This window comes from Mytilus californianus, unplaced genomic scaffold (genome assembly GCF_021869535.1).
Source record: "Mytilus californianus isolate M0D057914Y unplaced genomic scaffold, xbMytCali1.0.p SCAF_3, whole genome shotgun sequence".
In the NCBI taxonomy this organism is placed as follows: Eukaryota; Metazoa; Mollusca; class Bivalvia; order Mytilida; family Mytilidae; genus Mytilus; species Mytilus californianus.
The window spans coordinates 60,356,099-60,428,187 of record NW_026262679.1 but is presented as its reverse complement, the minus strand read 5'-3'; the positions used below and the strand labels follow the sequence as shown (position 1 = coordinate 60,428,187).

Genomic DNA, 72,089 nt, shown 5'->3' with positions numbered 1-72,089 from the left:
TATTTATAGAAAGCCCAAAAAAGAAATACGGATGTCTACGGAGGGCTTAGATTGTCATTTTTCAGCTAAAAATTGACAAATTTCAGGACAAAGGGCACAGGGCAATGGTGAGAGCCCCCTGATCTCTCAATCTTTCTAATATTATGCAGACATTTAGTTAATAGGTAGATACAAACGTGACTAAAAGGAATTTGGGTAAACTTCCTGTCTTCCATATTTACGGAGGGCCCAAAGTGCAAGTTTGATATTCAAAATATATAGTGAAAACCTACCTGAGACCGCTTAAATGAAGGTGAGACCCCCCCCCCCCCCCCCCCCCCCCCCGGTCTTTTAATGTCCATAAAGTTCATCTTAATCATAGACTATGTATATATAAAGGTTGTATCAGAAATATCGTAAATATGGAAGACAGGAAGTTTACCCAAAATTCCTTTTAGTCACGTTTGTATCTACCTATTAACTAAATGTCTGTATAATATTAGAAAGATTGAGAGATCAGGGGGTTCTCACCATTGCCCTGTGCCCTTTGTCCTGAAATTTTGACAATTTTTAGCTGAAAAGAGACAATCTAAGCCCTCCGTAGATATCGAAGATGGCATTATTCTGGGAAATCCTTCTGATACAACCTTTATATATACAGAGTCTATGATTTAATTGAACTTTATGGGCATTGAAAGACCAGGGGGGTCTCACCCTCATTTAAGCGGTCTCAGGTAGGTTTTCACTTTATATTCTGAATATCAAACTGGCACTTTGGGCCCTCCGTAAATATGGAAGACAGGAAGTTTACCCAAATTCCTTTTAGTCACGTTTGTATCTACCTATTAAGCAAATGTCTGCATAATAATATAAAGATTGAGAGATCAGGGGGCTCTCACCATTGCCATGTGCTCTTTGTCCTGAAATTTTGACTTTGACATTTTTTAGCTGAAAAGTGACAATCTAAGCCCTCCGTAGATATCGAAGATGGCATTATTCTAGGAAATCCTTCTGATAAAACCTTTATATATACAGAGTCTATGATTTAGTTGAATTTTATGGACATTGAAAGACCAGTGGGGTCTCACCCTCATTTAAGCGGTCTCAGGTAGGTTTTCCCTATATAATTATTTTATGGGCTTTCCATAAATATTTTTATTTATATTTCTAAATTTTTCTAGAGTTATCGGTTTACCTTTTTGTTTTAAGAAATATCATATTTAAAATTACATCTTTGAAGTCGTTTTATTGATAAAAATCTATATATTACATAAAGACAAATATGCAACTTACATGTACAAATGGTTATATTCGAGAATTTACGACAGCTTGAAGGGGTCATTAAAAGATTTTTTACGTATTTTATCAGTCCTCTTAACTATGAAATTCTTGCTTTTAATGTTATCAAGTATTTGATTCTTTTATGGTTTTCAACTTAATTTGAATATCGAACCGACTGCTAGCAGCCGGTTGGATATTAAATATCGAATATCGAATAACAAACCGGCTGCTAACTTCACATACATATAAATAAGGTATTGTTTAACCTCTTATCGGAATCGACACAAAAATGCGCAGTGAACTCAATCGTTTTAACAACGTGTTATTTTTTGTATGTCAATGAAACTTGGGCAGCTGATCTCGTTTATTTGTATGCTTTTTTTCCAGAGACATCAAGGGATACAAATTTATTCTAAGTATCGGGGTCTTCGTCACATATTGTTGGCAGAATCGCCCAAAGTAAAACAGTCAAAGATGCCTTTCAAGTTGTATCCAAAACACGAATTCATAGGAAACTATGGACGCCATAAATACATCAGAAAATCATAGTCATTATAATCAAATATACTCGTCAGTAAATTAGTATCCCGTAGACGTGATATATAGCAGAAATATGTACCTGCGAAAATCTACTGCCGTCAAAATACGAATCAATTTATCTTGTTCAGGGTTGGTATAATTGAGTATGTAATGTTGCACACCATCTATGTGATCAAAACTTAAATTACCAACTTCATCATATCTAACGCGTGGTTGAAGTCTTTTCAAAATCAATCATCTTCATACGAGTCATTCCTGTTATTTCTAGTGGAAAGCTCTGCGATGATATACATCAAAATCTCATTGTCATTATCGATACAAAGTTTATGTTTGGTGTTTTTCTGCTTTGTATCGATCTGATGAGTTCAGCCTTATTCAACTGATTTTTATAGTTTGTTCTTATGTTGTGCTGTTACACCACTGTCCCAGGTTAGGGGACGGGTCGAGCGCTCACAAACATGTTTAATCCCGCCACATTCGTTATGTGCCTGTCCCAAGTCAGGATCCTGTAGTTCAGTGGTTGTCGTTGGTTCATAGATAAAAGAAGATGTGGTATGAGTGCCAATGAGACAACTCTCCATCCATTTCATGTCTGTCATATTTGTTTTTTTTTGTTATTTGTTTCGTTATAAATTAGGCTGTAAGTTTTCTCAATTGAATTGTTTCATATTTTTCATGTCGGGGCCTTTTATAGCCGACTATACGGTATGCGGTTTTCTCATTGTAGAAGGCCGTACGGGTACCTATAATTGCTTACAACTTAGGTGGATAGTTGTCTCATTGGCAATCATACCTCGTCTTCTGTTTTTATATTGGTAATCCAAGGTGTAATTATCTAAATTCTGTAAAAGTCACCAGGCTTGTAGAGGAGGAATATCCTGAATATCTCGGAAAAGCTTATTAATTGATTTGTGATTTAACTGCAGTAGATTAACGCCACTACAGGTACATACAACTAGTAAATACGTTAAGTCTTCCAAGAATAACATATTTTTTGTGGTAGGAATTAAAGTGGGTAAATTATACTGACAATGAGTTTTTGATGTATATCATCGCAGAGCTTTCCACTAGAAATACCAGGAATGATTCGTATGGAGAGGTTTAATTTTGAAAAGACTTCAACCACGCATTAGATAAAAAAAGAGTATTAGCTCCTGATAATTGGTTACTTGGATAATTAAAAATATCGAATTTGTCTTGAAAATGTGGGAATATATCCTTGTTAAATCACCGCTATCACGCTTAACATTGTTTTCATATGTGAAAATCACCGCTATCACGCTTAACATTGTTTTCATATGTAAAAATTATAACCAGGAAGATTTGGACAATTGGGAATTATAAATAAATCCAGTTCAGACAATATATTTTAAGCGCTAAAGTTACAATTTGTTGATCCGTTTATCTAACCTTTTACGTTTCTTTGTGTTTAATTAATTCTATTGATAAATATATGTTTGTCGTGATGGAAATCACTCTGACCATGACAAATTAATCCGTTGGACTCTAATCCTTTGCTATAGTAACTGTTTTCTATATATGCTTTTGTATGTTATTTTGTAGTCAGTTTAGGTCTTAGGTCTGGTACTGTCCGGACCTTGCTAATAAAGTTTAAAGTATTGGTATTCCGTCTTTGAATTACTATAACACGGAAAACGCCCGGTTATATATTGGTTGAGGTACCCGCGGCACGATCTTGAGCTAGTTCCCCCAAACTAGTAATGAATACCTCTAGAAGCAACTATATGGAAGGAACCTGGAATTACCAGCCTTGCAGAAATGGACATCCGTTTCCGATGAGAAAAGCAGATACCTGTTTAGACTTTCTGTGCAAATATTGCGGTAAGACATTGAATGTTTTCACATACCATCGGTGTTATGCAGCTAACGCTTATTGTTACAAGTGCAGACATCATGGACATTTTGCCCGTATGTGTAGTTTTCACGTTAAGTCGTGTGAAAACCCAAAACCGAAGAAGAAATCAAAGTCAAAAATTCAAAGAGACAGCGACCGAATGAGAACGTTTATTGAGAAGAAACAAATGTCTCAATTTCCGTTTCAAGAACTCGAGGACAAGGAACTCTCCGCTTTTACGTGCTCCATACAGGACGAATCCGCGAAACTACACATTAACAAGTTGAAAGTGTCTAACCGAAACTTCATCAAAGAAATCGCTGTGCTGAAGTGTGAAAATTCTAAATTGGATACCGTAGTGAAAGATAATGTAATGTTGAGTAAAAGTTTGGACAAATTAAATTTGGAACGTTTAGAACATGGCCGGATAATTCAAAAGATCGAACATGAATTAGCCGAACATACAAGTCGAACTAAAATTTTTGAAAAAGAAATAAGTGGTTATACAGATAGAATTGAACATTTGGAAAGAGTAATAGTTCAACTGAAAGAGGAAACCTAAATTTAACGAACACCAGACAACGCTTAACAATGGAGTTCAAAAATTCTGACATGCAGTACAATCGCATCTTAAATGATATGGAAGACGAAATTCAGAGACTTAAGGAAGAGAACGTAAACAGTAGACACGAGATTCAACATCTAGATATAAAACATTCAAACCGAGATGTGCGTTCGACCCTTGCAATTTGCTCGCGTGGCAATTCGCAGCAACGTCATCGGCGAGGAGGAGGATACCCACGACGATAACAAAATTCATTCGGCAAACTCGGAGACCGAGTTTAGGTGGAGTAGTGGCGAATATAACCAGGAAGATTTGGACAAATGTGAAATAGAAATAAAGCTAATTCCGACAACATAAATTAAGTCAAAGATAAGGGTATTAAAACATTATAAAAGGTTCTCATAAAATATAAATTATTGTCCAATCTTATGTAATAATAATCGGATTATTGTCCTCCGGCTAAACTTGGTAAAATAGCGATAATTGCTTCTTTTGTAGTTCGAGTGTTAGATACATGTATTATCTTTAGCACTTTTGACAGCCATCGGATTAAGTTGTAAAATAGTAAATCTATAATCTCTTTGGGTATTTGAAATAAAGAATCATTATATTTAAGAATAAAGAAACATTTTAAAACAAGAAATGTTCAATTAAAAACTAAAACGAGAGTTCATAGAAATATCCAATCTAAAACGAGAGTTCATATAAATATTGCATCTAAAACGAGAGTTCATATAAAGCACTTTTCGAATTATGGTAAAAGTTCCCAATGTCACTTTTCTTCCGGTTATATTGGTACTGTCCGGACATGCTAATAAAGTTTAAAGTATTGGTATTCCGTCTTTGAATTACTATAACACGGAAAACGCCCGGTTATAAAATCACCGCTATCACGCTTAACATTGTTTTCATATGTAAAAATCACCGCTATCACTCTTAACATTGTTTTCATATGTAAAAATCACCGCTATCACGCTTAACATTGTTTTCATATGTAAAAATCACCGCTATCACGCTTAACATTGTTTTCATATAACTTGCGTATAATTTTGTAATGAAATTGCTACTTTAATGTTTTGGAAAGATCTTAAAAGGTAGTTCAAAATAAAAGAGAACAATCCAGGAATGTCCTCTTTGTAAGCTGAAATATGCTAAATTCATGAATTTATCAAAAAATACCAAATGCATCAACTGTTTACTAACTTTTGAAAATGGATATTGACCAGCTAAATGGTTAGAAGAAATTTTGTCTCTGTAAGAAACAACAAAATTAGAAACTTGCGTAAAACTATGAGAATATTCCACGACAGAATTTTTTTCTCTCAGACCTTAGAAGAAGTACATAGATAGGTCAGTTTAGTGGAAGCAATTTCTATTATTCGATACAAAATAAAATCATTGGAGCAGTAAGTTCATTGAAAAACAATCTTTTATCAGACCTATGCCTAAAATATAATACTTATGGCAGTTAGTTCGGTGGAAGAAATTTCTTCTATCAAACGTAATATGAATTACTTCGATCTCATCGCTTGTTGGAAGAAATTTCTTCTATCAGATTTAAACCTAAAATGAAATATTTAATCTAAGTCGTTAGTTCGATGGAAGAAATTTCTTCTTTCAAACCTACGTTTAGACCTAAAATGAAACACATGTAGCTGTTAGTTTGTTGGAAGAAATTTCTTTATCAAACCTGATCTAAAATGTAATATTTGGGGCAGTTAGTAAGTCGGAAGAAATTTCTTCTACCAAACCTTCAATGAAATATTTGAAGCAGTTAGTCCGTTGGAAGAAATTTCTTCTATCAGACATAGACCTAAATGAACTATTTGTGGCAGTTAGTAAGTTGGAAGAAATGTCTTCTATCAGACCTACATACAGATCTAAAATGAAAAACATGTAGCTGTTAAAAAGTTTGAAGAAATTTCTTCCAACAAACTAACAGACTTAGACCTAAAATATAAATTCTGAATTAGAATACTTGAAGCACTTAGTTCGTTGGAAACATTTCTAGCTTTAAATAAAGTTAGATCATTGGTAGAAATTCTATCAATTATGAAGCAAATATATAACGAGATTGTGAGTAACACAATAATACTAAGGAACTGGTCAGATGTACGTGTATGGCAATTTATCTTGAAATCACATGAATTTACCTGACATTTTGGCATCAAACAGCATAAACAAAGAAGTGTAGCTAATCATAATTAGGTATGGTATTTTTTTGTCCTATTTTGAGGAACGGTTTGTTAAGGTCACACAACTTTAAACTTTGATAAGAAAAAAAATGTTTGACAAGCAAATAATTATTAATCTCACCTTTGCACAGACAGAATAAGAATGATCGGTGCGTTCGAAGAATATGTCCACTTTACATTTTCTAATTTTAAAAACAAAACGATGTTCAAAAGAATATATAATTGCATTACCTGTTCTCAGAGACACTCAAAATGTTAAAGCGTTAAAATACAATATTGTTATGAGAATGTGAATCTATACATGAATGCATTAATCGATTTAAGTAATGACAGCTGTATAACAAAAAATATGAACATTAAAAATAACTATATCATTTGTTACAAAATCAAATGAGCATGTCTTTCTACATGATGAAAATCACTGTAAATGTACATGTACATAATGTCCGTCAACAGATGTTGTTCAACAATTTTTATTTATTTCTTTAAATTTACGAATTTTCCACATGCTATACAATTAAGGGTTCCACAATGATTTATTCCTACAATTCACATCGGTCAGTTTTATTATTTATTTTATGTAACTCTTTGTATTATCAGTATGAATAAAATGAGAGTTGGATTCAGGCCAATAATAAAGCATCCCAAGTTCAATTATATTATAAAAAAAATGTAATGAAGGTCACATTGATTCATTATTTTCAATTATTAAATACTCAACCAAGAGCAATGATAAAGTTTTAAGATTGTAGTATTGATTATAAAAAAGAAGATGTGGTATGATTGCAAATGAAACAACTTTCCACAAGAGACCAAATGATACAGAAATTAACAATCAACAATGAGCAAAGCCCATATCGCATAGTCAACTATAAAAGGCCCCGAAATGACAAATGTAAAACAATTCAAACGAAAAAACTAACAGCCTAATTTATGTACAAAATGTAATGAACGAAAAACAAATATGTTACACAGCAACAAATGACAACCACTGAATTACAAGCTCCCGACTTGGGACAGGCACATACAGAATGTGGCGGGGTTACACTCGTTTGAAGGTGCCAAACACTCCCCGTGAACCATTTTTAGGCATGTACAATTTGGTTAGATTTTCAGGTGGTAAAGATTAAATGCCAGTCACTGTTTGAAAATAGCTCTAGTATATAAAAACATTCCGGAGTTACAGTTAAACCTTAGTTTTTCTAATATCTAATTCAATAATATCTAGATGACTTATGCAATATTTGTAAATACAAATGTATATATTTAATAATTTGATTTACATAATCAAATTAATTAATCATGTGCATGAACTGTCCTACATGTAGCTAAATGAGATCTGTGTAGATTCTAAAATAACCGGTGTCCAATACATATATTGGTTGATGACAACAAACCACATAAACGCCATTGCTGCAATTCCATATATTTATCAAGAACTTTTAAAATGTATTCAAGCTACTATACATGTGTGAAATATGATATACGGGTATATTATACATTTATTTCCCGTGTCTGAGGGAGATATGAAGATTTGTTCACCCAAGAAAATTCTTATTTCCCAAGGGTTCTGCCCGAGGGAAATAAGACTTTTCGGGGGTGAAAAAATCTTCATATCTCACGAAGCAAAGGGAAATGAATGTTTTATTCCACTGTCTATACTTTCTTTACTACCTGAACATAAAATCAATCTACATACATTTTTTTATAAGTTTGTTTGTATAGCTATAAACACGACGTAAACATTGATAAACCATTACGATCAAAAGTTATAAGTATTTATTCTTTTTGTTTTAACATCTGATTCGAAATAATTTGGAACACGATCATAATAACTTTACTATAATAGCTATTTTTAAAAACGTTATGTACGTCAACCGCGCGTAACGTCGCACGAGGATGTCCCGATGTTCAGAGGGGAATATGATGCTCAGAGGTAATATGAAGTTTTGTTCGATGTCGCGTATGATAGTCTCAACCAAACTACAATAGATGGATGTCGATTAATATCATGTACATCATAGAGCACAACATCCAGTGCCGTGCCTTTGATATTTCACTGTGAACTACAGGGTACTCAGTTGGTAATATTCTTAATACTTTATTTATGTGACGTTATTACAATAATATATTAATATTAAAAAAAGGAATTAATTTCAGTTAGTGGTCGAAATAAATGATAACATTATAACAGCTTTGTTTTTATAGGGAATATTCCAAATTCAGATTTTGACGAAATTATCATAACATGACATGTCCTCTTGCTACCTAATATGAATGTAGTTTTATAACATTTACTCACAAATAACGCTGTTACGTTATAATGGAGACACAGCGGTAAACTATTTTTAAAGTTTTGTTCTAAGAGGGCAGCTACTTAACATAATCCTGAATTTGAGACTCGCATGATACCACGAGACAGGATGATCATCTATTACAGTATTCCAGGCAATTTTGGCTATAACTTTAATGAGATTTAGTACAAATGTATCAATCACTTAATATATGTTGAAGCATATAAGTAATATCAGAAGTCCATTACTAGAGGAAGTGTGCAAGCTGTACTTATATAGCTGTGCGATCACACTGCCAGCGCTATAGGTGGTCCTCCCAAGTCTCGTTTTCCAACTATGGAATCATGGATTGAAGTATTATCATCAAACAGATAGCTGTTGATTAGTCTCCTTGAGTTTTTTTTTATTGATTATCAGTTTGTTGAAAATAAAGCGAGTCGACTTAGAGCGTTGGATTTCTTATTGCCAATCATTTGAAACATCATTATCATCATAATTGATATAAGATTTAAAAAGGAATACATTGATACTATTTATCATCAAGCTGCACAAAGCCTGGCAAATGAGAACTATAAAATTTTTACAAATCCGCTGTGACTAAAATGTACCGTCTTTTTAAAAGATATAGTTATTTTTTGTCAAAATATAGTCATAATTGCTTCCTTTTTTTAAATAGAACGTTGTGTTGATGAATTATATCTCGGTTATTTACAGCATCAAGCTTAAGGGAGCTATATACCGTGATGTATAAGCGAAGGAAGGGGATCTTCTTTACTTCTACAGAAATACCTCTGTAAAAAATAACTGAACATTTGTTGCTACAGATGGCTTAAAACAATTCGAATTTGAAAAAGTCTGTTGCTTCTAATTTGTTTTAAAGTTAGGGCATACTTAAGTTTACTCCTGTCTGTCTGTCAATATGAGATGTACGTGAGTCAACGTTGTGCACAACGTCCATATAGTCTGGTTTTAGGTTTTTTTCATAAACGCAAGCATGAGGACATTTGCATATCATGCGAATTTATGTTTTGATTGATTGAGTGTTACTCGCTTTAAGTTCAGTGGCAAATATTTCATCAAAGAAATTATATTCAAATACTGTAAACGCGAGGTACTGGATTAAACGTCCCTCCCCCGACCTACCGTGGCTGCTAATTTATACATCCCACGCATAGGAAAGGGTTTTACTGTTGGAAACCGGCGGACATTTCTAGGGATTACCATATTTCTATACCCATCTCAACCCTTGAGATTGATTTAGTACTTATTTACAAATTAAATCAAATTGTCCTACAGTTAGGTTTATGAACTAATTTTTTTTTCATATTCAGTACGAAGTATACTTACATAAAGATTATATATAATTTATTTCTAAGTGTTATTTGTTTACCAAGATAATGATCGCAACTCTTCCTACAATTTCAACCTATAGCCGTGTTGTGAACTGCATTTTTTAACGTGTATTTTAACCGATGAATGTTACAATATCAACAAGATGGTAACCTTTGTCCATCCACTCCATTATCCAAGGTAGTATTACCGCCGAGATCTTACTCAAGATTGATGATATTCGTAATTGAGGAAAGGACATAACATTATTTTCCCCTCTTTTTATTTTCAAAATTGAGGGTACAGTTTGTTATTTTGCTAAAAAAAAAATTTTTTTAAATCCCTCTTTTTTCTCAAAAAAAATTGTATAACGTAACATATATTCCGGTATTACAAGCACAAGGATATTAGTTACGATTAAAGGGGCCCAGAGGTAACCTCTATTAAGATAGTGCTTTTCAGCGCGGTAAAATTAAGAGGGACGGAAGGACCTTTTCCGGGACATCAGGATTGAGCCGTTTTATTCGCGGGAATTCGGGAATAGCCAGTTAAATCATTGGGAATTCGGGATTGAATTATATCGTGATGCGGAAACGGACACATTATTTCAGTGGGAATTCGAGATTTAATATATACCATGAGGCTGTCTGCAAAGCCTTTAAAATGATATTTGATAAAATATATGGCGATGAAGATGATAATGAGTACGATAACAGCGAGTCTGAAAACGAGACAGACGAGGGGATCTTACCAACTATTTCTGACAATACAAATACATCTTCAACAGAACTTAAATTTATGTTTAATAGGAATAAATCGTAATCAGGAAGGACACTAAGGGCTTCATCTAGGCTCTTTGACTATTAATAATTACTAAAGAAAATAAACTGTTATTGAATGTTGACGCATTTTTATTTGTTCTATTCGCGTATTTGCTAGTCACGTTTTAGTTGATATACAATTTATTAACCCAACTCTGACTTTCAGGAATATTTTGGTTAGAATCTGCAGTGTCTAGATCCTGGGTATATACACTGTGAACTCTTTTTTTTTCTCTCTAAATATAGATTTAGACGGTTTTTTTTTACAAAAAGAAAAGAACACAAGTAGGTATAATGTGATGGGTTTGCACAGGTACATAGAAAACAAAGTGAAAACTGGAAACGTTTTGACCCTTATTCTATTGTCATGGCTATTTTTGAATGTCTATGGTTATGTCTGGTGATTTTAAATACCGTATCTTAATTCCACTGGAATTCGGGATTGATTGATTATTTTCACGGGAATTCGGGATTTGGCATTTGAAAGTTCACTTGGACAGCGAAATATTCTGAATGCATGGCCATTTATCCTTACAGGACAAAACCGAACTTGATATAAAAATCGGTATAAGAAAATAATTGTTCACCAATGTCATTCATACAAGAGGAGCGAAAGATACCAGAGGGACATTCAAACTCATACATCGAAAATAAACCGACAACGCCATGGCTAAAAAAGAAAAAGACAAACAGACAAACAATAGTACACAAAACACAACATAGAAAACTAAAGACTAAGCAACACGAACCCCTACAAAAACTGGAGGTGATCTCAGGTGCTCCGGAAGGGTAAGCAGATCCTGCTCCACATGTGGCACCCTTCGTGTTGCTCATGTTAGTACAAACCCGGTAAATAGTCTAATTCGGTAGGTCACATTCGTGAAAAGGGAACGGGATTGCAGTTACGACATAAGAACATATCCTCTATCATCTGTGAAACGGATATTCCATAACGGTCAACCAACTCGTGATAGCGTCCGTAAAATTTACGAAAGGATGATTTCAACTTCACCAATTGGAACTTTTGGTTTAATAGCTTCTTTGTGAGCAGCAACCCTCTATCAAGGAACTAATGATAGGAAATACAAGCCCGGGAATATCGTATCAATTGGGAGATATATACTCCGTATCAGGCGCTGCGGGAATGTTGCTACATAGAAATGGAAAGTTCACAATTGGGAAGTTGAAATCATCTCTTTTGTCGTAAAGTTTTGTTTTCAACCGACCCTCATTGTCAGTTTCTAGATGTAAGTTAAGATATGAAACAGACTTAACTGTATCTGTTGTATCCTTTATTTCTAGTTTGATGGGATAGATGCGTTCAACATAGTCAATGATATCAATGATATGTACATGTAGTCGATACTGTTATGATAGTTTGAACAATGAGTCACAAAAGAAAGGAGTATAATTGGTAATTTAATAAATTTGATATATATCTACTAGTACCTTACAACCAAACAGATAATGGCATAGATCTCCCGATACAATACAAAAGAAGACATAGGTTACTTCCAACCACGTTATGCAGATATTCCAGATATTGACTTTGGTAACCTCTTGTCACCTTACACAAATATTGACTTTGGTTACCTCTGATCACCTTACACATATATTTACTTTGGTTACATCTGCTCACCTTATATGTATTAACTCTGGTTACCTCTGGTCACCTAAGGTAGGTATTGACTTCGCTTATGATATTGACTATGGTTACTTCTTGTTACCTAATACAGATATTGACTTTGGTTACCATCTCTGGTCACCTGACACATATATTGACTTTGGTTACCTCTGGTCACTATTCACATGCAGTTATTAACTTTGGTTGCCTATGGTCACCATACATAGATATTAGATTTGGTTAGCTCTGGTCACTTTACATAGATATTGACTTTAGTTAACTCTAGCCACCAAACCTCACCTTACCCAAAGTATAACAACAATACTGCTCATTCTACAGATATTAACTCTGGTCACCTTACATAGACATTGAATTTGTATACCTCTGGTCACCCAACACATATATATATATATATCTTTGGTAACCTCTGGTCACCTTACACAGACATTGAATTTGTTAACCCTCTGGTCACCTAACACACATATACATATATCTTTGATTACATCTTGTCCCTTATCAAATATCAACTTTGTTAATCCGTGGTGACCATACATATGCAAAAATAACATCTGGTCACCTTACACAGGTGTTGACTTTGTTTACCTCTGGACTTTGGATACCACTGGTAACCTTACACAGATAGTGAATTAGGTTACCACTGGACACCTTAGACAAAGATTAACTTTGGTTACCTGTGGTCACCATACACATGCAGATATTGAATTTGGTGTCGTCTGGTCACCTTACACAGATATTGACTTTGGTTACCTCTGGTCATCTAACACGGATATTAAAAGCGGTTACTTCTGGTAATCTAACACAGATATTAACAACGGTTACTTCTGGTCACCTTTCACAAATATTGATTTTGGTTACCTCTGGTCACCACACAATTGGATATTTTGACTTTAGAAACCACTGGTCATTCTTACATAAATATGACTTTAAATTGTTTCCCCTGTCATCCTACATAGATTGAATTTGGTTACTTCTTGTCACCTTAGTACACATACAAAGACTTTTGTTACCTCTGACCACCATACACCTGCAGATATTGATTTTGATAATCTCTGGTCACCTTACACATGCAGATTTTGACTTTGGAAACCTCTGGTCACCTTACACAGATAGTGAATTTGGTTACTACTTAGACAAAAATTAACTTTAGTTAACTGTAGATATAGATGTATATATTGACTTTGGTTACCCATGGTTAACTTATACAGATATTAACATTGGTTACCTCTGGTCACCTTACATAGATATTGGATTAGGTTACCTCTGGTCACCTTACATAGATATTGACTTGGGTGATCTCTGGACACCTTACACATACATTATTTTAGTTACCTCTGACCACTATACACATGCAGATATTGACTTTGTAAACCTCTGCTCACCTTACACAAATATTAACTTTGGTTACCTGTGATCATCATACACATGCAAATATTAACTTTGGTGTCGTCTGGTCACCTTACACAGATATTGACTTTGGTTACCTCTGGTCACCTTACATAGATATTGACTTTGGTAACCTCTAGTCACCTTACACAGATGCTGATTTTGGTTACATCTGGTCACCTCACACATGGAGATTTTGACATTGGAAATCTCTGGTCATCCTTTCATCAATATGACTTCAAATGGTTTCCCATGTCATCCTACATAAATTGAATTTGGTTACCTCTTGTCACCTTACACATACATTGACTTGTGTTACCTCTGATCACCATACACCTGCAGATATTGACTTTGGTAACCTCTGGTCACCGTTCACGAAAAAAACTCACTATATAGATTCATATATTGAATTTGGTTACCCATGGTCACCCTATACAGATATTAACCTAGGTTACCTCTGGTCATATTACATAGTTATAGATATTGGATTTGGTTACCTCTGGTCAACTTACTTTAGATATTGACTTTGGTTAACTCTGGTCACCTTACACAGGTGTTGATTTTGCTTACCTCTAGTCACATCACAGACGGAGATTCTGACTTTGGAAACCTTTGGTCATCCTTACATAGATATGACTACAAATATTTACCTATGTCATCTTGAATAGATTGAACGTGGTCACCTTTTGTCACCTTACACATATATTGACTGTTGTTACTTCTGGTCACGTTACACATATATTGACTTGTGTTACATCTGACCACCGTACACATGCAGATATTGACTTTGGTTACCTCTGGTCACCTTACATAGATATTGACTTTGGTTACCTCTGGTAACCTTACACAGATGTTGATTTTGGTTACCCCTGGTCACCTCACACATGGCGATTCTGACTTGGAAACCTCTGGTTATCCTTACATAGATATTGACTTTGGTTACCACTCGTCCCTTACATAGATATTGATTTTGGTTATCTCTGGTCACCTTACACATAAATTATTTTGGTAACCTCTGACCTATACACATGCAGATATTGACTATGTAACCTCTGGTCACCTTACACAAATATTAATTTTGGTTACCTGTGATCACCAATAGTGGTCTTTCAAATTTTTCAATTTGTCGAAGATATTTTTTAGATTCTCCAATGGGTATCTTTTTTTTATTTTCATTTCTTTAAGTAAAATTTTATTGAAGGACATTTTAGGGATGTATACGTGTGTGCTGTGTGTGATTTCAACATGTTTTAAACTGTTTTTTTTTTTGGATGAATAAAGAATGAAAAGACGTCTTTTAAACATTTTTCAATATTGTTGTCAAAATTGGAGAATACAAATGTTCCACATCGATGCATTTTTCATTTCACCAAACAAATTCAAAAATTGAACTGTTCCAAACAGGAGCAAATTTATATTTGAGAAAATATTTGAAGTATATACAAATCAAACCAGGATGTAACATTTTCTATTTTGAAAGAAAAATTTACAAATAGAAAAAAACTGCTGTACCTGTGAATCTTTTTATTCTTGAGTTGAAAATTGAAAATGATACAATATATTATTTAAACGTTATCAAATTAAAACAGTGTTATATGGTGAGGAATTTAATTTTTTTTCTTTTATTTAAGAAAATTAAGAAAAAGCTGTATATATGTGCATTGTTTGAATTTGTATTTACTATAGACAAAAAATTATGTTCTGAAATATTTTCTCTTGTTCTTTTTTTTTTTTAGTTTTGGTATTAATGTTAAGAAATAAAATTGATCTACAGCAAGAAGCATTTTACTTCCTTTCGAATTCTCTAGCAATAAAAGTAAAAACAACTGTTTAAGACCCAATTTTTTTAATCCACCCATGATTATTGATGTGAGAAAATATGAGATTTTTTCAGTTATCAGTTTTTTACAAGATATACGAAAACTTTAAATTATTGAGCAATTCTAAATTTCCAATTTTGACAACGAATATGAAATATATTAGGCGTTAATATACACGGTCTCTTCGTGTGGGCATTTTTGCACTAATGATTCAAAGCAATAATAATATTGGACTTAATGGAAGGGGTGTGGGCAAACATCTTGTATTGCTGATCATTTACAATGTATGCTGGTCCAGGTTTCTGTATATCTATTATAGTTTGAAAGTTAAAGCAATTAAAGCAAATATTTAAAAATAATGGTAATTTTTTTCCTTCTTTGTTCCTAAAATTGTGATTTAAGAACAACAACGCCTGTTAGAAATCGATTGACAATTTCATTTATTTTGACTATTTAACACTGGCTTTGCTACTCAGTTTTACTATGCCGGTTTAAGTCTATCTTTCACTCCTGTTAACTGCTACTCGATATCTATTGCAGAGGTATAATAACATGAGGCACACATCTGTCTGTATCGCTCGACTAGTAAACAAAAATCGCCAGTTTGTTAATAAGGACTTTTATACGCACATATTATAGTCTCTCTTTGTGTGGCTGCTCATTTTTGCAATTTACATGTTTAATCTAGCTCCTATGGGTTTTAAGATAACAGCCAAAACTGCAATAACAATTAAAAAAAATCTATATATCAGGTGCAATAACTCCAAAATGGTTGTCTAAAATATTAGAAAAAAATTATCTTGTCATGTAGATCATTTTTTGCAGTTTTTACTTTTAACCTAGATCCTATAGTTTTCAGAATAACAGCCAAAAACGGCAAAATATGATCATTTCAGGGGCAAAACACTCCTATACAGAGCGACATAATTTTCTCCGATTTTCATAGTAGATACACATTGTCGTGCTGAACCTTTATGCAATTTACACAATATACTATAATTTTCATGATAACAGCCAACAACTGCTAAAAAAAAATCATGGGACTTCTTCACGGGAAAAAAATTTATTTCGACTTTTAATTTATCAAGAACAACTTTTTTCATTACAGGAAAATAATTTTGTTAGGGGGAAACTCGTTGTTGAATTAATGTGCTTCAGAAACAAAATAGATTTTTGTAAGGAATTTTGAATAAAAAAATAAAAAAACTTCATCTCCCACAAAATAAGAATGGTCGGTGCTTTAAAAGATTACTTTAAAAGCTATAAATCGTGATTGTCATTGCAACTCTTCTTCAAACTACCTAGTTGACTGTACGAGCTAGTGAGCTGGACACGGTTAAAATGTCACACAAGCACGGGTTCAAATCAGGTAACACGGGTTCAAATCAGTTAACACGGGTTCAAATCAGGTAACACGGGTTTAAATCAGGTAACACTTGTTCAAATCAGGTAAAACAGATTCAAATCAGGTAACACGGGTTCAAAATCAGGTTAAAGGGAGGACATGCTTGTTGCATTCTGAAGCGACAAGTATTTCATGCATATTCAAGACGAAAACAAGTTGACAATGACACTCATACATATATATTCTGTAAAGTAAATGAACGGGAATAAGGGCAGGAGTATTATTTTTGCTTGTCACTTGAAAAAAGTGTATGTTAATTAGGGATACTAGTATATCGTTTCCCTTAAAACAAGGATCAAATGACAATTTTGGTCATGTTAACTTATTCGTAGGTATTTCTTTGCTCCACAATTTTTGCACTTCCAGCAATAGACAAATTGATCTATTTATAGCATCATTTTGTTTTGTATTAGCTGGGTCCATTTAATAAAATATTACTGACCGAAAGTCATAGGCATAGGATATTTTCACGTTTTTTTCAATATTCGCATAAAAAGAACAGAAGCAGGACATAGAATCCTTAAAACCAGCATGTTATCAGGACATCTGTGTAACCAATATCAATATATGTGTAAGGTGACCAGAGGTAAACAAAGTCAACATATGTGTAAATAAGGTGGCCATAGGACTCCAAAGTGAATATCTGTGTAAGATGACCATAGGTAACCAACGTCAATATATGTGTTGGGTGACCAGAGATAACCAAATTAAATATCTGTGTAATGTGAACAGAGCACCATTGTAAGGTTACCATATTCAATATCTGTGTAAGGTGACCACAGGTAACCATAGTCAATATCTGTGTATGGTGATCAAATGTAAAGAAACCAATATCTGTACTAGGTGATCAATTATTGGGTAACTAAAATTTACATCTGTGTAAGTAAGGTGACCAAAGGTAACCACAGTCAATATCTGTCTAAAACGAACCAGAACATAATTGTTAGATGACCAAAGATAAACATAGTCAATATCTGTCCAAGGTGACAAGAGGTAACCAAAGGCAATATATGTGCAAGGTGAGTTAACCAAAAAAATGGCCCCAGATTAACAAAAAAAATATAATTTAAACCGAACAGATTTTTCTCCATAAATTATTAGAATCTGAGTCAATGATTTAAAAAAAAAACTTTTTGTCTAACAAAAAAAGGTTTAATGACGTCACAATGGTAGGTGCAAATGACGTCATAATCGGGAAAATAAGCAAAAATACAGAAATTGGGATGGTTTTCCTACATTTTCGCCACCGCACCATGCTTGCACCAATTTGAAATTTAAAAATTTTAACAAGTTCATACATATCAAACTTCAGATCTTTTTGGTGCAAGGATGGTGCGATAGTTTTTTTTTATATTTTTTCATAGCCAAGCAGAGCAATAAACAGATGAAATTTGCCTTTAAAATGAGACCTATAAATATTAACATGTATTTCTATTATAATTTTCGTAAGTATACCTAGTTTAACTTATAAAAAAAAAACCAAAAGCAATGAACTACATATTGTAAGAGAGTCAACGATAATTTTGAGGAAAAGTTTTTTTTTTTTTTAATATGAAATTTTAGATAGACATATGATATAACGAAATATGATCATTTCTTATGTTTCTTCTAATCTCAATTCAAAATTAGGTGTTCGAAATGGGACAATCTTCACTGTAATTAGGGTCGGATCCAGAATTTATGACGAAGGGGGGGGGGGAGGGGGGGGGTTAATTCCAGAAAACAATTTATACCGAACAAAATTTACATAATCATTGATAATTGGCTATCAAAACAGGAAGGGAGCACATGCCTTTAAACTCGCCCCTTTTATTGGACACTTGGTATTATCATTTTCATTAGTTTTAGTTAGAATTTGCTTTAGTACTTAACGATGAGACTAAACACAAAAGCAGGTTTTAAACCAAAAGTATTAAGTTTAAAATTATTATATATATGTTTAAGGAGACATAGAGAATGGTGCAGTTTATTTTTATATGTCTATCTATATTAGCCAAGTTGCAAGATAGTAGGTCAAACTTAACTTATAATATCATGAATGTTTTCGTCATCCAGAAGTTTGAATATCTCTTTAATAACATCTGTTTGAACTATAAACAATATATGTATCATCATGTGGCATGAATGGTCAACGGATTCGATAGATACAAAATTAGAGAAAAAACAGTACCCAACACAAATAAACTGTTGACACAGAGATATGTCTCGCCTTTTTGTAATTTCTATAATATAATGCAAATATTGAATCCAAATGGCAATGATTAAACCTATAAACTATGCAAAACATTCAAAGTAAATGAACCAGTACTTTAGATGCAGTACCAAATATTCTTAATGGAAATAAGAAATTCCAATGCTTATAAAACTGCATACCAAATGCATTGACTCATCATAAGTGGTTTCCTTAACACTAACCTAAACACAAACTTTAACTTGTAAACAATGAAAAAGTTTAAAAGTCAATGAACCATAATAGGGAATGGGGCCAAATAATCTCCACGAAAAGAAGACTTGCAAATGTTAATACTATCATTAACTTAACATTAGTGGTTCCTCTCAAACTGATCTAATCACAAACTGAAACATGTAAACTATGCAAAACATTCAAAGTCAATAGACCATGACTGATGGAGTGGGCCCAAGTAATCTCAATAAATGACGTGCCAATGTTAATACAACTGCATACAAAATAACTTTGACCTACCACTAATGGTTCCCCTTTAACTGACCTAATCACAAACTAATACATTGTTGACGCCGCCAATGCCGTTTTAAACAGCTTAACTAAGTCTCGCTTTTTGACTTCGTCAAAGCGAGACAAAAATCCTGCCGACTCTACATATGTACTGTAATGAAATCATACTTATTTAAATAAAAAACATCCTTTAACGCATGTTTCTATATTCATTTATCTTAAATAATTACTATTCAGATTTCTTAGCACTAAATTAGTCTTCTTGTCGCTAAATTATTCTTCTTGTCACTAGCATTAAAAACTTAAAAGGACTCCACCCAGCATTAGAGACAAAATCTATTAATATCATCAATACCCGGTAAAATTAAAAGAATATATAAAGTGTACACGTATTAATTCATAAAAAATTGTAATAACCAGCAATTTCACCGTAAGGGCAATGGTTCATTTTTTTTACTCCACAGATGGACTCTTAGAAGTGCATTTCGTTACCAGTTCTCTTGAAAAATTACTATTGTTTGTCTTTAGTTTTGTTTGTTGATATTTCAGCTTTGATCCTATCCTTGACATTTTCCTTGGAGTTTGTTCCTTTTTACAATGTGCATCTTGAAATATCTTTTTGTTGCAACATATTAAAAGTTAAATCTTGTAAAATAGAAACCAAATTGCCGTTGCTATGGGCAAATATTTGTTGCTAGGGAGAAATTACAATGATTTTGCCAAGAAATGTGCATTACATTGTGAATAAACAAAAATTACATTGTGATACATTTAAACAAAGTATAAATGTAAAATTTACTGCGTGTTAAACAGGTTTGATTTCAAATATAAATAGATTTAAGCTGTATATTTAGCGTATTCAATGAATTTATCTCCTACATTATACTGGTTGCTAGGCAACAGAATATACGAGATAGACATAAAATGCCACCATTTTCAGAAGGTCTGTGGTATAGAATTACAACATGACAAATTAAATGAAATTTGGGGGACGGGGCCAAAAATGGCCCTTATCGCCCCTTGTCCTTTTTGAGAGTGAACAATTTAACGATGAAAGCAATGGGGCAAGGAATAGGTGGTGTGGGTCTTATTAAAATGTATTACACAAAATTGCTTTAAATTGAGAGATGACTGTACATGTAGCAAATATCAGAGAAGTTATCTCAAGAATAATACGACATAACTTTAAAAGACCATAAGAGCATACACCACACCACACGTACGTGTTACATAGCATTCGTGAGAAAAAGAACCGGTCAGTGTTAGCTCTAATTCTAAAGATTACTGTACTGGTTTAACACATGGATAGCTTGATAGAAATTCTCATAATTAACTCGTTAACTAATTACTATCCAGCTAATAAGACTGGTCATATCTACATTATATGTTCTTAATACTCACATACTACTAATATGAGACAGTTTATATGTCTCAATATGATATTTTGGACTGTTTTGGATTAAAAAGCATTTACAGGATACTAGAGTTAGTCAAGTCAGTGTTTATTTACAATTATTTTAATCCTATGAAATGCTATTGTATTTGAAAACTGATATATTTGAATATTCTTCAGATAACTAGTGTATTCAATGATTATTTATAGTTCGAAAAGGTTTTCTTATCTGACATTGTTAACTATTATTACATTGTAATTTTTAGTATTTATATTTTCTATTTATATATTCATAAGTTTATGAAATCCTTTCATCCTGGTAAAAATATCATATATCTGGTGCTTTTAGTTGATCTTTAGAGATATTAAATAATACATATATATATAATGACTTTATAAAAATAAAAAGTAAACGGAATGTGAGGCATGCATATTAATATCCGATAGTTTTGTATAGATTTCGTTTTTCATTTTTTTTTATTTCAGGGACTGCAATAGAAGGTTTGTGTCCTTTCTGATGAATGGAAGAGTGTATTTAACAGTATATAGGTTGATTAAAGAAATATTACCAGGCCTCGATTTACCTAACAAAAATGTACTATTATTTCGTAAACATGGCTTTATAGATTCGCTTGTACACTATAATTCATGTTCATAGCTTACTAAAAGGTGTATCTTTTTTATTCATATATGTATGGATTTTCAAATAACATGCACGACTTATGTGTGCACATTTCCCCTGTATTTACTTACAACCTATAAATCAGAAATAACGGACTGGGATGTGGACCAACATCATCGTGCATATTCTGACGGTAGGGACATTACGGCCTTCTTGTTGGCTATAATTTGCGTTTAAGGTATTTTATAACCTCTTTTACTTCAGATCTACTTCTTGCTACTTCTATTTTCAATAAAGATTTTATTGTCCTTCCTCTAAGTCATGATCTATTGACTTTGAAACTTTTGCTAAGTTTACATGTATTATTTTGTGATTAGGTCAGTTTAAGGTGAACCAGTAATGGTAGGTCAATGCTATTTGGTATGCAGATGTATTAGCATTGAAACATCTCAATTCCATGAGGATTATTTCGCCCTCCCTCTCAGTCATGTTCTATTGACTTTGAATGTTTTGCATGGTTTACATGTTAAAGTTCGTGATAAAATCAATTTACGATAAGGTGAGTGATATTTGATATGCAGTTCTACTAGCATTTGTTAGTATCATGTCCATGGAGATTATTTTGCCCCGTCCCCTCATTATGGTTCATTGACTTTAAAACTTTTGCATAGTTTACATGTTACAGTTAGTGTTTATGTTAGTTTAAAAGGAACAGCTTATGATAAGTCAATAGTACTTGATATGAAGTTGAAGTTTCATAAGCATTGGCATTTCTTCTTTCTATAGAGATTGTTTGGCCCTACAGCTTCATTCATGGTTCATTGACTTTGAATGTTTTGCATAATTTAATTGTTTGAATATTGCCATTTCAATTTAAATATTTGTAATATACTATCAAAATTACATAAAGGCAAGACATATCTCTGTTTCGACCGTTTATTTAAATAAACATTCATTTGTGTCTTGCCTGCAACAAAAGTCACGATGGCAAGAAATAAGTATCTTACATTCGGTCGTCTTCGGCTGCCGTCAACATTTTAGGTTCAGTCTGTGTTTTAATATTAAAGATAAAGAGATGTGGTATGTTTGCCTATGATACAACTATACGTCAGGGTGGAAGTGAAGTAAAGAATTTTGAAAACATAAATAACTTTGTCAAAACTTTAAAGAATGAAAATTGGACAGAAGCGTAACCTTGAACAAAATACAACATCTACAGCAAAATTTTGAATATAATTTTCTCTTCATTTTTCCAAATTTTATTGATTAACGGATAAATTAGTTTTTTGAACTGAACATATACCTACAGTCTAAGTTGTAAGTTTTTAGACGTCAAATACCCTTTGTGAGTCTTTATGAAATTTGGTGAAATTTCGAGGAAAGCTTTTCCGTGAAAATTTTTTATTCCCTCCTTTTTCGTATTTTACTGATAAATTAATGACTAATTGTTTTTGACAGATAATATTTAGATAGACTCGGGAGTTATTTCTTTTTAGGCATTAATAACTTTGGAAAACATTCAGGAATTTCTTATTGGTTTGATAGAAGAAATTTCTTTCAACTCACTAACTTCTCTATGTATTTCATTTAAGATCTAAGTCTGAAGGAAGAAATTTCTTCCAACTCACTTACTGTCACAAGTATTTCATTTCAGGTCTATGTCTGATAGAAGAAATTTCTTCCAACTAACTTATAGATATATGTATTTCATTTTAGGTCTAAGTTTGATGGAAGAAATTTCTTCTAACGAAATTACAGATACATATGTGCTATGGGCATGTAGTACTTTTCAGATGGGACTATATTTGTAGACAACAAACAGATTGTGAAATGCCCATATGACAATTAATTCCCTTAAATTCCTTTCAGTGTACGTGTTAAATTATATTTGTTAAATCACTTATGTCAAATATTTAAGCACTTCGAGAAAATTATCTATAAGAACCGTATGCATATGGATTGTTTGAGTGAATGTCCAATTTTGAAGAAGCATATGCATATTTCATAGCGTTTGTTCAATTTCATCATTTACAGTAATCGCAAAATTTCTATATTTAATCATTCTTTTATTTATTGTTGTTTCAGTTAACATTATATCACTAATCATAGACTATTAATGAATCGTTTCATGGTTCTGTATGTATGGAGGCATTAACCTTTTTATTTACATTCATTTTAAAACGTGCTAAAAGACGCGGACCTTGCAGAAGACATCTACTGATTTAAGATTTTATATTGGATTTTTACAGTAAAAAGCTATCTTTTTATCACCCACACCACTTCCCCGAACGCGATCTCATCTCATGAATAATATTGAAGGCTAGCCTCATGAATATTAACGCAGGCTAACTTCACATTAGTCATGCTAGTTGTAACATCGAATTGCAAAACATACACAACCCCGCCGCATTTTTGCGCCTGTCCCAAGTCAGGAGCCTCTGGCCTTTGTTAGTCTTGTATCATTTTTAATTTTAGTTTCTTGTGTATAATTTGGAGTTTAGTATGACGTCCATTATCACTGAACTACTATACATACTTGTTTAGGGGCCAGCTGAAGGACGCCTCCGGGTGCGGGAGTTTCTCGCTGCATTGAAGACCCATTGGTGGCCTTCGGCTGTTGTCTGCTCTATGGTCGGGTTGTTGTCTCTTTGACACATTCCCCATTTCCATTCTCAATTTTAGACTTTAAACAAGGATTTTCATGCATTGTGTCAGCGAGGCATAGGCAGATTAATACTTGTTCAATCACCTGTTCAACTTTTCCCTTATCCATGATCTATCAATTAGTGCGGTGCTTCACTTCATGCTAAGAAAAACTATGCTACATTGTACATACGGTTAAACCATAGATGGAACAAACAATTTAAACATAATCCGCGTACACTGCAATTCAATTATTCAAAGGCGACCCAAAGTCCAAATGACCAATAATTATGGGACCACAGGTGGTTAGATTAAAAGCTAGTATCCATATCTTCAATTCGTATCAATACCTGAGTGGTAAAGTGTACCTGAAGACTTCACTGACCACCCTAAGTCTAAGCTACCTAACAATTACGGGTATTGACAAACTTTTCCGTATTTGTGTACAGATCCCTACGGCAAAGTTTTACCCACTCCTAGTAGGATTGAAAGCTTGTTCCTGGCCCTTTTATTCATGAAAATGCCCGGATGGGAAAGGGCACCGGAAGCTTACAACATAATACCAAATTTCTTATTTTTCAGCAGAGGTGTGGTGGCAGGAATTGCTATCCTCACGTTTTCTTCCGGCAAAGTTCTTGACCACGGTTGGTTAGATTGAAAGCTATTATACATATCTTCAACTCATATGAATAAATGGGTGGGAAAATGCACCTGAAGACTTCAATGACCACCCAAAGTCTAATTACCTATCTAATAACGGGTATGGGTACACTTTTTCGTATTTGTGTACAGTTCCAAACAGCAAAGTTTTTATCAACTCCTAGTGGGATTGAAAGCTTGTCCCCTGCCCCCTGAGTGGGAAAGTGCACCGCCAGCTCACAACATCATACAAAATTTCTTTTTTTCCATCATAGAAGTGGTGGCTGGAATTGCTATCTTCCAGTTACCCTACGGCAAAGTTCTTGACCACAGGTGGTTAGATTGAAAGCTATGATCCATATCGTCAACTCATATGAATACCTGGGCGAGAAAGTGTTCCTGAAGACTTCACTGACCACCCGAAGTATAATTACCTATCAATTACGAGTATGGGGACTCTTTCATATGTGTGTACAGTTCCCTACAATAAAATGTTCTTACCAAGTGGGATATAAAGCTTGACCCTGGCCCTTTTGTTCATGGAAATGCCCGGGTGGGAAAGTGCACTGGACGCTCACAACATCATACACAATTTCTTTTTTTTCAGCATAGGGGTGGTGGCAGGAATTGCTATCCTCCCGTTTCCCTTCGGCAAAGTTCTTGACCACAGGTGGTAAGATTGGAAGCGAGTATCCATATCTTCAACTCATATAAATACCTGGGTGAGAAAATTTACTTGAAGACTTCACTGACCACCCAAACGCTAATTTTCTATCAATTACTGGTATGGGCACACTTTTCAGTATTTGTGTACAGTTCCCTACGGAAAGTTTTATCCACTACTATTGAGATTGAACGCTTTTCCCCCGGCCCTTTTATTCATGAAAATGCCCAGATAGAAAGTGCACCGGCACTTTAATCATGAAAATGCCCAGATAGAAAGTGCACCGGCCCTTTTACCCAGTATGGTAAAAATAATAACCATTATTCTAAGTTCAAATAATGCGTCATTAATTTTATGTTAAAACTATACATTATCCTTTCTTCTCTTGGGAAATTACCTTTTGTACGCACTGGTTCCGGGAAATTTGGAAGTACAAAAACAGGTACTTTTGATCAGAGCAACAGGGCAAACATGCCCTTTTTTTGTTATTTTGTTGTTTCATTATTCAAAAGAGACTTTCAACAAGAGTCCTATAGTGGACCGAAGTCCAAAGTTTTTAAGCTTTCATTTAATACCAAAATAAACCAAAATATTTTACTTATGGACAAAGTTATAGCTATATGCGTAGGAACTATTTTGTTTGAAATATGAACTACTTTCTTGTATGTTCGTTTTGACCGGGCCGATATAGTAGTTCTAAACATCTTATACGTTCAGGTATTTCATATCCAATATTTTATGGTAATATTCTTTACAAAGCACACAATTGTCGGCATTCACCTCAAAAGCTAACCAAACCTTTAAACAGACTTATTCGGAAGGATATAGTTACGATACTGTTGTCAAGTCATTAAGGACTGCATATTTTGGTATTAATATTGATTCACTCATAGGGTCTTTGCATCGGAAATAAACACATTTATTCTAAAACCAGTTGTTGGCATGAAACGGGTTATGTTCTTCTCATATATTTTATGATGGTATGATACTAAACCCCTAACGGGAGGGATTGTACTTGATTTTCATATGATGAAGACATAATCTTTCAATTAGTTTAATTGAGGTCTGGAGCTGGCATATCAGTAACTGCTAGCAGTCCTTTGTAAATTTATGTATCATTGTTATTTTGCTTAGTATCTTTTGTTACCTATTATGACATCGGACTCGGACTTCTTTTAAACTGAGTTTTACTGTGCGTATTGCTATGTGTTTCTTTATTATACATTGGCTAGAGGTATAGGGGGGTTGAGATCTCACAAAACATGTTTAACCCCGCCGCATTTTTGCGCCTGTCCCAAGTCAGGAGCCTCTGGCCTTTGTTAGTCTAGTATGTTTTTTAATTTAAGTTCATTTATATGTTTTGGAGTTTAGTGTGACGTCCATTTTCACTGAACTAGCACACAATTTTATTTAGGGGCCAGCTGGGGACCACCTCCGGGTGCGGGATTTTCTCGCTTCATTGAAGACCAATTGGTGGCCTTCGGCTGTTGTCTGCTCTTTGGTCGATTTGTTGTCTCTTTGACAAATTCCCCATTTCCATTCTCAATTTTATAAAGGGTTTTAAGGAAATGCAAGATATTTGAGGATGCCGAGAGTATAGACGTTTTTACCGCATATAGCATCCTTTTTGTTTAGTTTAACTTTTTATTTATCTCACCGTAAATTGACATCTGTACTAAAATTGATTAATTCTGTCCTAAAATACTTAAAACACCTCTGAATCTTGAGTCGTGGTTTAGCCGTTATGTACTAAGATGGCATTTTTTTAGTTCAGCTATATTATATGTAGTAACTATTACACGTCAAAAATCTCAGTTTAGAGTAACGCAAACAAATAACATTCCAGTTACTTTTTATTTTTTTAACTTGTTTTGGTTTTGGTTTTTTGTTATTTTGGTTTTTTTTATGTTGGTATTTTTCTTTCCTTTTGGACAAGGAACGAATATTTCAATTTAATAAACATGTATAATGCCATGTAATATAAAATCTTCAAATACAGCATTATTGATTTAGATCATTATCATTGAGCAAGCATACTACCCACGTAAGTAGTTAGAAAGATTGAAAGCCAAAATAAAACTTAAACAAAATTAATTTATTTATTCCTTTCTAAAAAGTGTATGTCTATAATATTCCGTCCCCTATTTAGTCGAAAAATGTAGACATCTATGGTTAATCAAACATTTAATGGTGATATTTTACGTACTGGTAGCTATACATTATTTATTAATAGAACGTTGTAGCATTATGTCAATTAATGATTTTTAGACATAGCTCTGAATGGTTCTCTTACTTGTTGTTTCTCACTGTTAACTTTAGTGGTCGATAGAATTGGTGGCTGGCTTGAGTCTAGTTATATTGACGACAGAAATAATAAGATTGAAATCTTCTCCTCGTGGCTTAAATATAATCCTGATCAAGGCTCAAACGCTTGATTTGCATTGCCACTTTTGTTGATTAATCTTTTTCTTGGAATTGTTTTTAACCCTTGAATCATTGGATTTAGTAGATAAACGAACGGTTTCTCGTAGTCAACATCCAGATCATCATATTGCAAAGCTATAGGTTTCTTAAGCCCGTCCTGTTTTGCAGATTCTTTTTCTGTTGCTTATGAAAAACACCATAATCGTACACTTAATATAAGATGTAAAAAGGTGCCCCATCTGTGGATGAGCATTCCAATAAACTGCAATATTATTACTAATGCACACATCAACAAGAATGCTATGAACAAAGGTTCGTATTCGTTTATAATATATATATATATATTTAACCGATCTGTGTTGCTTTGAAATACAGCCGTTGCAAGCATGAAATTGATTAGGAAGAATCGAAATGCGACATTGTTTCTGAGGGATTTAATTTCTTTTTCAATTTCCTTCTTTTTCTGAGGGTCTTCCATAAGTGGATTGAGATACTTGTTAAGAATATCAAGCCAAAATTCAGTTTCAAAATCTTTCAATTTTAGTCCCAAGTATTCCATCTTCTGCCAAGTATCAAGATCTTGTGTCACTTTTCGACTCTTTGATTCAGTATGTGGATCAGGTCGTAATTTACGCATTTCTGGTTCATTTTCAATTATCTGTTACTGGACTATAAAAACAATAAACAATATTTCTTAGAAAAATATAACATTTGGATTGTACGTTTTTTTCTGCTGCAAGATTCACGAACCATCCTTCCGTGACGATAACCATCACTAATGTGAACACTGTTGAAAGTAGCGCTGCTGCTGTAATTTGTTTGTCGTTACTACATTTCATATAAAGACACTGGTATTACAGCGACAACATATGACTGGAACAATGTTATTTTCAGTACATCATTAAAAGATGCGGTTATCAATAACGTGACCGTTCCTAAACCTATTAAACTTGAAGAAAAAAGAATGAATCGGTAGAAAACGAACAAGGTGCTAATATTAGGATTTATTTTCGTTGTTACTCTCCAAGATGAAAGAAAGTCAATAACATGAAGCTCGGATAGTGACTCAGAAATTTCAGAATACGAGTACAACTATAAATTTATCAAAAAAGTACTTGGATCCCTAAACCGAGCAAAAATGCCACCTGGGAATCATTTATTGACAATTTTAAGTCGGACATTATTAGAAATACCAGAGAAAACAATAAACCTTTTGACAATCTTACCCATGAAGAACGAACTGCGCTGAAAAACTTACAATCCAACAACAATATCGTAATTAAACCTGCAGACAAAGGCAGTGCAGTGGTTACCATGGATAAATCTGCATATATTCAAGAGGCTGAACGACAACTTGGCGATGCAAGGTTCTACCGAAAACTAGACTCATCGATGAAAAAACTCTTGAATATTTGAAACCAGAAAATCCAAAACCGGGCAGATTTGATCTTTTACCAAAAATTCATAAGGCCAATAACCTAGGAAGACCTATCGTTTCAGCGAATGGTCATCCGACGGAAAAAAAATCTGAATTCTATCATCGTCAACATGTTGAAGACTTACCATCACACATCAAAGACACAACCGATTATCTTAGAAAAATGCAGGCCTTAAATCCTCTTCCTTCCGACACGACACTTGTCTCCATGGACGTCACCTCCCTCTACACGAATATTCCACATGCAGATGGCATTGATGCATGTAAAGTAGTTTGGGATTTCCGACCAGTAAAATATCCTTCTGAATGCCTTGCCAAAATGCTCACGCTGGTACTAAAGAACAACAACTTTACCTTTGACTGAGATCATTATCTACAAGTTAATGAAATTGCTAGGGGTACCAAAATGGCTCCATCATATGCCGGCATATTGATGGGCAAATTAGAAAAACAACTCCTTGAATCTTCAATCGAAAAACCGCTTTCCTGGTTTAGATTTATAGATGATGTGGATATGAAATGGAATAAAAGTGACGAGGATATATATATATTCATCACTCATGCCAACAATATACATCAAAGTATCAAATTTACTCATGAGAGATCTAAATCCAAAATCACCTTCCTCGATACTTCCAGCTCCCTAACAGATGGCAATATATCCACAGACCTATATTCTAAGCCTAATGATACTCACCAATACCTGTCCCTTAAAAGTTGTCATCCTGATCATTGTACTAAGAGCATCCCGTACAGTCAGGCACTCAAGCAAATATGTTCCAACACAGATACAACTAAAAAACGACTGAGTCAACTCGAAACTCGCTTGAAGAGAAGGGGCTTAAAAACACAGAACTATTCAAAAAAAGTTTTCAGAAAACGGAAACTATCCAAAGGGGTAAACTGTTAGAATACAAAGATAAAAAGAAAAATAAAAGGACTCCATGTGTTCTTACTTACCACCCATCTCTCAAAAACAGCTTCGGGGTCTTTGTGAGGATTGGAAAACAGTTGAAAAGAATTCCAAACTATCCAAGATTTTTCCCGAGCCCCCAATTATAGCTTGCTGTTCGGTGTGAGCCAAGGCTCCGTGTTGAGGACCGTACTTTGACCTATAATGGTTTACTTTTATAAATTTTGACTTGGATGGAGAGTTGTCTCATTGGCACTCATACCACATCTTCTTATATCTATTAGCCCTTCTGACGGGGAAGAATAAAGATATTCAAAACATCAAAATTAATTATATCTATATCTAAGAGTCTATAAAAAAAAAGCAACCAACAAAGATTATAGGTATCGGAACGTCTTACAAACAGGAAAAATAAAAAATGTTCAAAGATTTGTGAATAGGTACTGAAAAAATAGTAATATACTAATAAGGTGATAATAATGACGCACAGACAAACATTTCGGAACAACAGATGGCCTTTATCAGTGTAAATCTTTTCATTTCAAAGTTTGAAAAGAAGATTGAAAAAATTATTTATACTTACAAAGTTTTTTGTCGAAAGCAACAGAAGAAAAATGGGCAAAAAAGACCCTTAATGAAGCGTCAACCTTTTGATAAAAGGGCTCAATCAGTAATCTAGGTTATCGTGTACTATATCCAATAACAACAATACTTGGTTGTGTATGTTTATATCCCTATACTTATGAGGAGATGGGTTTGGTAGGTGTATGGAAACTTACAGGTAATGCAGTAATGCAAATTGAGGGCTATATGTGAAGACAACAGCAATAGCAAATGGTGATTCTTGGCCCAGTATTGGCTTGTAAAAGATACCTGTGTTCATAAATATGGGAATGTAAACATACGCCACCATTCTAGGTTCTGATTTGTTTTTATAATCATTTGATGAATGTCAGGATTACCTGTATAAATATGTGAGCTCTTTTAACACAATTAACTCACTGTTTTATCACATTTTGATAAGGGTCTCACACTGACTTTGTTGTGCCGAAATATTTGTCAATACGATTTCATTTCATCTTTTTGTTATTATAAAACACCCATGCAACCACGCATCCCATATTGCCTGATAGGACCCCTAGTCATGCTAGTTGTAACATCGAATTGAAACAACTACAACTTTATATAAGGGTTTTCGTGCATTGTGTCAGCGAAGAATAGGCAGATTAATACTTTGTTCAATCACATGTTCAACTTTTCCCTTATCCATGATTTATCAATTAGTGCGGTGCTTGAATTCAAGCTAAGAACATATACGAAAAACAATAGTACATACGGTTAAACCATAGATGGAACAAACAATTAAAACATAATCCGCTTACACTGCAGTTCAATTTTGCAAAGGCGACCCGAAGTCCAAATGTCCAACAACTATGGGACCACAGGTGGTTAGATTTAAAGCTAATATCCATATCTTAAACTCATATCAATACCTGAGTGGGAAAGTGTACCTGAAGACTTCCCTAAGTCTAAGTTACCTATCAATTACGGGTATTTTACTTTTCCGTATTTGTGTACAGTTCCCTACGGCAAAGTTTTACTCACTCCTAGTGGGTTGAAAGCTTGTTCCTGGCCCTTTTATTCATGAAAATGCCCGGATGGGAAAATGCACCGGAAGCTCTCATCATCTTACCAAATTTCTTATTGTTCAGCGCTGGGGTGATGGCAGGAATTGATATCCTCTCGTTTCCCTACGTCAACGTTCTTGACCACAGGTGGTTAGATCAAAAGCTATGATCCATATCTTCAACTCATATGAATACCTGGGTGGGAAATTGCACCTGAAGACTTCACTGACCACCTAAGTCAAAGTTACCTATCAATTACGGGTATAAGCACACTTTTCCGTATTTGTGTACAGTTCCCTACGGCAAAGTTTTTACCCACTCCTAGTGGGATTGAAAGCTTGTCCCCGGCCGCCCTTTTTTCATGAAAATGCCCGGATGGGAAAGTGCAACAGCAGCTCACAACATCATACCAAATTTCTTATTTTTCACTAGAGGGACAGTGGCAGGAATTGCTATTTCCCGTTACCCTACGGCAAAGTTCTTGACCACAGGTAGTTAGATTGAAAGCTAGTATCCATATCTTCAACTCATATGAATACCTGGGCGAGAAAGTGTTCCTGAAGACTTCACTGACCACCCAAAGTATAATTACCTATCAATTACGGGTATGGGCACACTCTTTCATATGTGTGTACAGTTCCCTACGATAAGGTATTTTTACCAACTCTAAGTGGGATTGAAAGCTTGTCCCTGGCCCTTTTATTCATGAAAATGCCCGGGTGGGAAAGTGCACCGGAAACTCACAATATCATACACAATTTCTTTTTTTTCAGTACAGGGCTGGTGGCAGGAATTTCTATCCTCCCGTTTCCCTTCGGCAAAGTTCTTGACCACAGGTGGTTAGATTGAAAGCTATTATCCATATCTTCAACTCATATAAATACCTGGGTGAGAAAGTGCACCTGAAGACTTCACTGACCACCCAAACTCTAATTACCTATCAATTACTGGTATAGGCACAATTTTCAGTATTTGTGTACAGTTCCCTACGGAAAGTTTTTACCCACTCCTTGTGGGATTGAACGCTTTGTCCCGGCCCTTTTATTCATGAAAATGCCCAGATATTAAGTGCACCGGCCCTTTTATTCATGAAAATGCCCAGATAGAAAGTGCACCGGCCCTTTTACCCAGTATGGTAAAAATAATAACCACTATCCTAAGTTCAAATAATGTGTCATTAATTTTATGTCAAACTATACATTATACTTACTTCTATTGGAAAAGTACCTCTTGTGCGCACTGGTTCCGGGAAATTTGTAAGTACAAAAACAGGTACTTTTGATCTGAGCAACAGGACAAACATGCCCTTCTTTGTAATTTTTTTGTTTCATTATTCAAAAGAGACTTTCAACAAGGGTCCTATAGTGGTCCCAAGTCCTTAAGGTTTCATTTGATACCAAAATAAACCAAAGTATTTTACTTATGGACAAAGTTATAGCTATATGCGTAGGAATTATTTTTTTTGAAATCTGTACTTCTTTCTTGTATGTTCTTTTTGACCGGGCCGATATAGTAGTTCTATACATAAAGGGTTTTAAGGAAATACAAGATATTTGAGGATGCCGAGAGTATAGATATATCTACCGCATATAGCAACCTTTTTGTTCAGTTTAACTTTCTATTTATCTCACCGTAAATTGACATCTGTACTAAGATTGTTTAATTATGTTCTAAAATACTTAATACAACTCTGAATCTTGAGTCGTGGTTTAGCCGTAATGTACTAAGATGGCATTTTGTTAATTTATCTATACTATATGTAGTAACTATTACACGTTAAAAATCTCAGTTTAGAATAACGCAAACAAATAATATTCCAGTTACTTTTGTTTTTTTTTAACTTGTTTTGTTTTTGCTTTTTGAGTTTTTTTTGTTGAATATTTTTTTCTTTCCTTTTTATCAAGGAACGAATATTTCGATTTAATGAACATATATAATTCCATTTAATATAAAATCTTCAAATACAGCATTATTGGTTTAGATAATTAGCCTTGAGCAAGTACACTACCCTTGGACAAAAAAAATAATTTTGGTCTAGGTTAAAGGTCAAGGTCATATTCTAAATTTTGATTTTAGCTTATTTTCACTTCTTTTCAAAAACTGTATAAGATATCGACAGCATATTATTACTAAATTGTTAGTTGTGACATATCGTAACACATACATTTTGGTTTTACGGGTGCGCTAACATTAAATTAGAGTTTTCTCCCCTCTTGTATTTAAAACTACGTATATGGTGATATAACTCATTAACCATATATAATTAAGACCTAGGTCTTTTGATTTGAGGTCCTTGGTTAATGACCTTGAAATTGAGCTCAAGGTCATAGGTAAATTTGACGTTCTAGATTTTGATCTATGCTATTACCTCATATGTATACATGATAAAGCCATGGGACTTTTTGCATTAGGTTGCAAGCCATTTGACCTTGGAAAATCCAACCGGAAGTGACCTTGTGTAAACCGGAAGTAGCTATTTTTTGTACTTATTTAATATAAAAGTATATAGAACCATATATTTTTGGAATCAGTGTCAAGTAAATATTCAAAGTATACCAGAAGTAACATTTTTCAAACCGGAAGTGACAAATTATCTCCCTTATTTAAAAAAGAAATGTATAGAAACTATATATTTTTGGAATCAGCGTACAATAAGCTATCATTTGACGCTGGAAATGACATTTTAAACCAAATTTTAATATTTTCATATCAAAATAGATCTTTATGGGTGGAAAGACCTTCAATTGTTCTCTGAACAATTGGTTTTTAATTATTATTATTTTTCTTCCGCCTAATTTTTTTCTTGCGCAGTATCATTGTTTCACAAGATGTCGCTTAGATTTTTGGTACATAATATCGAACAGTTAATCCGCTTTTAAAACTGACCCTGTTTACCCGAATACCTTTTCTTGTGAGAGTTATCACCCCAAACACTTTTTCTTTTGTTCACTACTCCGTCGCAACCGTGAAAGATTATGACAAATTTATTTTACCAAATTGCTCTTCAGGGTTATGATGACCATTGGACTGAAGCTAAATGGAGACTCCATATGAGAGTTATTACCATTTATGCATTTGATATAAGTGATATGCATTTCTAACTGGTAAACCATAAGTGATAGAGACCTAGGGTCTTTGGATTTGAGGTCCTTGATCCCAAAAAAAATAAAATTAGGTCAAGGTCAAAGGTCAAGGTCATATTTTAAATTTGATATTGGCTTATGTTCACTTCTTTTCAAAAACCGTATAAGATATCGACAACCTATTTTTACTAAACTTTTAGTTGCGACATGTCGTAAGTCATTTATTTTGGTTGAAAGGGTACGCTGACATTGAATAAGAGTTTTCGCCCCTCTTATAATTAGAATAAGGCGTATAGTGATATAACTCATTAACCATACATATTAGAGACCTAGGGTCTTTTGATTTACTGTCTTTGGTTTATGACCTTGAAATTGAGGTCAAGGTCATAAGTCAATTTGACTTTCTATATTTTGACCTTTGCTTTAAATTCATAGTAATACAACATAAAGCCATTGAACTTTGTGCATTAGGTTACAAGCCATTATGACCTTGAAAAAGCAAACCGGAAGTGACAAATTATTTCCCTTATTTAGAAAAAAAATGTATAGAAACCAAATATTTTTGGAATCAGCGTACAACTAGCTATCATTTGATGCTGGAAACGACACTTTACACCAAATTTTAATAGTTGCATATCAAAATTGATCTTTAAGGGTGGAAAGACCTTCAGTTGTTCTCTGAACAATTGGTTTTTAATTTTTTTTGGAATTGTTTTTAGCCTTGAATTATTGGATTTAGTAGACAAACGAACGGTTTTCTCATAGTCAACATCCGGGTCATCAGATTGCAAAGCTATAGGTTTCTTAAGCCTGTCCTGTTTTGCCGATGTAAATTTTAAAAATAAAATCCTATAACTCGGAAACGTAAAATCTTAGATTTATACAAATTAAGAGGGAGCTTGAGTTAATATATATAAACAATTCACCAAAGTTTAAAAAAATTGGTTAAAGCTTTTTTGAGTTATTGTCCGAAAACTGGAAAATTCCCCCTTCTTTTATAAATAAAATCCAAAAACTCGGAAACGTAAAATCTAAAATTTATAAAAATCGAAAAGGAGCTTACGTCAATAGATATAACCAATTGACAAAAGTTTCATTAAAATTGGTTAAAGCGTTTTTGAGTAATGGTCCGACATGTTGACCACGGACAGACAGACGGACTGACGGACGGACGGACGGTATACCATAATACGTCCCGTAAACGTTCCTATAAAAATGACGTCATTCGATATATGACGTCGGGCCCTAATGATATTACATTTGGGACCCATTGAAATAAAATATTACACTGTTTAATTTGCTGTATTTTATTTGAAAGATTTACAGCAATGATAGGAAGCTTGCAAAAAATAAACATATTTGTCCCTCTGGAAGCAAGGGGGTAAGAACACTAAGAAAACCAAAGTGAGATCTTTTCTGTATCGTATGCTCATTAAATACCGTAATTGGTTGACGGCTTTGGTTTCTGTCCAAGCAATGTTTTAAAGGAGAAAATCTTCGAAAGAGCACATAATTGATTTTTTCTGTCGTTAGGTTGGTGTCTTGTTGACATATACTCTGCATCTCCTTTATCAATTGACCAAACAGCCGACAAATTACACAATTTGATGAAAAGAGTTCAAATGGCCAATGGGACGTGGAGAGTTAATGAATGAAACAAACAAAAGTGGTCGTTGTTGTTTGTTTTTCGCCTTCTGAAAACGTTGTTTCCTTGACGAATATTTTTTTCCCGAAAAATTATCAAACTTATATGAATAAAAGGAAAATGGTGATATACAGATTTTTTTTATTAAGATATAGACATATGGCATTTTACTCCTGCTATGAGTGACATTACTCTCTGGCAAATGTATACGCAGAAATGATGTTTTTGTTTACATAATCAATGCATTCAAATGAACACAAGCCATCAGTTTCTGTAGTGTCTTACTCGGTTGCCTTTTATTATTAAACAATAGATTGCAAATACATAAATCAATTTTTAGTTTAAAACAATAACAAGAGATGAACAAATTCGAATACACTTATAATACAATAAACTATACAGGTTATGAAACATATAAAAACGGTTTTCAGAAAATAATAATATAACTGTAACGTATTTATTTATCGAATATCTTAATATGGGGAATATAGACGTATTTGTAAACAAAATTGAAACTATTTTGCAGTTGTTGTTATAGTGATCAATATGAGTCATTAAAGCGATTGGTATGTGGTGGACTATAATAGTGATCCTGTCTTTAATATTACGAACCTACTTGCACTGATGTACACAAAAAAACAAAATGCCATTGATAACAATTTAATATGAAAAAAAAAATACTACTAACTGTATATTTAAATGTACATGTACATGTAGCTGTGTAATTTAAATAAAACACGACCACTGAACTAATATTGAATATACACCGTTTTTGCGCAGGCTTATTTTCATTTTTATGCTCATTCTTTTATGAACCATTACATTTTTCCTTAAAAACCTCACGGAGGCCTAAACACTAACATGAAAATCGCTATGTTCCTATTTTTTTTAAAATTATTTCAGACCTCATTTTCAGTATACGCATGGTTTCTTTTACCAACTTTTCTATGATGCAAACTTTGGTTCTGTGTATTTACAGTTCTGGTGTTATATCTTTGTGTTGAATTGCAACTTGAAACAACTTTAGTATTCTCAGTAATGGTTTTCTTGTTATCATTTACGGCTGATTCGTTTTCTTGTGCTTTTGAAGAAGGCCATAGGTGTACACTTGCTATCAGATGTAAAAAGGTGCCCCACCTGTGGATGAGCATTCCAATAAACTGCAACAATATTACTAAGGCAAACACTAACAAGAATGCTATGGACAAAGGTTCGTATTCGTTTAAAATGTATACATTTTTTAGCTGATCCGTGTTGTTCTGAAGTTGGAATACAGCCGTTGAAAACAGGAAATTGATCAGTAAGAACCCAAATGCGACATTGTTTCTGAGGGATTTAAGTTCGATTTCGATTTCCTTCTTTTTCTGAGGGTCTTCCACAAATGGATGGAGATACTTGTCAAGTATATCACGCCAAAATTCAGTTTCAGAATCTTTTATTTCTCCTTTTTTTTCTTTCAGTCCCAAGTATTCCATCTTCTGCCAAGCGTCAAGATCTTGTCTCACTTTTCGTCTCTTTGATTCAGTATGTGGATCAGGTCGTACTTTTTGCGTTTCTGGTTCATTGTCATTTATTTGCTGCTCGGCTCTGGCTCCCAAATACTGCTTAATTTTCCTTTTTGTATCATTCACAAAAGTCAAAACGCCTAGTGTCTGCAAACATCTATTTAGTATAGGAAGCTTTGTTGTTTTTGTAGATTTTATCGCCTCTGTATTCTTAATATTGTCGTCTTCTGTTTTCTTTTCACGGGTACCCCATGACACAACATGGATATTGCACATATAGTACACGGTAAGGAATATAAAAGTAGACGGAACCATAACGTAATACAGCAACCCATGAACAAGACACATCAGTTCCTTTGGATGAGCTAATCCTGCGAATAGGAAAATAAATAATATTTCTATGAAAAATATAACATTAGGATTGAACGTTTTTTCTGCTGCAAGATTCACAAACAATCCTACCGTGACGATAACCATCACCAACGTGTACACTGTTGAAAGTAGCGCTGCTGCTGCAATTTGTTTGTCGTTACTACATTTCATGCATATGATGGCATATAAAGCCACTGGTATTACAGCGACGACATATGACTGGAACAATGTTATTTTCAGAACTGCATTAAAAGATCCGGTTATCATTAACGTGACCATTCCTAAACCTAGTAAACTTGAAGCAAAAAGAATGAATTGGTAGAAAACGAACAAGGTGCTGATATTAGGATTTACTTTTGTTGTTACTCTCCAAGATGAAAGCAAGTCAATGATATTTGCAAGTGTTGACGGTGCCCATCGGCGCCTTTGTACAAAAAAATCTTCAAATTTTGCTGGCGCAAATGTGAAAGCGTCGGCGCTAGCAGCGTAATCTATCTTCCAACCCTGTTGTAGCATCAATGTACATAACCATCGATCTTCACCTGTAAAATAAATGTTTGCAAATTAAACATTTCAATCGCTTGAAACTTGTTATTAATGAAAAGAAAGGCAATTAAGCTAATAATATATATATATATATATACATATATATACAAGTCTAAATTGAAAACAACGTTCAATCCTATGATTGCGTTGGATAAAAACCGCATTTTTTATACGTGTGCATGTAAAACAAATTTCTTGGTAGAGGGGTCTAAATACAGCACAAACAACATTTTCCAAAAGACCAAAATAGTGAAAAAGTATATTTTAACAAAACGCATTTGACTAACAGGTCGAACAACGGATGTTCTTAAACCCTGCTGACTGCCATTGGCGATTGCCAAATAAATTGATCATCAGTACAAAATGGATCTTAATATTAATTTAATACCAAACAGAAAACAATAAGTTTGCGGAAAAGATTGGAATACCGCAAACATAAGGTGCAAAAATTTGTAAAACCTATCCGGATTTCGACAATTAATGTCTCTTCAGTGATGTTAGGAATCGAAACGGTATTTGGAGGGCCATATATTTACCTCAATTTAGGATAGACTCTTGAATTTTGAGGAGTCAAAATAGGATGAACGGATCATATAAACCCAAAGGCAAATATAATACAAGCCCAAACGAAAAAATATAAACAAGTGTAAATTGAAAACAACGTTCAAACCTATGATTGCGTTGGATAAAAACCGCAATTTTTATACGTGTGCATGCAAAACAAATTTCTTGGTAGAGGGGTCTAAATACAGCACAAACAACATTTTCCAAAAGACCAAGAAAGTGAAAAAGTATATTTTAACAAAACGCATTTGACTAACAGGTCGAACAACAAATGTTCTTAAACCCTGCTGACTGCCATTGGCGATTGCCAAATAAACGGATCACCGATGTAATCAATGGATCTTAATTTTAAATTTAATACTAAACAGAAAACAATAAACTTGCGGAAAAGATGATATACCACAAACAAAAGGTGCAAAGGTTTTTGTACACCATATCCGGATTTCGAAAATTAATGTCTCTTCATTGATGTTAGGAATCGAAACGGTATTTGGAAAGCCATACAATTTACCTCAATTTAGGATAGACTCTTGAATTTTGAGGAGTCAAAATAGGATATATATATTACTTTTAGAAATCGAATAATATATATATATATATATCCGCAATACAGATAAATTTCATTGTGTGGACACATTGATATGTGCAGCAATGGAAAATTTAGAATATTTCCATTGTTCAAGTGCAACAGAGGGGGTGCGAAATATCCCGACATGAAATGGAACATTATTTATTTGTAAATGCTAAACCTTCGTCAACTTTGAAATTAAATAATAGTACCTATTCAAATCAAACAGTCCTATTCATTTGGGATGTACATGTATAAATATGCAGCCTCTGTTGTAATAACTTAATCTTCGTCAACTTTGAAATTGTAGAATTGTACCAGTTCAAATCATACAATGCTATTCATTAAGGATGTATTTAGATATAAGACGATGTTGTATGAGTGCCAATGAGACAACTCTCCATCCAAGTCACAATTTCTAAAAGTAAAACCATTATAGGTCAAAGTACGGCCTTCAACAAGGAGCCTTGGCTCACACCGAACTTAATTTCGCCCTCTGTGAAATTTTAGAATTGTTTAAGCTTATATCGCACATTACTATTCTTTTGGGATGCATTGGATTCGAACCCCTACATCTGAGACATCGTGATTATACCGCCTGCACTGTGTCGTGCGCCCTATACCTATATATATAAACATTTGATAAATCATTGTTGTTGTTTTTTTTTAAATTAGAGACATGTTTTAATATTTTAACATCTACACTTTATTTTAACATTACTTCCTTTATAACGTAGCGTCTTTGTAGCGTGACGTTACAAATGACAACGTCCATATTGTCATCTTGGAGAGGTCATTGGACTATAGTGTTTACCATGAATATCTTCCGTTAGGAGTGAAACCGGTAGCACTCATTTAAACATTTTTTATACAACGATATACAGTCGACTCGCGTTATCTCGAATCATTCAAACCAGAGAAGTATTTCGAGATACCTGTAGTTCGACTCAAACGAATACCGGAAGTCTGACAGGCAAAGGGACACAACTCTTGCTTAGCGTGATAAGGCTTAAAAAAAATCCATTTTTGTGGATATTCTTGTCTGAAATCGATGTATCTGTATGTTATTGTTGTCTTTTAAAGTTATGATAAAAGTATGTTGTTTTTTTTGTCTCATTGTACAGTAACAATTTTTCCGGTAGTTTTCGGCCAAGAGAATAATTTTAGACATTGATATAAAAGCTCGATCTTTTTCCGCGAGTGAATACGCCGATTGGGTAGTTTTGAGTTGCTCATTTAATCCTCACTCTATGCACAACCAAGCTAACTAATGTATGATTACGGATAATTGATTATAAAACTTTTTAAATAGTTTTTCATAATCTGTAACAATGTGTCGCTAATTATTTATTATGGTGACCAAAGGAAATATTAGGTAAACACTTTCGGAGAAAAGGTAAAAAAATCAAAACACTTGCCAATGTCAAGAAATTTAATTACAGGTGTATTGTCAGATAAACTGGTCAATCCATTGAAATACCCAAAGGTCATGTTTTGACATATGTGTATTACTTCAACACAACTAATGCAATTTGTAAGCTTTTAAGAAATGTGTTTACCTTGGAACCGTAACATTAATTCGACACAACCGAAATTTCGACTCATCAGGAGTCGAAATACATATATTTGTATGGAACAAAGTTCGGAACCACGGGAAGATTTCGACTCATCCGAAATATCGAGACAACGAGTGTTAACTGTATATTCTTATGCATTTTCTACTTTTTAATGTTCCTATATATTTGTTATTGCGCGTTTGTATTGAAATTTTTACTTTATGTATATATTTATATTAAAATAAAGGTACAGGAACGATAAAGATTATGTTTATCATATGGTGTCGTCCTTAATATCTTTGTAATATTGGCCAATGAACGTTGCAACTTACCTTACTTCAACATCAGATTTCGTTAATCAAACAAAATATCTTTAAAGTCATCCCATTAGTTTTTACGCAGCAAAATTAAAGTACATTGAGCTGTAATTTTTTATCTGCATCCGATTGCACCTGAATAGATACATGCCCGATGCAGCTAGTTTGTCTAGCGAAAAAATGCATTAATTTTTTTTATCGCATTGCAAATAATTTTAATATTCTAATAATTACATACTTAATAGTGTATTTGTCGTGTACAAGTTGGGATTTTGTACATGTTATAACATGTACAAAAATGTTGTACGTGTTATAACTTGTACAATGCAAAAATACAAGTTATATCATGTACAAACATACCTCGTACATGTTTTAACATGTACTTAATATTGATTAAAAATGGTTATAACTTGTACAAAATTTGAAAATAAAGACATGTTGCTATTATTACAACACATGTTATTAACCTCAGTAATATTTTCATCATTTTTTTATTGTTAATTCATGTAAGAGTGTTTTGTCCTTTTTGATAAGTTATGTACTGGTTACCTGAATTACACAAACAACCATTTAAATTCCGCATCTAGTAAGTGTTCTACTACTAATCTGTCAGTGATTCTAACTACCTTCCTTACTACTATCAAAGAACTTGTTGTTAACTTTTGTAATAAAGCTTATGAAAATAATGGTATTAATTATTTTTGTAGTGTTAAAAATTCATTAGAGGTTTTAGATAAAATACGTGCTTTTGATGCGCCTTTTAATTTTGGTGACAGTTTGATTTTTCTACTCTCTACACAACACTTCCACACAATCTTATCAAGAAAAAGTTTCATATTAATTTAAATGGTCTTTTGAAAAATCTCAATGCAAATTTATTTGCTGTAACTCGTTTAAAGCTTTTTTCTGTAACGAAAAAGGAAAGTATGCTAGATACACTTACTGGAAATGTGAAGATATGATTGAAGCTTTAAATTTTCTCCTGGACAACATATATGTACGTTTCGGCGATAAAATGTATCGACAGGTAGTAGGTATTCCTATGGGCACTAACTGCGCCCCTTTAATAGCAGATATATTCCTGTGTTGCTATGAATCTCAGTTTATGACCAAACTCAGTAAAGACACGTCATTGTTACATTTGGTTGATACATTCAACAATACCTACCGTTATCTTGATGATATTTTTTCGTTAAATAATCCAGAGTTCTCTAAATATACTACCAAAATTTACCCACAGGAACTTACTTTAAATAAATCTTACATAAACAGCAGTAGTTGTCCTTTTCTAGATTAAGACATTTCAATTTTTAAAGGGAAACTCCATACTTAAATTTACGACAAAAGAGACGATTTTTCATTCCCTATTGTTAATTTTCTCTTTTTAGACGTCGATGTTCCTTGGCTCCATCATACGGTGTTTATATATCCCAACTCGTTCGTTATGCCCGTGTGTGTAGTGATGTCCTAGATTTTAACGAACGTAATCAATGCATCACTGGTAAATTATTAAGTCAGGGATTTCGTTACCATCAATTGCGTAAAACTTTTACTAAATTCTTTCATAGATACAAAGATTTGATTAGTAAATTTGGCTGTACCTGTAGAAAACTTATTAAAAACGGTATTTCACATCCTAAATTTTACGGTTATATTGTACTGAAAGCGCGGAAATCACTATGTGATCCTTGTAAACTCATCGAACCTTTAAACAAACTTATTAGTAAAGGTTATCTTACCAATGTTGTAATTAGATCTTTGAATACAGTTTACATTGGCACAAATATCGATTTTGTCATCAGCAAATTAAAACATAACTAAATCTGTATTCTTTTCAAACGGTTTTTTGGGATGTATAAATATACATCCACGTTCATTTTCTATTTAGAGATTACTCTGTCTATATTTATACGTTATTTCATTGGCGGCATTTTGTCCAAGGTCATGGTTGTCTTTCTGATATTGTTTTATATCTAACCCCCTTGTTTTATTAATTTTGTATTTACATTTTGTCATAGATCAAATTTATTCGTTCAGTGTATGTTCACTAGTTTTTTTTAATATGTCTTTTGATTGAGTTAAGCTATTTCAAATGATATTTTATAGTGTGTCTTTCTATGTTGTGGTGTTACGCTATTGTTTCAGGTAGGGTGAAGGTTGGCGCCTATTAAAACGTTTAAACCCGCTGCATTTGTTTGCACCTGTCCTAAGTCAGGAACATGATGTTCAGTTGTTGTCGTTTGTTGATGTGGTTCATAAGTGTTTCTCGTTCTCGTTTTTTATATAGATTAGACCGTTGGTTTTCCTGTTTAAATGGTTTTACACTAGTCATTTTTGGGGCCTTTATAGCTTGCTGTTCGGTGTGAGCCAAGGCTCCGTTTTGAAGGCCGTACTTTGACCTATAATGGTTTACTTTTACAAATTGTGACTTGGATGGAGAGTTGTCTCATTGGCACTCATACCACATCTTTTTATATCTAATTAATGAACAGATGAATAGTTTTTATAATTACTTAATACCTTTTAAAACACATATGTAGTCAGCAGACATTATTCAGTATATTCTCACCTGATGAATTATAATTGTAACTTTTCACTCAGAAGGCAATAGTAAAATACTTTCATACTAGTTGAGACTTAAGATGCAAGTGGATAGCCAGAATAGATCTACAACAAAATCCTTGATATGTCGAGAAAACACCCCTTAAAGGAGAGGATAGAAATTTAAACCATCAAAATGACATTTGACTCATGCAATGATCTTATTAATTATCAAAAAATAATAATTTGATGCATAAGATTAAAATCAGTTATACTCAAGGCAAAACATGTTGAAGAGCAGATTCAATAATTTCAAAGTTATTCATAATTAAGCATGGTCCAATGAAAACCATATTCTCTCTCTGGCTTTTATAGAGTATGCAAAGGAGACCTTGCTTTCTTCAAAATTTCAGATGAACCTGAGTTATCTACTTTGTTGCCATTGAGGAAATATATGCTTTTATTAAACAGGATCGCCACTGCTGTAGGCAAATTGGACTGTGCTCTAAACAAAAACTTTTGATTATTGATTATTCCATAAATTTCAAATGTATATTCTGCTTTATTCAAATCTATTTTCAAATTTTGTACAAGTTAAATCCATTTTTAAGCAATGTTTTGTACATATTATAACTTGTATTTTTGCATTGTACAATTTATAACATGTACAATATTTCTGTACATATTATAACATGTACAAAATCGCAACTTGTACACGACATATATATATATATATTATAGTGTCTACAAATAGCAACAATCAACATTCAATCTATCTAGGCGTGGATCAGTTTGAAAATAAACTGATGCAGTTACCAAATTTAATTATATAAATGATTAAGAATGTAACTTTAAAACACTAATGAGTGTTATAAAAATAGTTGTTATATTTTATATATTCACGCAATAGTTCGCTAAACAAATTAGCTATATCAGGCGCGTGCAGCCATCCAGGTAAAAATCGGATGCTGTAAAAGATATTTTTGCAGCTTATTGTACATGTCTTTTAGATATATTTTTGCAGCTTATTGTACATGTCTTTTAGATATATTTTTGCAGCTTATTGTACATAGCGATTATTAAATCAAAACAAATAATTGTGTTAATTAAATAGTAAGAAGTTCAAGATTTATTCCTTTGGTTTTTGATAAAACTGTTTTTCATCTCTCTCATTCAGTCCACCAGGTTCAAGAGTACGTAGCTGATGCTCTCTCTCTCTCTCTCTCTCTCTCTCTCTCTCTCTCTCTCTCTCTCTCTCTCTCTGTTTTCTAATTTCTAGTCTTTAAGGCTTTTGGTGGCTCGGGAAAGACCTTGAATTCCAATTTGACTTGCAAGCAAATACTGAATACCCAGACTTTTAACAGTCACTCCACTAGTACGGAATACATCATATTTTACAATGTTATTTGCAAGACTACAAATGCTGTATATCTTCTACAGTGTAAATGTGGTAAACAGTATGTTGGCGAGTCAGAACAGCTATTTCACAAACGTATGAACGGCCATTGTAGCGACTATGAATGCAAGCCAGACCTTCATCTCAGTCGACATTTGAGATCCCCTTGCCACATTAAGGCAGATCTCAATCGACTGACCATTACAATCATAGACCACAACACTGCTTGGTCTATGGAGGATAGGCTAACTTGGGAAAGATTTTGGATAAGAAAATTAAAAACTTTGGCACCAAATGGGATCAATGAAAAGATGTAGTTCTAATTCGCGCAGTGCTTTCATTCGGGTTATATTACATATTACTACGCATTCTCTGTTGCTATTCCTTTACGTTTGTCAACTCTGAAATTCTAGAATTATACCAGTTTAAATCAAAGGATGCTATTCATTTGGGATGTATAAATACGCAGCCACTGTGAATTACTTAACCTTTGTCAAAAATTAAAAATTTTAAAAGTTATCAAACTGCTATTTATTTGGGATGTGTAAATACGCAGCCTCTGTTGTAATTACTTTATCTTCGTTAAATTTGAAATGTGAGTATTATACTAGCTCAAATCGGTCAGTGCTATTCATTGGGAATGTATTTCTACGCAGTCTTTGTTGTAATAACTCAACTTTCGTCACCTGTGAATTTTAGAAATATATCATTTCATATTGCACATTACTATTTTTGTAAGAAGCATTTCAATGCAGTCTCTGTTGTAAATACCTAACCTACGTCATTTTTGAAATTTCGGAATTGTTCAAGCGTTGTTCGGTTTTAATTGTATAAATTTAAAGATTGTTACAGTTAAGTCATCGTAGAATGATTATAAAAAATCAGTACTTAGCATGGTTGAGTATGTTTAGATTCCCATATTTATTAACACGTGAACGGATATCTTTGACAATCCAATACTGGCCCAAGAATCACCATTTGATATTGTTGTTGTCTTCACATATATCCCTAATTTTCCATTACTGCATTACTTGTAAAAAAAGTTTCTATTCACCCACCAAACCCATCTCCTCATAAGTATAGGGATGTAAACATACGCAACCACGCCTGCTTATTATTGTTTTAATGGATATAGTACACGATAAGCTATATCACTGATTGAGCTCTTTTATCACAAAGTTGACGCTTACTTAAGGGTCTGTTTTGCCCATTCTCCTTCTGTTGCTTTTGACAAAAACCTTTGTCAGTATAAACATTTTTTTCAATCTATTTTTCAAACTTTGAACTGAAAAGATTTACACTGACAAAGGCCATCTGTTGTTCCGAAATGTTTGTCTGTGCGATATTATGATCACCTTATTTGTATATTACTATTTTTTCAGTACCTATGCACAAATCTCTGGACATTTATAATTTTTCCTGTTTGTACAATAGTGTCAGTTTTAGACGATCCGATACCTATTATATTTGCTGGTTGGTCGTTTTCTAAAGGCTAAGATGTAGATATAATTAACTTTGATGTTTTTAATATCTGTATTCTTCATCGTCAGAAGGGCTTATGACAGTTTTGTACCTTGTTCATACTGAATGTAATGGCGTGCCTCCAAAGGAGGACTTGTATACATTCTCAACACATTATCGTCCAATACAGCAGCAGCACGAAATAAACTAAAAGCTCCTGGACAACAAAGCACACATCCAAACACATGTTCTGTAGCCTTTTGTAGCCAATGTCCGATAGCATATTCAAATTGTTGATACCATACAACAGGCCCTATAGAGAACATCAATGAATTAGAACAATATAATGAAAATCAAGATCATCATTTCTAGTTTTAGCTCCATTTGCAAGAAATAAACAAAGTTTTGTTATTCATATTCATTTGTTTCCTTATTGGAATGTATTACAAGACTTCAATCTTTCTCGACTTGATATGGATGTAAAGTTTTTTGTCCTTGAATTATATTTTATAATTCTTTTATGGTTTCTTGAAGTCTTCAACCAAAACTATTTTGTTAACAATCCTTCTTTGAATATAAAAAGAAGAAGATGTGGAATAATTGTCATTAAGACAATCTATCACCATACATAGTGACGTAGAAGATAGCAACTTTAGATCACCATACGGCCTTCAAAAATGAGCAAAACAAATACCGCATAGCAAGCTATAAAAGGCCCCGAAATAACAAATATAAATGAATTCAAACGAGAAAAACCAACGGTCTGATTTAGGTACAAAAAAATAAACGAAAAACAAATCTTATATACAGCAATAAACGACAACCACTGAATTACATGCTCCTGACTTGGGATTTGGGATATGCACATTGAGAATGTTGCGGGGTAAACCTGTAGCGAGTCCCCGACCCTCCTCCCTCCTAACCTGGGACAGTGGTGTAACATCACAACACAAGTTCAAACTATGCAGAACAATACACGATAGACAAATAAGTTAAACGACATTATTATTTTTATGAACCACTCAATTACAGGCTTCTGACTTGGGACGGGCACATATAGAATTAAGAGGGGTGAACCATGTTTGCAGGCGCCGAGCCCTCCACTACCCTTGGAGAGTGATGATACAGCACAACATAAGAACCAACTATAAAAATCAGTTGAAAATGGCTTAACATCATCAGATCGAAACAAGCCCAAACATAACTCACAAATACACAAAAGATACAAAGTACATATCTGAGAGTACTTGCAGTTACTGAAAGCTAGTTCAAAGCCAATAACAACAAATGAAAAGATCATTTATCTTAGATTAAAATACTAACCAATACACAGCCAACATCTAATGGATTTAGTGTCAAGACGTCCTTAACAGTCAGAGAAAAACTTGACATTGTGCAATGCCAAACTATAAATATCGATAGATTGTAGGACCATGGATGTACACTTGTCTTAAGCAAATATGTTTATTGATAACAAAATCAATTTTAATACCAAGGAAAGCAATATTTTCTTTTTTTCTCTGAACTCTGATTTTAAAAGATTCAACTATCCATTTTTTTAATATTTTCCTACTAACATGACTAATGACATGTTTTAACTTGTTCTCGAAGTTGGCTTTCTCCTTTAGCTATTTATATTATATATGTAGGACTCAAATCTATGGTGGGCTCCAAATCTATGGCAGATTCCTAATCTATGGTAAATGTGACGTCATGCCATCCCAAATCTATGGCAGATTGTTTTACAATTCTAATCTATGGCAAGTTTTGTAATTTCCTAATCTATGGCGGGTTTTTTGTTGTTTTCAAATCTATGGCAAATTTTGTGCAAATGGCAAACAATGCAGTACATATACGACCAATGACTTGTCTTTAACAAGTGGACATGTACGACGGGAGCATGTATATAAATATTTGTGAAATAAACATTTCATAATGGTCAACCAAATCGTGTTGGCAACCAATCAAATTCGTAAATGATGAAATCATATACCTTAATACAGACTTCAAGATTGAAATGATGTGCACCGTAAAAATAAACATTTTTTAATCTGTGCATGTTACCTATTTAACCCATTCATTAAACCAACTAGTAAGTCCCTTATAAACAAAAAAGGGGATAGTTTTTTTTATAAAACAAAAATGATAAATAAAAATGAACAGTTTGAATTTTCAAATAATATTTACTTCATCGTTAATATCATTTTTATTTGATGACGATTTAAATCAAATTGGTATCCGGCAATTTTATCTTTCACTTTATAAACTTTGCCAGCTGTAGACAGCAAAATATTTACTATAACTCCTTTTCTAAAATATCCGGTACTGAAAAAAGCGGTGTCCTTGTTCATCGCGGGTTTCGGCCGGTACAGCACATTTTGTCCCTCTTCCGGATAATAGGTCATATCTTCCTTTAAACCATCCGCAAATTGTTGTCGAGGGAAATACCTTCATCTGGAAAGGTGTTCAAATCTATGAGTTCCGCCAACGTTTGCGGCGGCGACGATGTAATATTGCGTTATTCTATTGTGACGTAATTTAAAGATCTGCCATAGATTTGGAGAAAACAAAAATCTGCCATAGATTTGATTTGTTTGACGTTTGTTACGTCACATTTGCCATAGATTAGGAATCTGCCATAGATTTGGAACCCGCCATAGATTTGAGTCCTACATATATAATTCTGTTTTCAAATTATCTGAAACATCAGCAATTTTTTTTAAATATCACATAAGCTTCCGTTTTTATATTTACCGAGATTAAGGATCTCTTTCCACAAGTTCCGGTTCATTCGTTTTCATGAGGATAAACATCATTTCGATCGTTAGCAGATTGTAAACTTGAGAGTTTTATTTTTTTTAGGTGAATTTTTATCTAGTATTTTTTATATTAAGGTAATTTGATGAAAAGTACGATTAAACTTCACCACTCTACGATACCATACCAAAATCAAATTACATATACATGCAGATAAAGTTCTTGATCGTCTGAATTATGAACAAATAGCTTTTTAAAAGTACTATTCAGAGAAAGTTAAAAAAAAAAAATAACCAACGTCTACCAATGTTTACCTGATCCTATAGGATGTATTCGTCCACATACAGCACCAACTTTGTCGTTTATTTTCATTTTGTCTATCAGTTTCTCTACTGCTTTATGTTTGAAATCTACATCTCCGTCCAAAGCCAATATAAAGCTGTCATATGCCTAGAATAAAGTTACTCTTCTCATTAATTTTAAGTAATATCAGACAAGGCAAATTTTTAAAACATAAACTTTTCTCGAGTTATAAGTGTACTTTTACAAAAAAAAAATGTTTTATCATATACTAGTCGACGATTGAAACGATACACGACTTTAGAAAGATGTAGGTTTACAAATCAATCATAATAAAAGACTAACTATTACAAAAATGGTCACCAGCAGTATGGCAAACAAGTTAGCGTTCATGTCATTTGTTCTCTGGTGAAGAGTTGTCTCATTGGCCATCATTAAAGGTTGGGAGCAAAAGTTACAAATTACAGAAGGTTGTAACAGATATTCACAAATCTTGCTCGAAAAAGAGTATAGGTTTACAAATAAATTGGGTACCGAGAACTGAAAATAAGCATGCTGATCAATTAAGTAGACACACTGATCCCGATGATTGGAATATTCATAGGAATGTTTTCCGCGATCTTAGTTGTCAGTTTGGTCCTTTTACTATTGACAGATTTGCTATCCATTACAATGCACAGTGCAGTCGTTTTAATTCGAGAATTTAGTGCCCAAGTGAAGAGGCAATGAACGCTTTTAGTCAATTTTGGGGAGGTGACACTAAGTAGCTAGTGCCACCTCCATCGTTAGTTGCCACGACTATAAACAAAATCATAAATGACAAAGCCAAATGCACGTTGGTTATTCCTGAATGGAAATCTGTTTCTTATTGGTCACTTTTATATAATAACGGCAGATTTAGAGATTTTATACAAGAGATTATTTACTTGCATAAAGACAAAATTGTAGGAAAGGGTACCGTATAAAATGGAATTTTTGGTGAAAATCTTCTAAGCTTTAGTTATCAGCTTTTGATAAGGATCTTTTGTTTTTTAGGTTGAAAACTGAGACAGAACGTGGAGAAGTCGTGGAGAGCAGTGGTGTTGGATAAAACAATGTGTTGAGAGCTTTGGCATGAAAGATGGCTTTGTATATAGTTGATTCTAAAAGTGAAGAAGTACTTCGCCGGCTTTAATTGTTGGAAATCGTTTATTAATGAACATGGTTTTCTAATTTACCAGCCGAACCTGTGCATGTAGCATTATATTTAACTGTTCTTATTGATAGACATTCTTCACCAAGAGTTTTGCAGTCAGCAATTTACTCTTTAAAATGAGCTCTCAGCAATTTAATCTTTAAAATGAGCTCACGAATTAAACGGTCACATAGATCATACAAGCATTCATTCATTAGGTCTCTATACGAATCTTGCAAAAGGCTGAACGGTAAACCGGTCGTGGAAAAAGATCCTGTTGATAAAAGAGAGGCGAAGGATACCAAATGGACATTCAAACTCATAAGTCGAAAATAGACTGACAACGCCAAGGCTAAAAAAGAAAAAGACAAACAGACAAACAACAGTACACAAAACAACATAGAAAACCAAAGACTGAGCAACACGAACCCCATCAAAAACTTGGGGTGATCTCAGGTGTTCCGGAAGGGTAAGCAGATCCTGCTCCACATGTGGCACCCGTCGTGTTGCTCATGACAGTACAAACCCGGTGATATGTATAATTCGGTAGTCACATTCGGGGGAAGGGGACGGTATAGTAGTTACGACAATTGGAACATATCCGTCGTCATCTGTGAAACAGATATTCCATAACGGTCAACCAACTCGTGGTGGCGTCCGTAAAATTTACAAAGGAATGATTTCAACTTCACCACTTGGAACTCTTGATTTAATAGCTTCCTTGTGAGCAGAAACCCTCTATTAAGGAAATCATGATAGGAAACACAAGCCCTGGAATATCGTATCAACTGGGAGATATATACTCCGTATGCAGGCGCTGCTAGAATGTTGCTACATATAAATGGAAAGTTCACAATTGGGAAGTTGAAACCATCTCTTTTGTCGTAAAGTTTTGTTTTCAACCGACCCTCATTGTCAATTTCTAGATGTAAGTCAAGCTAAGAGGCAGACTTAACTGTATCTGTTGTATCCTTTATCTCAAGTTCGATGGGATAGATGCGTTCAATGTAGTCACCAAATTGTGAATTATTTAGTGAGAGAACATCATCTATATAGCGGAATGTGAAATTAAAGGTTACTGCTAACTTCTTTTCTTTCTTCCTAAGAAGTTCCTGTATGAAGTCAGCCTCATATGAATAAAGGAACAAGTCGGCAAGAAGATAACATTTTGCTTAGAGAAATATGTAGTATGCATCAGCATTCTAGCGACTTATTAGTGATTAGGGATTTGACTTTGATACGTGTAGCTTAGGCGTTTTGACAAATTAAGTTCATTTACTTATGAAAAAGCAAACAATAATATGAATCAACATATTATTAAAACTTGACCAGATCGAAGTTGGCGAGAGAATTGTTTAATTGGGAAATTAACCTGCGAACTATACCAGTCACGTGATAATACAGATGTCACCAAACTGCGTTAAACTTCTGCACAGCGTCTTCATAGCGCATACAATACTACATCATACCAAACGAGCGTTATCCACCCATTTCACATAACCATGGCATCGTATTACTTTCAAAGGTATCAAATTTGCAAAAATGTTTCTTAATCAGGAAAACCAGGTTATGGTATCTTTTGATTAAAAGAAAACTCTATCTACATTTAAATTACGTGTACATGTAGTTTACTGGTATGGGCAATATATTCTCATATAAAGGTAATTAAAACCTATGTACAGATGAAAACAAATTTAATGTGAAAACTGGTCATTACATTAAACTAATTATAAACAGGTTTACAGTACGCGACGTTTAGTGTGAACAAGGCCTAAAAAATAACCGTGTATTGTTTCTGTTGTTGACTAGTGTATGCATTATATATATACCAGTTACAATAATACTTGCATTTTTATGTTTATATTAACTTTACTAAATACTACAAGCATTTTTTGTTTCAACAAATCTTTTCAATGTTGAAATATAATTTATAATATTGAACAAAAAAAAAACAAACACGTATAAAAAATTAATAAACTTTGATTTTTACTAAAAAACCGCAAACACAAAACGTCTTTTAAAACTTGCATGCATTTTGCCACTGTACATGTCTGTTTACCCACTTAAAACTTTGTTATATGCTACAATTCTAGGTAACATATTCACACAAACTCAAGAACCATGTGATACCAATCCTATCGATGTTTCATGAAAGAAAAGCTTGCTACAGCATTAAGTATTACAAGACTAGTGCAAGTCGTTTAGTCTCATGTTTGCTCAATTCCAAACAGTAGGACTTAATGTATATAAAGAATTGAGTTGACAACCATCCAACAGAAATCAAAATATTGTTTTGTCGATTTAAGAGTACGACATAATTAAATTGATTTGGAAAAAACATTTATCCAAAATATAGTTTATATAGATATATTGACAAATGTTGTTAAATTGGAAGTTGCATTACCCCGTTTTATATGGATTTGGTGTTGACCAGTGTTTTGTGTTCTGTGTAGTGTTTTTGTAGAATATTGTTTGTTCTTTTTGTCGTATTTCTTTTGGTCATGGTTTTGTCTTTTTTCTTCAATTGATAATTTCTATTTCCCTTTTTTGCGATGTAAGAAAAATAGTCGATGTTTTGTCTTTTATAATGTCCAGAATTTTTCGTGATTTCTGGTAACCTTTTCATGTTTTCCTATCCTCTTTTTTTTGTTTAGTATAAATACATGCATGTAACTAAATAGAGATAGAGAGAATTCTTGTATATTGAAAAATGGTTAAAAAAAAATCAACGAGAGAGGGGGAGGGAGAAAGGAATTGTGAGAGTGTATATAACCGCAAATATATAGTATTATGTGATTGTGTTGACTTGTGTGACATTATACTTACTTTTTTCTTTTTATCTTTTGGCAATAGGTTTAGTATCGAACGTTTTCCATTTTTATGATTTTTTTCAATTGTCTCATCAATCTCGAGTTCAGGATATTTTCCATTGGCTCCCATCATCTTATATCCCAATAAGTAGTACATGTACATGACCTAAGATGTGAAAAATGAAAGTGCAAGTATATTTTACTTTTATATCAATTGGGACAGTATACCATACAAAAAACTATAAGTTGGTGAAGTTGAAATCATCCATTCGAAAATTTTACGGACACCATCGCGAGTTGGTTGACCGTTTTGGTTATATATTTTACAGATGACAAGTAACAGTACAGCATAAAAACAAACTGTAAAAATCAGTTTGAAAAGGCTTGACTCATCAGATCGGCATGAAACATGAAAAACAAAGAGACGATACACACTTAATGCCGATAAAAAAGTACTCCAAGTTACTGAAAGCTAGTTTGAAGCCGATAACAATCTATTAAAAAAATATCTTCTCCAAGACGAAACTTTTAATTAGCGCACAGCCAACGGATTAATTGTAAAGACGTCATAAACATTCTGAGAAAAAGCATGACCTTGTGAAATGCCAAGATACAAATACATATTATCGACAGGATGAAGGACCATAAGATTTAATAAATGTATAGCAGTACATATTTAGTTATGCTTTAATTTAACTAAAACAAAATCAATATTAGTACCGATAAAGACAATATTCAAAGATCTAATTGCGGTCCTATAAGAACACATTTTTTCAAAGGACGTTTGCCATTATACATAAGCTTGCATTGTCTTTTATCAACAATATCCATGATATCAATAGAGAAAGTTTTAAATATGTCCCCTTGTCCCCTTTACGGGAATCTTCAAATTGTTTATACGATTGTCTTGATTGTTTCTGTTTCTGGACAGTACATGCTTATTTTATTCTCACAGAGTTAGAACTAATAATTGATTTTACCTGTGACCATCTTTTTTTGTGTCTGATTTTGTTTTTATCTTTCAAATGAATCGTCATATCTGTTTGCATTGGCATGTTCCATTCCAGTCGTCCCCCATATGGTGTAGTTTTTTTTGTTGGCTTACTATCCCATGGTAGATTGTTGCTAACCACTGATCTAAAACTGAGAACAATATATACTCCAAATAAGGTCGTAACACAATTCATACTTATTATCCATAGTAAAAAGGGGTGAACAAGAAATCATTATATTTATGAAGGTAAACATGTTTAATGAATATAAGTCAATCATAATACAACCCCGTGACTTGACAAACCGAGAAAGTTAAATTACACGATTGAGCTTCGTTTTTCAACAAAAGCACATGTTTTACCTAAGTTCAAGTCGTACATCGTCCTTTTGATTGCAAATTGAGAATGATTTCAACAAACACCACTGAAAAGCGCTTCGGACTCATGAAATTTATAGTGTTGTTTTCCTTTTTTTTTCAAATCTACTTACACATAGTAGTGATTTATGTGGCGCATAGGACAGCTAAATTTGTAAAAATAAATCTTCATACATCAACCGACATCGAAACCGAGATCAAGGATAGATTAGTGAGTTGAAATTCGTATCTTTAAATGTTAGTGTTAAGAAGTTTTATTGTCTCCTAAATCTAAAAATATTACATCAATATTTACTTCAACTCACATGAATCTATTTTAGTAGTAAAATTTATAAAACCTCTACTGAATACATTAGTACAACTAATATACAATTTATATATATCAATATAACTGTATGTATGATCTACATTAACCACGAAGCGTGTTTCATTCAAGGGACAGAGGTACACATAGTTCTACATTAGGTGCTAAATTGTTTCGATTGTGTCTGTAAAAGGAACCGTCATGATTTAATACATTTCCTTTCGTCTAATGGAATTTGTCGTCGACATCTTCTACATGACTGTACATTTCTAGTCGAATCTTTTCGTTTCCAATTTTATGTTGATTACTTATTTTCGCATCTGTATTGCGTACATGTCTTGAAGTATATGGTATAACAATGGGGTGTTGATATGAATATGGGGTGTTTCCAGGCAAGTTTTAAAATATCTTATTTTCTTTGGGGTATCTATCATAACCTGAGTGCAAAATATGTGATATCCACTATTTAACAAAGTCTGGTTATCTGTTGAACGATATATTCTATGGAAAAGGCTGTTAAAGATCAAACTGCCTCTTCTAATTCCGGATAATCCCCTTTAGTAGTTTCTCATTCTACAGTAGAGAGTAAATAACTTATCGATTTAAAAGCCTGATGAAGAATTGACCAAATTTGAGGATAGCTTGGTGCACTAAAGTTTGGCTTATATCAAATATCAAAGATAGTGGTTGAAACGCAGGGTAACATTTTAACCATATTAAAGTCATCAAATATTTATTTTGCCGGATGATAAGAAGTCCTGCTTTATTCTTCATTTTTTTTATCACTAGCCGCCTCGTCAGGATCGATCCAATTTATTTTATTCAAGATTTAATTTTTTTTAAGTTTTGGGTTAGTTCGAAGTTAAATAGACCTTATCGCTATTAGGAAATCTGCGATACTTGACCTGAGAAACTGCGACACCTGAACTTTCGACGTCATACAACAATCAGGTCCTTTGCCGGGTCAGAAAATTTTGTGACGTCAATATTTTACGGGAACCTTGTGATGTTCAGTAATGGCGGACAAATAGCGATAAGGTGTATTCATCTGCTGCAAATTGATAGGAAACATAATTTCCTTATAAGGGGTACTTACACCTTCTTGTATTTCGCAGTAAGCTTTCAATTCCAGTATAAAGATCAAAAACCACGATTACTACAATGTAATTTTGATTTGAAGATTTAAGATACTTTAACTGTAGGTTTTATAATGAGTGTTAATTGGATACAGCTAATTACCAAGTTGAGTTATTTAATTTCAATATAATGATAAACGAGCCATTGGCAAAACTATTTTTATTATTGAAACTAAATAACGACAGTTGATTTAAAACTGTATCCAATGCTCATGAGTTGTTAAACCTAGTTTTATTCAATTTTACAAGCTTCACTTCAAATTACAGTTCTCTTACGGTTCTGCTAATATTGTGATAGGAACCCACTTTTCACTACAACATCAGACATTTTTAAGACTTTTCAACGCTTTATCCCAGACATATAACCTTAGCCGTATTTGGCACAACTTTTTGGAACTTTTGGTCCTCAATGCTCTTCAACTTTGTACTTGTTTTGGCTTTCGAACCCTTTTGATCTGAGCGTCACTAGTTAGTCTTGTGTGGATGAAACGCGCGTCTTGCGTATTAAATTTTAAACCTGGTACCTTTTGTTAGCTATTATTCGTATGTTTCTCTGTTCTATATGTTCTCCCATTTATTTGTATTGTCATGTAATGTTGTAATTTCAATGTTATATTTATCATTGCCATAAAAGCGGGAGGTTTGGTTAGCAACAAAACCAGGTTCAACCCACCATTTTTTTCTTAAAATGTCCTGTACCAAGTGGCACTTGTTATATTATAGTTCGTTTCTGTGTGTGTTACATTTTAATGTTGTGTTTCTGTTGTGTCGTAGTTCTCCTCTTATATTTGATGTGTTTCCCTCAGTTTTAGTTTGTAACCCGGATTTGTTTTTTTCTCAATCGATTTATGAATTTCGAACAGCGGTAAACTACTGTTGCCTTTTTTTCTGCAGTGAAAAATGTGAGTGTTTTGTATATTATTGAATAAAACACAAATCTTCGAAAAGAAGCCCGTTGTGAACTTTGAAGCTCACCATTTACCTTACAAATAGCGAATGAAAATGTCTTACATATTTGTGATACTAATCTGTTTACAAAACATTTAACAAAAACCATTATTGAACAGCTTACTTTGATGCCTCTTCCATGCATTCGACCAGCTGTTTTACATATTCATTTGGTATTCTTTGCTGGGATTCCTTGTCAGTCTCAAAAGCGTCATCAAAAATTATATGAACTAAAAAAGAGGGTAGGTAAATATAAGTCTACATATACTTTGCATTTAAACTAAACATAAGTTTAATAGGGTATTGCAAACAAAAATCTATTTTTTACATAAGGATAATTTAGGGCAATTAAATTACAAGTCAAACAAAACAGTTCTCTTGTTATTAAATACAAAACTTACTTTCTTTTCCCAGTCGCTTATTTTTACTCCAGGACAAATCCAACCTTAAAAACCAATGGAATGTTAAAAGCTTTATGACAATTTATTATTTGAATGATTGAACACTATTATCTGTATACAAAACATTCGATTGTGTGGTTTCTTACTTTCCTGGGTTTTGTTGCCAATCAACTTCAAATTATATTTGAACTTGGTACTGTTTTGATTCGAGGGCCACTGATGAGTTCTCCCTAGACGAAAAGTGCGTCCTGCGTACCAAAATTGTAAGCCTTGTGTCTTAAATGAGTTTAAACAACAACTGGGTTGATGCCACTGCTGGTTTAACGTTTTGTTTTCGAGGGTATCACTAGCCAATAATTCACCACTTTTGTGTTAACATGAAATATCATTGAGACGTTCTTTTTCTGTAAATGTGCTGCTTATAAAATCTAATAGGCATAATTTTCAGAATCTTTGGTTTTTAATTTCTTTTGAACATCGTATTTAATTTAGCGTTTCAATTGTTTTGCTTTTAACGCCACTAATTAGTCTTATATATATATAGACGAGAAGCGCATTTGGTGTACCATATTTTACGCCTTTAACGAGTTTTTGATAGTTACTGATATATTTCACCAGTATAAAAACTCGCTCCATAGACAGGTAATTACATGTTCTTGTATGTGTCTTGTGTCATGACAATTTTGAATGTATTGTTCGACTGGTTGTATTTCATATTAATTTGAAATTGAATCTTGCTTTGTTACGAAGTACCAGATGTTGAACATATAACATTGAGTCAATTTTATTTATCGTATATAGTACAGAATATTTTATTAGGCAATATGTTTTTTTGTATACATGACTTTCGTCTCAGTGTACTAGTTGTAGTGTATTGTCTTAATAACTATCAGTACTTGTCTATGATTATTTGTGTATAACTAGAACACTACTGGTCACTACACCCTATTATAATCATTAAATATTGACCTTTCGATGTTCTCCACAACTTGGTCAGTAAAATTTTCTATAAACATATACATTTTATAAAAGATGTTTAATGCAAAGGTCATCTTAGATGTTCTCACATTCTTTTTCCAACGGGTTTTTATCTTCCGTTTTACTATTTTAAATGTTCACGCTGTCCTATATAGCTTTTAATCCTTTTTAATGAACCGTGTTTAGTGTATTAATTTGTAAATCTACATTATAGAAAATTTAGTCAACACACCTGAATAATGATTTGAGGAGTTGTAACATTTCCTGTCTCTTTTCATGCCACATAGTTCCACATATATAAATATACGGTTCTTTTTTTCCTGATTGATTTTCTTCTTCCTTTCCTGATTGATTTTCTTCTTTTTTTCCTGATTCATTTTCTTCTTCCTTTCCTTTGTCATTTTTCTTTTCGGATGTGTCATGTTTGTCAAGTTGAATTTCCACCGCGTCATCTTTCCTTTTCATCAGTAATCCAAGTGACGAGAAGAAACTATCTCTAGTTGGTAAAATAAACAACCTAAGGAGAATAATGGAGCAATATTTTTGATTATTCAAAGCTTGAGATGTTTAATTGTTATCTTACTGGCTTATTGCATCCTTTTTCTATAACAGATGTTTTTCAACGTTAGTAACTGTGTTAATATTGCATGACACTAATCATGTCGTCAGATATCTTCTTTTTTTGTTAACCTATTTATTTGTTATGGAATTAACATTATAAATCATTTTTTGCATAAAAACAAAAGTCAATAATACCTTTGGTCTTGTTCCAAGCTGTTGCAATCGGGAAACAGTCCATACCATGTCAAAAATATAATAGATACCCATAATGCAGCATTAGGTCCAGCCCACATGGAGACACTATTAATGTCAACACTTGGACAGGAAACTGCTACTCCAAACAAGTTAGTGTCTTCTGACCATTTATAACAGTATCCTATAACTCCACCAAAACATACTAGCGGAACCAACGTTAATGGAATGAAAAATTATATCCTTTGCATATGAAGTTTGCATGCTAGAACACCTTCATAGGAAGCGAATATTGAACAGTAAATATAAATGAACATAAGCTTATGTTCTCTAAAGATTTTGAAAATCTTGTCAATAAAATTGTCATTTAAGTTAGCATGCTCTTCTGTAAATGTCCAACTTATCTCTGGCAGCAAACATTTTGCCATTAATAAGTATATACCCACTTTCACAATACATAATTTCAAATTTATTTTTGGTCTTGCTTTGTCCACTTCTGTTCGCCATTCTTTTAAGTCGAAGGAACCAAATTTCAAGTTACTATACAGAAAATTTTGACAAAATCCCATTGAAACTCCAACTAGACTTGCTACAATAAGGATTTTTTCTTGCGTAGTATACTCTATCTGATTAGACACTGTGTCACTGAATATGATATGTGGTTGTACAATCATACAGACTAGAACTCCACATTGAATAACCATTGCTATTAAAGCTATGATCACTCGCGACAGCCGTATTACGAATTTGTTACTATGTTTCTTTGATAAGTTTTTTTCTCTAGGTTTTATTTCCCTGGCTAAAGCAATTTGTTTTAAAATGTTCAGTATTGACGGAATTGTAAATGACGTCATAATGAAAGTTATTCCTGATGTCATGGAATGGTTACAAAAAACGTTGAACAAAAGGTAGGATGTCCCACACACCTCAGCACCTTCTAATATTAAAACCTAAAAAAATAAAACTTACATATCATAAGACCAACTTTTGTTTATAATTGTTAGCTTCATCCATAGTAGTCAAAATATTCAAAACGTTGTTAGACGACCGGTAAGTGTGTAATATCCATTACTGTATAATTTTAATAGCTTCAATTCAATGGAAACTATAGTTTCCTAGTCTATTGAAAGTCATTTTAAAACTCAATGCAAATTGAAATAAAAACTATACTAAAATGAAACTAAATACTTCAAAAAAAAGCAATTACATGTATCTATATCAAATGAGGAGATGTGGTATTTTTGTCAATGAGACAACTATCCAGAAGAGTCAAACTGACGTTGAATAATTAATACATAATCACATGTGAAGAAAGGATGTTACTATAGCGTATATTCTTACGGTTAGCAAATACAGTTAGTCATATTTCATTGGATAAATACTTACAGGTAAAAAGAACTTCCATTCAACATTTTTTACTTTTCCAAAACACACTTTACACAAAGACTGTATAAAGGTTAAGGCAATTGGTGTTGAGTAACAAAGAATCAGTTCTGTTAAAGCATTAGACTGCTGAGCATCTCCCTTTTGAACGTAATAAATACAACAAAATGTACACATTGATTTAAGTTATAATCACAACATTTCATAATTGGTTGTACATAGAAGTAAACCACAAAATTCAAATTTGTATCTAATTTCATTATTTTCCAATGCTGTTGTTTTACGAAATACATTGAAAACAGTTTATCTAGAGCAATATTTAGTTTTTATACGACATGACACACATATTTTGTGTAACACATGGTCAGTTCTTACTACTTCCCCATAATATCTACAAAGATTCAATGTGTATGTGTGTTTGCGCGCTTTCCCAAACATTTGATTCTGATAGTGTTTGCAATTCAAATTTTTCAATATCAGTAACATTTCTTCCTTACCTTTTCTGTGTTCAGCTGCGACGATAGAAGCAGCGGGATGAGAATGGTTGCAGCACCTTTCATTGCGATACCAAATAACAATCCAACACATATAAAAAAACGACACAACTTCAAAAAGTACTTTTCCACTTTTTCACAGTCTCCAAAATCTCTTTCTGTATTTCTAAACACATCCCATATCCTTGAAAGTAAGTCATGATATTCATTCCTAAAGCTTGTAACAATGTTTTATTAAATATCTATCCATTTATACAAGAATAAACATTTTTAAATCTTCACAATTCTACATCGTATCGCGTTTTTATATCTGGTATTAGCAATTTTGCATAAGCAATTTTTCATTTATCAGTTACACAACGTTTCTTACAGACAAGAGAACTTTTGTAAAGTAATTGTTTTATTTGGACTTGAAATTGATAAAAGTAATCGGAATCAAAATATCAACATGTGACTAAATTCTCTAAAACACATTAGCAGATACAAGTTAGTTTTCGCTCTACAGCTGTAGTTTTTGCGTATTTGTTGTTATGGCCCCAAAAAGGGGGATATTAATACGTCATCACTGCACTGGTTGGATCTTTAAGTATGCCTTTTGGCTGGTGATCAATCTCATTCAACGTTTGTTTGTGCACTTAAATAAAATTTTACAAAGCTTAAACATTTTATCTGTTGTTTACAATTTTAACAATTTGTTTTACAAGTGTTATTACATTGTTTTAATATTTGATTAGAAAAATGAAAAAAACAAGCCATCACTTTGAAGAACTCGAGTAACTTCCCATTCAATGTAATTATCAATTAAATACGTGATAATTTTCTCATCTATTATGTTCTTTTCCTCTGTTTTGTATTTTACATTTATATATTATTAAGTAATCCTACCTTTTCTTTTTTTCATTCTTTCTCATTTGATTTTCTACATAAAAAGACGTTTGGGGAGAACTATTCACACACTGTGTTTCTGGTGTTTTATTTTGAACTGTAGTAATTTCAATATCATCGGTTATTTTCTGAATTTTCGTGCTGTTTTGTGGATTGCGTGTTCCAAGAGAATCTTGCTGTCTTGATGATTGCCCGTTTTCCCTTAATCTTGCTTGTTTTTCCTCTCTTTCAAGGTTTATTCTTTGTTTTTCTCTTTGCTGTATAAGACAGAAATATAATGCAATATTAGTATAATGTATTTATTTAACGAAAGTAATTTTAACAAATGAAAGAGAGGCGAAAGATACCAAAGAAATATTCAAATTCGAAAACAAACTGACAATGCATGGAACAAAAAAACGAAAACCGATCAAAAGATAAATAAAAGTATATAAAACACAACATAGAAAGCTAAAGACCGAGCAACACGAACCCCACCAAAACTGGGGATGATCTCAGATGATCCGGAAGGGTAAGCAGATCCTGCTCCACATGTGTCATCAGTCATGTTTCTCTTGTAAGTACAAATTAAACCCGGTCATAAGTCTAATTGGGCATGTCACATTTCAGGAAAAGTAGAAAAATTATGGTTACGACAATTGGAACATATCCATCGTCATCTCTGAAAAGATATTCAATAGAGATCAACCATCTGATGGCGTTCGTAAAATTTTCATTGGAAAGTTTCAACTTTACCACGTGGAACTCTTAGTTTATAAGCTTCATTGTAAGCTTCAACCCTTTATTAAGAAAATTATGATATGATTTTAACTGCCATACGTTATCGTCGTCGAACATGTATTAATTCTGTAGCCTACAACGATGGTTGCGGAAACTAGATATGTTTTACATTCCGGATGCAGCAACACCTTGATAACAGATTCAGTACACAATTAAATGTTTTTGCATATTCCCATCTATTAATAATAAGCATGATTTTTGGTATTTTAAAATTTCACAGGGTTGACTTTTTTCATACAATCACTTTTACTTTACTTGTCATCATGTTTATGCTGAAGTAAGCAGGTGACATTGTAGCTTCTCTGTAATTATCCATATAATAGACCAATTCTTTGTGACGTGTCGGAGTTTATGGTACATGTGTTGAATACAAATGAATGTACTGACTTTAAATTTCTTTCTTTCTTTTTTTTTAGTTTTTTATGTATTTAAACTTTGTAATTGATTTAGTCTTCCAATTGTTCTGTTCGAGCAAACTAATGAATTTCTAGACAAACTGAGTGTCTGGGGTTTATGAACTATTTATTGTTATGTTAGATGACTTTTGAAAACCTATTATAGCGATAGCATCAGAAAATATATACCCAAAAAAATGGAAAGAAAAAAGTATTTATTTTTACTTTTAATGGAAACTTTTCATGCATTGGTAACAGTACTTATATCTGATATTTTCAAACATTTTGTTTAATCGAAAATATCGTAATCCCATATCTAAGTTTTATAGAGGAAAATGTTCCGAAATTTACAATTTTTTTTTTTTTAATTTTCAAAATTTCATTAGCTGATTGATCGATATATAGGTGTATATTAAGTATGTAGAATGTAATATGTTCGATCAAGTTGAAAGATCCTGATGAAAAAATAGCAATGTTTGGTATGTCTGTGATTTGACTTTGGTATCAAGCTCTACTGAACTGTGAAGTATTTGGATTGATTGTGTTTCTCCGGAAATGTATTACACATTTAGCAATTTGAAATTTGAATTTACAATGCGTCAAGCTGACATATTTCATATGACTTTTTCTGTATTATACGGTCATGGCATCTTTGTTTTAAAGTAACTTTGCAAAACTTGTCAACAATATCTTATATTTTAATATAGTTTGAAATTATATTAAAACAAAACTAATAGGTTGTTAAATTATGCAATACTGGTTTCATAACAGATTTTACATTTCAGTAAGCAAGATTTTAAAATCTGAATTCCGATATATTTTCAGATTCGATTAATGTTTGAAACAAACAAAGTCTAATAAAAAACAGGATTTGAATCAATACTTTTTCATTCTGTTCTTCATTTAAAATTCATTATTAGTTATCATTTGGTTTCACATAGTTTAAAAAAGCAATCTGTGACTTTATCTGACAGAACGATTTCAAAAACTGTACTGAGAATTGTAGAGAAAATCCTGAAGGTGTTTTCAGGACATATTGTGTATCAATCAACTAATGTGAAACAATGTTTAAATAAAATATATGACCATCGGTCAAATGTCACGATAACCGATGGAACTCGACAGGAAATCTGCATTTGCCGATGCTATGCACCATTTTCATAATGTTTTGTATAATAGGTTCTGCCTCATCAACACAAAATAGAAAAAGAAGATATCAATAGGAGAATAAAACAATTATAAGTCAAATAAAAATAGACACAATGTAATTTGTTTTAAATTTGTTAACCGCACTTGCTCCTAGATTTTGTTCGATTGTTTATATGACACACGCGAACAAAAATAAGGCGCAAGTGTGGAGAATTATTTTTAATTAGATTGATATAGACAGTACCATATCGAAAAAGTAAACCGAAAAATAGAAAAGCAAAACATAGCAAAGTATAACACTGCATATTATTTACTAAACAACACGACCCCTCCCCCCACCCCACCCCCCCCCCCCCAAAAAAAAAAAAACCTGGGGTGAATTCATGTGCCCATGAGAAGTACCTAGCACTTCCGGACTTCCTGTTCCACTAATGGCCCCCGTATTATTCTCCCCATAGAGGGACCTAAATGATAGCCAAATTTATCTAAAGGCAACATGGAGCCTGAAGGAAGTTAGGAACCGTAGTTTCTTAATAATATTTTTTTTAATTCATAAACGGAGAATTTAAGACAAGTATGAAATAAATTGTTCCTGAAAGTACTTACATGAACTATCCTTTTGTCTACCAATTTTTCGCATTAATATTTCTGATGTTATTGCTATAGTTTAAGCGTAGATTAACATAGTTGTTTCCTTGATATATTTATGAACATAACAAGGCATACACATTGAAACATGGTAATACGGATTAATGTCACTGTATCGTGTCATATTTGTATCGCGTTATACACAAACCTTTTCCAATTCTGTCGTTTTCTTCTGAATTGTTTCTAAGACGTTTTCTTTCATAAAAACCTAAATAAAAACATATCTGTAATTTACGTATTATAAATATTATTATTTTTCAAGTTAACAAATAAATGTTCTTCGTTCAAACATTAATTATTCATATTGTCTTTCATTTTGAATTACAGAGTTCAAAAATTATATCGTACTATAAAAATACAATAGAAATTAATCATTCATTAAAGAACATTGTCGATGGGTTCCTGTCACATTTACTCACAATTAAGGAATGACTGTAATTTTTTTTCTGTCTATGAAGAAGTAACATAAAAAGTGTGGTTCACACTGAAAAACCCGCGTAGCGGGTCATTTTAAAGTGTCCACCACATTTTTTATGTTATTTCGAATAGACAGAAACAATATTACAGTCATTTCTTATAATTTAATTCTAAATTCCATTTTAAACCGGAGTAAACCATGAAAAAACGTTGATGACGTCACGGTCACATGACAAAATTATGTCTTTGAGCTGAGCAAACCTAAGGATGACAATATTTTTTTCGAGGGTAAAAAAACTCTATTTAACTCCATGAATATTTCTGAAAAGGTAAAAGAATAAAATAAATTTTAATCTTAAATACTTCCGATTACTCATCCTGTAAATTTACCTTTGTTTTGCCTATTTTGTAAGAGGCTTTGTCGACATTACAAGCCTGTACTATATTGTCTATTATTTCGTACTGGTTTTCACCTTCTGCCATGAAGTTACGAAAGATTTTAAATCTACAATAAAAAAAAATCTTATTTATTTGAGTTATCAGTGATATGACCTGTCATTTTTTTTTTATTTGGGCAAGTTAGGATGCCATATTATCTTCTTTATTTAGTACAATTCCATTCAAGTATTTTTTATTTTCCTGTGTTCATCAAGCACATATTTGTTCGTTCTTTATTTGTTTTATCTGCTTTGTATCGATTGATGGTCGGATTTGTTTTTGTGATAAATTAAACATTTCTCTAATATTGGTGCATAACGAAGACGGGATTAAGCTACAATCAATGATAATGTCAATTTAAATCCTTTTTTTACATTTGGTTTAATGTCCATACGAGAAGGAGATTGACAACCGATACCGTATATTCAGCTATAAAAGGCCTCGAAATGAAAGTCTAGTTATTTTGTCTTACCTTTATAACAATTCTTGATATCAAGCTAATTTTAAAATATGAACATTTCTACTATTTTCACCTGGGGTGAATTCATGTGCCCATGAGAAGTACCTAGCACTTCCGGACTTCCTGTTCCACTAATGGCCCCCGTATTATTCTCCCCATAGAGGGACCTAAATGATAGCCAAATTTATCTAAAGGCAACATGGAGCCTGAAGGAAGTTAGGAACCGTAGTTTCTTAATAATATTTTTTTTAATTCATAAACGGAGAATTTAAGACAAGTATGAAATAAATTGTTCCTGAAAGTACTTACATGAACTATCCTTTTGTCTACCAATTTTTCGCATTAATATTTCTGATGTTATTGCTATAGTTTAAGCGTAGATTAACATAGTTGTTTCCTTGATATATTTATGAACATAACAAGGCATACACATTGAAACATGGTAATACGGATTAATGTCACTGTATCGTGTCATATTTGTATCGCGTTATACACAAACCTTTTCCAATTCTGTCGTTTTCTTCTGAATTGTTTCTAAGACGTTTTCTTTCATAAAAACCTAAATAAAAACATATCTGTAATTTACGTATTATAAATATTATTATTTTTCAAGTTAACAAATAAATGTTCTTCGTTCAAACATTAATTATTCATATTGTCTTTCATTTTGAATTACAGAGTTCAAAAATTATATCGTACTATAAAAATACAATAGAAATTAATCATTCATTAAAGAACATTGTCGATGGGTTCCTGTCACATTTACTCACAATTAAGGAATGACTGTAATTTTTTTTCTGTCTATGAAGAAGTAACATAAAAAGTGTGGTTCACACTGAAAAACCCGCGTAGCGGGTCATTTTAAAGTGTCCACCACATTTTTTATGTTATTTCGAATAGACAGAAACAATATTACAGTCATTTCTTATAATTTAATTCTAAATTCCATTTTAAACCGGAGTAAACCATGAAAAAACGTTGATGACGTCACGGTCACATGACAAAATTATGTCTTTGAGCTGAGCAAACCTAAGGATGACAATATTTTTTTCGAGGGTAAAAAAACTCTATTTAACTCCATGAATATTTCTGAAAAGGTAAAAGAATAAAATAAATTTTAATCTTAAATACTTCCGATTACTCATCCTGTAAATTTACCTTTGTTTTGCCTATTTTGTAAGAGGCTTTGTCGACATTACAAGCCTGTACTATATTGTCTATTATTTCGTACTGGTTTTCACCTTCTGCCATGAAGTTACGAAAGATTTTAAATCTACAATAAAAAAAAATCTTATTTATTTGAGTTATCAGTGATATGACCTGTCATTTTTTTTTTATTTGGGCAAGTTAGGATGCCATATTATCTTCTTTATTTAGTACAATTCCATTCAAGTATTTTTTATTTTCCTGTGTTCATCAAGCACATATTTGTTCGTTCTTTATTTGTTTTATCTGCTTTGTATCGATTGATGGTCGGATTTGTTTTTGTGATAAATTAAACATTTCTCTAATATTGGTGCATAACGAAGACGGGATTAAGCTACAATCAATGATAATGTCAATTTAAATCCTTTTTTTACATTTGGTTTAATGTCCATACGAGAAGGAGATTGAAAAAGTATATTTCTTACATATTTATTTATTTTTATTATATGATAGACATTAAATATAAAAATAAGAAGATGTGGTATAATTGCCAATGAGACAACTCTCCACAAGAGGCCAAATGACATCGAAATTAACAACTATAGGTCACCGTACGGCCTTCAACAATGAGTACAACCGATACCGCATAATCAGCTATAAAAGGCCACGAAATGAAAGTCTAGTTATTTTGTCTTACCTTTATAACAATTCTTGATGTCAAGCTAATTTTAAAATATGAACATTTCCACTATTTTTAGAAATATATTATTTGCCCAATATTGTTGCCTTGACGTTTGTTAGATATTGCTTTTCTAAAACTTCTATTTTAAAACATTGTATTGTAATGATTTATATAAATGTTTTGATATAACCACATTTCCTCCCATTTTAGGGGAACGTACCTTTCCAGAAATTTCACATATGACATTCTAGTCGGAAATCCCTCTCTTCTTATTCTGATTACGTCGTATATTCCAGCACTTTCCAGCTGCTTCAATACAAGATTTTCATCGAAATATCCCGCCTGTTGTTTGTCATTTGATTTTATACAGCTGTAAATTCGAACATATTCACATATTCAAATTAGCACGTAGATATTTCGAATTATGTATTACATTTATTTTAATTAAAAATAGAATTTCTCCGTTAACTTTTGATCAAGTGATTTTGTTCAATAATTACTGTTCAAATATATTTTAAATGCAGTTACTAATCGAAATATTGGATAACTGCAATATTTGTATGCAAACCGGAATATTGCTTCAAAATGAGATTAGTATTCTTACAAGACATTCATTGGTATGAGAATCACATTGTTCTATAAAACGTTGAAAATGCAAAGTATTAGTTATGAAAAATAAACAAACAAATATACACTACCGGACAAATAGAGGTGATGCATCGGCCAAGATTTCAACGAGACAATCCAAGGATTTCTAAATAAAAAAAATAATTTATAAGATTATATTCCTCTGGGTTACAATAGTCTTTCTAACCTTTTTCTTTCGTACATTTCAAGATTAATATTTTAGATTGAAGATTCATCAAATAATATCAATGTAACAACCATATTAAATAAAACAATGTGTAAGGGAAAGATTTTCCAAGAAAACTCGTGCAGTGAGAGGGAAGTAAAGCAAAATTCAGAAAACAAAAAGCTCTGTATAACTCCATTAGATGATCATTACCTTGTATTGGAAGGCTGCACTTTTCTTTGACCTGGGCTGTCGCCTGTCCTCACATTTGTTTATTTCTTTACTGGATCTGCAAATTGACAATATATCATTTTTTCAATTAGTATTATTGAAAAATTACTTAAATTGAAATAAATTCGTCTGAAAATGAAATAATAAAAATTATTCGGCCGTTCTTTAAGTTTGAGGTTATACGATGTTTTTGTGTATTTCCTACCATTTCTTTTAATTTCTAAATATTGGGGAGTTTTCTGCGCATTTTAAATGCTTATTGGTCCATTTATAACTATAGGTCACCGTACGGCCTACAACAATGAGTACAACCGATACCGTATATTCAGCTATAAAAGGCCTCGAAATGAAAGTCTAGTTATTTTGTCTTACCTTTATAACAATTCTTGATATCAAGCTAATTTTAAAATATGAACATTTCTACTATTTTCAATTAGTATTATTGAAAAATTATTAAACTTGAAATAAATTCGTCTGAAAATGAAATAATAAAAATTATTCGGCCGTTCTTTAAGTTTGAGGTAATACGATGTTTGTGTGTATTTCCAATAATTTCTTTTAATTTCTAAATATTGGGGAGCTTTCTGCGCATTTTAAATGCTTATTGGTCCTTTCATAACTATAAAATAGCAGCTAAACTTTTTTCAGCTTTGTATGAAAAATAATTCTCTATCAGCATTTAGTTTAATGATATAGTGCTTAATAGCTCACGTTATTCATATATAACCTCTCAACTACTGCTAATATTTACAAAAATTTTTTTTATGTTTTGTAGGATACGAAATGGGTACAGTTTATGTCTCTACGAGGAGTATTCCTTTGAAAAAAAACCAGTTTAAAGCATGCCGCCAACTAGAGCAGAAAGATAGATAACCACTACACATATCTTTCACTTATTTGATTGTCGAGTCTTTTTTACATGGTCTATTTGAATGAGCCCATGTATAAGAAAATAAAACAATTTTTTTTTGGAGATAAATAATACAAATTATCGAGCATAAGACTCAATCGCTCCTTTGCAATTAAGATAGACGCAAATGTTTTCATTCATTTTTGGTTTTTTTATGTAAGGGATGTATTATTTTCTAATTGCAATGTGTTACAATCTTGAACATAGGCGAAATGCATGTACACTGTAGGTCTTGTCTTGGAAAGCAGATCGCAAGTCTGCTCAATGTTAACCTTTTTAAGGTTATGACTGCACCCATTTGTAGTTGTAACTGGAACATACTTACCGGTTATTCGAAAACGAGTCATGTGAATCAAAATAATCATGGACAATAAAGTTGTTGCTGTCAGAAAAAATGTCTTTTATCTTTTCAGGAACAGTTCCTCTGTTCTTTTCTAAGAATTTACTAGCGCTATATTTCACCTATTTTAAAGAAAAATTACATCACCAGACGCTCGGGATATAGTCAGTGTAATCCTTGTTTCAATGATATGCATTGATTTTATTTTATGCAATAATTAGACAAAAATGAAAAATTTAATACCTCTGAAGGAAAGTGTAGATAATAAACAATGCCCTTTTCT

General features: G+C 33.0%; 1 protein-coding gene across 5 annotated transcripts; it reads right to left on the bottom strand.

Annotated features, from left to right (window-relative positions):
- Positions 1-37,023: 37,023 nt before the first annotated feature.
- On the bottom strand, positions 37,024-70,635 carry LOC127733066 (chitin synthase chs-2-like). 5 transcript variants are annotated; one of them, XM_052242334.1, is made up of 17 exons: positions 70,539-70,632; positions 70,231-70,286; positions 69,753-69,902; positions 68,863-68,977; positions 68,204-68,263; positions 63,418-63,674; positions 62,536-62,716; positions 62,042-62,179; positions 60,659-61,605; positions 60,135-60,419; positions 58,925-58,968; positions 58,648-58,753; positions 55,747-55,909; positions 54,783-54,932; positions 50,797-50,932; positions 47,838-48,038; positions 37,024-39,318 (listed from the first exon to the last, which is right to left on the bottom strand). In XM_052242334.1, exons 9-17 carry the CDS (start codon positions 60,754-60,756, stop codon positions 37,799-37,801), a joined length of 2,703 nt encoding a protein of 900 aa, XP_052098294.1. In that variant the 5' UTR covers positions 60,757-61,605; positions 62,042-62,179; positions 62,536-62,716; positions 63,418-63,674; positions 68,204-68,263; positions 68,863-68,977; positions 69,753-69,902; positions 70,231-70,286; positions 70,539-70,632; the 3' UTR covers positions 37,024-37,798. The 5 variants fall into 5 exon arrangements, with proteins under 5 accessions (XP_052098294.1, XP_052098293.1, XP_052098295.1 ...); XM_052242333.1 differs by lacking the exon at positions 68,204-68,263 and adding an exon at positions 66,538-66,597; XM_052242335.1 differs by lacking the exons at positions 68,204-68,263; positions 68,863-68,977 and adding exons at positions 66,538-66,597; positions 67,197-67,311.
- Positions 70,636-72,089: the final 1,454 nt, after the last annotated feature.

Coding starts and splice junctions, on each gene's coding strand:
- LOC127733066 (XM_052242334.1), bottom strand. CDS start 60,756: ATGTGGGCTGGACCTAATGCTGCATTATGGGTATCTATTATATTTTTG. Junction 58,754..58,924: donor TAAGCGACTGGGAAAAGAAA/GTAAGTTTTGTA, acceptor CCTCTTTTTTAG/TTCATATAATTTTTGATGAC. Junction 48,039..50,796: donor AATACATCCTATAGGATCAG/GTAAACATTGGT, acceptor TGTTCTCTATAG/GGCCTGTTGTATGGTATCAA.